This window comes from Brienomyrus brachyistius, chromosome 10, assembly GCF_023856365.1.
Source record: "Brienomyrus brachyistius isolate T26 chromosome 10, BBRACH_0.4, whole genome shotgun sequence".
NCBI classification, from domain to species: Eukaryota; Metazoa; Chordata; class Actinopteri; order Osteoglossiformes; family Mormyridae; genus Brienomyrus; species Brienomyrus brachyistius.
The window spans coordinates 12,533,491-12,604,714 of NC_064542.1; the positions used below are offsets into that span (position 1 = coordinate 12,533,491).

General features: G+C 45.9%; 3 protein-coding genes and 1 long non-coding RNA gene across 6 annotated transcripts; 1 reads left to right on the top strand and 3 right to left on the bottom strand.

The window, feature by feature from the left end:
• Positions 1 to 843: 843 nt before the first annotated feature.
• trappc1 (trafficking protein particle complex subunit 1) lies at positions 844 to 3,298 on the bottom strand. Its single transcript, XM_049029190.1, has 5 exons — positions 3,167 to 3,298; positions 2,615 to 2,728; positions 2,074 to 2,144; positions 1,792 to 1,930; positions 844 to 1,708 (listed from the first exon to the last, which is right to left on the bottom strand). Exons 2-5 carry the CDS (start codon positions 2,711 to 2,713, stop codon positions 1,580 to 1,582), a joined length of 438 nt encoding a protein of 145 aa, XP_048885147.1. The 5' UTR covers positions 2,714 to 2,728; positions 3,167 to 3,298; the 3' UTR covers positions 844 to 1,579.
• Positions 3,299 to 3,865: 567 nt separating this feature from the next.
• Positions 3,866 to 6,967, bottom strand: LOC125750865 (uncharacterized). The gene is made up of 2 exons (XM_049029189.1): positions 6,814 to 6,967; positions 3,866 to 6,368 (listed from the first exon to the last, which is right to left on the bottom strand). Exon 2 carries the CDS (start codon positions 6,341 to 6,343, stop codon positions 4,310 to 4,312), a length of 2,034 nt encoding a protein of 677 aa, XP_048885146.1. The 5' UTR covers positions 6,344 to 6,368; positions 6,814 to 6,967; the 3' UTR covers positions 3,866 to 4,309.
• Positions 6,968 to 9,516: 2,549 nt separating this feature from the next.
• Positions 9,517 to 43,066, top strand: camta2 (calmodulin binding transcription activator 2). 3 transcript variants are annotated; one of them, XM_049027313.1, is made up of 23 exons: positions 9,517 to 9,807; positions 16,392 to 16,525; positions 17,066 to 17,169; positions 17,690 to 17,757; positions 18,012 to 18,147; positions 18,779 to 18,850; positions 19,208 to 19,349; positions 19,480 to 19,620; positions 19,993 to 21,971; positions 23,482 to 23,608; positions 24,538 to 24,672; positions 31,177 to 31,370; positions 34,856 to 35,034; positions 35,635 to 35,713; positions 36,058 to 36,343; positions 36,656 to 37,020; positions 37,112 to 37,296; positions 38,302 to 38,536; positions 38,651 to 38,722; positions 39,334 to 39,354; positions 40,042 to 40,235; positions 40,813 to 40,887; positions 41,031 to 43,066. In XM_049027313.1, the coding sequence occupies exons 2-23, from the start codon at positions 16,471 to 16,473 to the stop codon at positions 41,092 to 41,094; spliced, it is 4,908 nt and encodes a 1,635-aa protein (XP_048883270.1). In that variant the 5' UTR covers positions 9,517 to 9,807; positions 16,392 to 16,470; the 3' UTR covers positions 41,095 to 43,066. The 3 variants fall into 3 exon arrangements, with proteins under 3 accessions (XP_048883270.1, XP_048883269.1, XP_048883271.1); XM_049027312.1 differs by lacking the exon at positions 9,517 to 9,807 and adding an exon at positions 11,668 to 11,811; XM_049027314.1 differs by lacking the exons at positions 9,517 to 9,807; positions 39,334 to 39,354 and adding an exon at positions 11,668 to 11,811.
• Positions 27,086 to 29,240, bottom strand: LOC125750052 (uncharacterized). The gene is made up of 2 exons (XR_007400280.1): positions 28,961 to 29,240; positions 27,086 to 27,477 (listed from the first exon to the last, which is right to left on the bottom strand). It is a non-coding gene; the product is annotated as an uncharacterized LOC125750052 (long non-coding RNA).
• Positions 43,067 to 71,224: the final 28,158 nt, after the last annotated feature.

Consider the following 71,224-nt stretch of genomic DNA (forward strand, 5'->3'; position numbering starts at 1 on the left):
ATATTTTTATATGTCCACACACACACACACATAAAGAGCTGTACTGCATACTAATGAACCCCAGTCCAATTCATCACTTAACATAATCTGACAGGCCTGAGCTAAGATCGGGTTTAACGAATGGGTGTCACAGTGATAAGTCGCCCGTTTATTTATCGAAGTGCGGCGCTGCGGTGTTATCACCAGCAGTGCAGGGGGAAGCAAAGGAGGAAGGGGAGGCTGCGCTGTGAATCCTTTTTGTACAATAAACCAACAATCGCTGCAGCCCACCATGAGAAAAACAGCCAACCATTTGGAATTTTTTCACATAGGTATCTAAAAAAAAAAATGCAAGAATCAGCATGAGGTGTTGAGTGTTAAACAGCACAATGCCAAAGGCGAGTGCGGCTTCTCTTACTCACCGTGTGCGTTAAACGGCAAAATAAAATGCGTGAAATTTCAGTGAACACAGTTTGCGGCGCCAAATGGTAATGACAAGATTGTTAGCCATTTTCCTGTTTTCATTTAATGTATTACATTGCATTTAATTTTAATTTTCAGCAGTATGAATCATCATACCCCCAAAATTCAGGGACGCAGAACTTGATTGGCTAGTGAGCAATAGGCGATTTCCTGCAGATCTAAGTATGGCCAATTTTATGAGCCAATCAAGTAGTTTGCCAACTAACATTACTTTTTGTCCCTACTCAGATTGCAGCCACAATCATGTCCCCCGCCCTTCAACTTTTCTCCCCCAGCTAACGTTGCGTGATGTGAAGCAATACGCTTACGGAAAACATGGCAGTACAAAGAATACCCCAAAAGCCACAAAACCGGATTTTAAGAAACGACAGGTGACTTAAGTAAATTAGGACATGCAGAGTTTATTGAAAGCCGGTCATTCCACACAAGCTCCCTCAGCTAATCGACTGACAAGCAATCAAATGTAAGAAGAAAACGGCATTGAATTAACAACACACATAAATGGTAACGGGAAAGCCAGGTATGAAATGTCTCCTATGCAAGATGGCTTATGAAGAAAAGAAATCACAGACAGAAAGACTCCATGTTTATTGTCACTTCGGGGGCAGGACACAGAGACAGCCGTTTCGGAAGTACACAGCGGACATCTACTTCTGTACAGCCTCCGCCCTCCCCCGGGGACCTTGTCCTGGTGAACATACAGTGCATCTCGGTGCATTTTCACATCGTCTTAATGTCCACATGTTCTACCACCACAATACCCACATCTTCACGTCCCCAAAATCCTACTGGACACCAGTCAGCTCTGTCTTCTGGTCCCACGTCAGATGTGTGTCTTGAGTATGTGGTTGATATAGGCTGTACAGTTGTTTCTCTATGAGTTGTTGGAGGTAATGTGTTTGCTTTCGTTTGCCTTGAGTGTGTGGTTGATCTAGGCTGTATGGTTGTTTTTGTAGCAGTTGTTGAAGGAAATGTGTTTGCTTTCGTTTGTCTTGAGTGTGTGGTTGATATAGGCTCTCTCTCTCTCTCTCTCTCTCTCTCTCTCTCTCTCACACACACATCTCTTATTTTAACCCTTTCCCTCCCCCAGTAGTACCCTGATCCAAGCCGCTTCCCCTCAGCCCGCCCTCGCACTGAAGAATGGCAGTGCCTTGATGAAGGAATCCAGCCTGCTGTTGAAGAGCTCACTCCGCAGGCTCTCACCCAGGGGACAGAGGGGGTTCTTCACTATGTACTCCACATACAGCTGCAGACAGATATTACCCAGCATCAGCACAGTCGTACATGGCACACCCCCATACAGTAATACAGTGTTAACCTTCTCCTCACCGTACTGTAGATCTGGTGCAGGACGTCCCTACAGTTGGGAACACCAAGGTCAGTGTTCATCACTACCTTCACCCCCGTGGGCGTCTCATAATAGTGAAGCTTGTAGCGACTGGTCTGGAAGGACAAGAAGCCATCCTTCCTGGGAGGCACGCAGGAGTTAAGGAGTGACACACAGCAAGAGGCACCCCTCCTCCAGGATGCGATCGCTACCCAGGTTAACGTCACAACTCTTCCTACAGCCATTTTACTCACACTTAAAAGTGTGCACTTTCAGCAGGATACATATCTAAAGGGGACATTTTGCTGACAAAGGACCGGATGGAGAACAGCATCCCATACATAAGCTTAAATTCCTAAAAACACAGAAAAGAGATTAATAATTGCCGAAATCACTGAGTTAATCACATGACAGGTAGTCGTGTGGAGATTTTAAATGCACGCACTGCGTGTGATGTTCACGGTACAGGTCTTGCACGGTTAACGACAAAAAAAAGTAGTTCAAGACAGGGTTGCCAACTTTGGTCAGCTGGCTGGAGTGAGATTCAATTGAAGGCAAGTCTACACATACACGCATCCGTATTTACATGTATATTACAGTTTTATTATTTTGTTAATAGTCTGTAGGGTTTGCAAACTGACCCAGCGCTTTTGATGTAGCTAATTATAGGTTTATAATGGAATAATATAGATTTGCCGTAAGATTTCTTGTGTGAGAGTCTGAGCCTGAACGTATGAGTGTTAGGCCAGATGCGTGAGAGTTGGCAACCCTGTAAAGATTAGTTTTGCTAAGTGTTAAAATGTGGAGAAACGGCCAGCTGCTCGCCTCCTCCTTGGAGATGCCGGCCTGCTTCTTTCGGTTCCACTCGCTGTAGTGCAGGCACGCGCCATTGCGGTCGAAAATGTACAGGTTGTGGACCGTCATTTGCTCGGCTGGGAGCTGTAAGGTAAAGCACACCGGCTACCAGCTGTGTTGCAGAGAGTTTACCTTTGCCGGGAACAGGACGCCATGCAACAGCGGGTACATATGGAAGCCGGTCTCAGCACCACAAGACAGCTAATTATCGGCTTGACATTATTCAGTCGAAGTTTTACGTTGACGCAGGTGCACGAATAAGTTTTCTTTTGTAAATTCGCAATACGGCCAAACTAAGCACTCTACAAAAGTAGTAAAGAAATAATAAAACGCTCCGCGTCAGCTACATGTAGCCCGTGAGTGCAATTTCGGCATTTAAAGGAACTAGCTGCTAGGAGCTGGATAAAATGTACAAAATGTAGCATAATTCAAAAAGTAAACCGTTTCTAAATGTGATATTGGGAGATTAAAATTCAACTTTACACGTAATAAACATACTACTACCAGTTTTATTTAGCCTACCTCAAACAAACAACCGAAACATCAGCCACCAACAAAGCTTCCGGTTTAGCCGATGAGTCACATTTCAAAATAAAAGGCCTAGTTCATATTTTTAAAGTGGTAGGTGTCATTGCGAGCCAATAGCCAAATAAACTATAAATCATTTTAATCGTCGTCAAATGTCAGCATTTATTCCACACAGTTATGTTTTTCCCATTGTATGTCGTAAAATACCAGAATAGAATGTTTTAATAAAATGGTTTGGTTAAAGTTAAATTTATCTGTATATTCAAGTATTTGTTCATTTGCAGTAATAATTTAACCCGTGAGTTCCGTGGTGATATTTCAGAAGGCATTAGGTAGCCAGAATGGACATATGGCGGCGAGTCCAGTCGATCACAATAAGTCAAACAACCATTATTATAAGAAAGTTAAAATAAAACTTACCATAACTAATCGAAGGACATGTTTTAAACATGTTTAAGTCACTCAGAGTTTGGGCAGGTACAAAAGCTACGTTTAATTAATTACTAGTTAACTAGTTTAACTAGTTAATATGACGAGTTATTATGTTCTCCACTTAGCCAGAGTTGTCCGGATTTGTTAGTGTCTTGAGCAGTTTCTCCCAAAAAAATAATAGATCTTGAAGCGCAGTCTTATATATTCTTAAATTCAGCTCCAGTTAACCTCAAGAATTTTTGGAGGAACTCGAATTTCCAGTTAAGTTTTTAATAATATTTTATTGAATGATTGCATGATAAAACAGTTAGTCATAATATATTAATGAAGTCTTAAGCATAATATGTATTAGAGAGCAATATTTATATGGAAAGACTGACAATTATTGCAAATTTGCATTTTTAATAGACTTAATGAAATAGATCAGAGAAATAGCAAATAACAATTAGTCATGTTTATGTACTGTATGTAGAATGCTGTTACCTAAAAGAAACAGAATGATATTTGATTGTTTAATTAATAATCTGGTTGATGTATATAATGCAAAGAGCAGTCAAATAAACAAGTAGTAAAATATAAAATACTTCATGGTCGGCAGTTATCAAAACGAAAGAAAATTATTAGCTAATAATCCAATGATAGAGCAAGAGCTCCTTTTATAGGCCTTTCTTGGAAGTGGATGAGCAGGGAGCAGCCAGTCTTTCTTTAGACAGATGTTTCTGATGTATTGTGGCTGTCGACAGCAGATGTGTCCATGTTTCCTGGTAAAAAGTCCACTCCTGTACCCATCAGTGGCATCAGTGCCATTGGATCCCCTACATTCATGGACTGTCCCACTGGTCCCCTTTCTCCTGGCTTCCATTCCCACTCCCCCACCACCCACTCATTTCCCGCTGTCACTCCACTCCTTGAGCTCCTCTCCTTGCTACGCACTTCGCCCTCGTCCTCCTTCCCATCCACTTGCTCTTCTCTCAGGATCAAGCTGTACCGTGTCATCTGCTCTCTGGACCCTCGCTTCACCTCGGGGTCTCTGTCGCTAAGCTCGTAGCTTTGCGTGTGCCTCCATACTGATGGTTCCCCGTCGCGATTCACCACCCTGTACAATGACTTCCTGATAACGTCCTCATTCTCCCGCCTTTTAATAAACACGGGTCCTGTTTCTCCCTCTCGTCCAGCTGTCGCGTCCTCCTGGCCCATCTCCACAGATGTCAGCGCTGCATTTTCTCCCTCACATTCACCCTCATCACTAACAGAAACGAATAGCATTGAGCGGAAAACAGCCTGCACTCCTCCTGCCCCTTCCAATGGCAGCGAGATGTCCCCTGCTCTGTCGGCCGTCTTAATCTTTCTGTACTTTCCAGACCCTTCTGCGCTCTTTAGCTCGTGCCTTAGATGCTCTGTTTTTGCCCTCTTCCAACGGGAAAGCGGCAGGTAAACTCGAATGTAAATTCGGAGGATCCAGAAGCAACCAGCACAGAGCCACAGGCCGAGCAGGATACAGAGGCACAAGTATCCCACAAACAGCCACCAGCAGTACACCACCACTGGTCCTTTCTGCTTGCTCCTCTGCTCCTGTTCCCCAAACATCCTGACTGAAGGACTGAACCCAGCTGGAAACATGGCAGTGGTCAAAAATGTAGGATCTACTGTTATTTCTGTACTAGTTGTTTCTGTTGGAAATGTGTTTGTTTTCGTTTGTCTTGAGTATGTGGTTGATATAGTCTGTACAGTTGTTTCTCTATGAGTTGTTGGAGGTAATGTGTTTGCTTTCGTTTGCCTTGAGTGTGTGGTTGATCTAGGCTGCATGGTTGTTTTTGTAGCAGTTGTTGGAGGAAATCTGTTTGCTTTCGTTTGGGCTAGTGTATGTTCTTCTGAGACTTCCGTTTCTATTTCATATATTGCAGTAACTGAAATATTAGCTTGAATTTCAGGTTCAGAACAATATCCGCTTTCCAAATTAATTATAGATCTATTTTTCAGATGGCTTGGGCTGTCACACACTACACTTTCTGCATCATTCAAAACGGAATTTGGACCTGTGTGGATGTATACATTGAAGCTTTCATCATCCAGCCAACTTTGCAGATATTCCAATTCACAGTTACATACCCACGGGTTCTGGGATAGGTAGACATAAGGAATATTAGGCTTTGAACTGAAGAACATGTTCGGCAAGCTAGTAAGAGAATTGTTCTCTATGTCAAAGGTCTTGAGGACAGTGGATGGGATTACGTATAGCAGGTCCTTAGGCACAGCCCTGATTCGGTTTTGGGAGAGATCCAAAATCTCCAGATGTGTCAATCCCCTGAAGGCAGCAGTGCTCAGGTTTTGGAGCTGGTTCCCATTCAGGTAGATCTCAGCAAGTTTGGCTGCGGCAGCGAAGGCATCTGCTGGTAGCTCCTGGAGCCTGTTGCTGGAGAGTCGTAAGATCTTCAGTGTAGGGAGGACCAACTCAGATGTCTTTAGTAATGCGGGCACTTTGTTCTGGGAGAGGTCCAGTTCATAGAGCTTCGAGAAGTTTGTGTAGGCCGTCCAGGACAAGGACGCAAAACTGTTCGTTTTGAAGATTAATACTTCTGTGGTCCATTCTACTGTAGAAGGTATGTCGCTCAGACCCATATTTATGCAGCTCACCAATGGCTTGTGGTCCTTGTTTGTTCCACTTACACAACTGCTGAAGGCCTGCTGGCTGCACTGGTGTAGGAAGAGGAGGAGGAACTGCAGGAAGAAGAGGCTCATTCTGCCCCACGCGACAACCACAGCCCTTCCAAGAAAAATGAAGCCAATTTAAATACTTGATTAAAAACCTTTTGCTTTAGTAACAGGGAGGCTGGTACTTTACCAGTACTGACTTTAACAGCATTCACCAGGCTGTACTACAAACTCCTTTAACCTAAGTACATCATCAGATTATAGTGTAGTGTTCAGTAAACATTTTCCAATACTTAACACAACTGAGCATGTCTAGGTTTTGTTCAGGTTTATGTTTTATTTTAAAAATCAAGTTATTAATTAAAAACAGACAAATTATGAATATGAGCAAAATGTAATATCTCAAGAAATTAATACCAAAACACTTCTACATTTTACACAATTTAAATTTGGGTAGTGCTACCATGATTGTAATATCAATGATTTACAATAGGAAATAAAAAAAAATAAACATTTTTAAGTACATTGAGTGGAAATAAAGATAAAGAAGAATTTACCTTATTTCTCTTCGGTTTTACTGTTTTTAGTAGTGAAGCACATTAAATCTTGAGTCATTTAGCCTGTATTGACTTTAACTGAGCCCTTGTGCATCCTGTACTGCCACATAACATGAGTGTTGGTGTAGATATGCCCGTGGATGTCAAGCACATTATGGACGACAGATCATCCCACAAACATGCTGCCACGCCTCATTTGGAGCTTGACCTTCACATCCTGATAAACCCTATCTCGGTTCCTTCTGTCAGTTCACACCACTCACCCCAAACCTCAAAACCCAGGCATCACTTGCAGAAAGCTGACCCTGTGTTTCTGCTTTGTACCAAATCCTATTGTTTGACCATTCGTTTGCTCCACAGCCTCTCTATCAGCGTTGACCACGTTGGCTGGGCCTGAAAACAGGAACCGGCTGTTGTACTCTGTGGTCAGGACAACCATATCACTGGTCACAAGCATTAGAACTGGAGGAAGGATGAATATAAAGGCATAGATTAGTTAAGCATCCATAATTTTATTCTGGACTAAGAATAGTATCTGTTACGCTACCTACAACCTGCAATAAAGTTCTGACAGTGGCATAAATATTAGCTCCATCCGTTTTCTATACTTGCTTGTCCTATGGAATGTCATGGGGTTTTGGAGCCTATCCTGGAAACTACGGGCACAAGGCAGGGAATAACCCAGGATGGGGTGCCAACCCAATGCAGGGCACATACACCATTCACAGTTTGGGAAACCAGGGAATCTGGAACCTGTGCAAAACCCACACATGGAGCCATGGCGGAGATGTGAGGCAACAGCGCTAACCACTGTGCCACCATGCCAACTCAACAACTTTTAATTTGAAAGTCTATTTATGTCTAAGTTCCTTGTGGTTTTTCAGTACAAATAATTAAATACATTGTACAAACTGCCCTTTCAACACAAAATGCAGAAGTGTACCTTCTTTGTTTTGAAATGCTAGTTTGTACCACACCATTATAAGGACTCATACTCACATGTTTAACCTAATATGGTTGATTATTTATGTTTGGATTTTGTTTCAGAGTTTGTCTTTGCTCTCCTTTTGGTCCAACAATTAGAAGATTATATTGGTGAAAAAACAGAAATGTGCCTGTGAGATGGAGTGGAGGGTGTGGATGTTCCAGGAAAGGGACAAGGTCATGGGATGAGATACTTCTCACGCCTCCAAGCTGGCCTTCGCTTTGTGGAGCAGGGTGACAGGGACAGGAAGTGACATGCCAGCTCGGGTGGTCTTCCTGTTAGTTGTTCTCCGCGGAATGGCTGAGTTGGGTGTTCGCTCTGCTTACCCAGCTTCTCGTATCCTGAGGATGCCAATGCTAATGATAGCTCTCCTGCTTCCATGGGGATCTGCTTGTCATCCCAACAGGCACACATACCATAATAACATCCTTATTGGATACCTTTTCACTTTACTTTTGTACTTACATTTATTTCCTGTTCAGCCGTCTGTTTATTTATTTATTGGCACCCGACAAATACATCCATGTCAACCCAGAGAATTTCTTTTACAGTAACCATGTGACTCTAGGCTTTTCTCCTCCTGGGGTTGTCATTCAGTCAGATCGATGCTGTGCAGATCCTTTTTCGTACAGCAGGTGCTCAACTGGCGGGGAAGCATCTCTTCAGTAAATTTTGCAGGGGTGGTATTCGGCACCTCTAATGGCACCCTCAATATTTTGGCAAAAGGGGCCGGTGCTCAGTTCCCCTCACCTCTCATTCTAAAGCCACAGACTCTGCTTGTTCTGGTGGCTCTCCAGATGTTCTCAAGGCAGCTGGGAGATGACATCACAGTGTGTCCTGGTCCTGCCCTGGGGCCTCCACCCACTGACATGTGCCAAGAGAGAACATCCATCCATCCATCCATTTTCCAAACCGCTTATCCTACTGGGTCACGGGGCGTCCGGAGCCTATCCCGGAAGCAATGGGCACGAGGCAGGGAACAACCCAGGATGGGGGGCCAGCCCATCGCAGGGCACACTCACACAACATTCACTCACACATGCACACCTAGGGGCAATTTAGCAACTCCAATTAGCCTCAGCATGTTTTTGGACTGTGGGGGGAAACCGGAGTACCTGGAGGAAATCCCATGACGACATGGGGAGAACATGCAAACTCCACACACATGTGACCCAGGCGGAGACTTGAACCCAGGTCCCAGAGGTGTGAGGCAACAGCCGCCCCCAAGAGAGAACATATCAATTTATATGTGGCACTGAGGAGAAGGGGCAATTGGGATTAAGGAGATTAATCCCAATGAAACTGTTCATGTCCCTCATCATGTCTCACATGTAAGCAGGTGTTCACCCAACCATGGCTTTCAGCCTGCACACCTTCTCCCGCTCTTCTGCCTGATGAACCTCTACCTCCCCTACCCTGTTCATCTGCTACTCTCTTTGTTCAGCCTTACAACCGGGACTGCGTTACAAATGCAGAAGTAGCCTTCAGTTGCAATGTTAAACTAAGGCCTTTCAAAAAATGCATTTATCTTTCAGCAGGAACGTGTCAAGTCACTGGGCTGCAATTACAAATGAGCATCACTAGGGGGTGTGAAAGCACTAACTGCCAGATAGACCTCAGAACTCCCAAAACCAAAATAAAATGAAATCATAAATGAGGGTTATGAGGTGTATTGTACGATGATGATTCTGTAGGATTCACAAGTTGTGCAGTTGACATCCAAGTATCCTTAGGGTCATGCTGTGCAGATATAGCTGAGTGACTTTGACTTTCTCAGTGACTGCGTAAAAAATTGTGATTGTTTCGGCGAGAATTCCATCGGCTGATGTGGAACAATGACCGAGGTGATGCTGGCAGGGATATTCTGAAGGAAAGGCAGGCAGCTGTAGAGGGATGCGCACACGCCTTGATTGCGATGTGTGTGCATTGGTTCGAGATACAAGGATGCAAGAAGAGCGACTGCATCCACTGACTGCGAACGCGACCTCAGGCATCAGCGAGCAGTTCCAGTAAGTACCATCTGCTGAGAATTTTGCGGGGGAGTCGCAGTGGTCAGGTTGCAGTGGGTAAAGCCTTTTATTACTAGTAAGAATGCACTATTGTGCATAAAGTGGTGAAAAGGTCAAAGACAGAGGTCAACGGAGAAATGGAAAAACACCCAGTCACTTACAACACACAGATGAGGACATGCTTGCTTCAGGCCAGGAAACCCTCCGGATTCAAACCCTTGTTTCTGACTGTGAATGAGGTCTGGCAGCTTGGTTATGCTCTGGGGTATATTTTCCTGGCTTGGTTCAGCTCTATTCAAACCATTAGAAGAAAAAAATGCATGTAAACAAGCACAAAGTCATTCTACTGTAAGTTCATGTTTATCATATGGTCAATGGGATCCTCCACACTCAAAATGCCCCATACACTGGGCACGTGGGGTAAATGAATAGCTATGGATGGAAGCCTGTTCTGCGTGACTGTGATATCCACAGCCCGTACACGGCCACTACACTGTCTGATGAGCATGTAAACGTTGTAAACAATATGCCCTTACCTCCCCACTCACCAGATCCCCACCCAACCGAAAACAAAAGGAAAACTCTCAACAAAACACAAACAATGTTCCAGGCACTCCGCCATGGTGTACTGAAGCTGCTTTGGAGTCCTCTAGTAGTTCACTGACTTATTTCTACAAAAACACTTCTAGAGATGTAACGTTAATCTTGTATCTTTGTGCCTTTTTCTCCTTGTTACTTTGTGCCAGTTCGCTTTGCAGTGAACAGCTGCTAGACTCCAGTGTTATAAGAAAGCGGGGTAGCGCAAGTCTCAGAGTAGAATAATCCATTACAGCTGGAATGGGGACAACTTTGTCTGCCTTGAAAACTGTCACCATAAATGCAAACAACATACATTCTGCTATCATTTAAATGATTAAATTATGTTATATACCTAAATATAACTTCTGGAAGTTCTTCTTTCATGGGGCCCCTAGTTTCCGAGGGGTCCAGGAGGCTGCCTTCCATTGCCTTTTGGTTATTCCGCCCCTGTTTCTTAGTCAAGCACCATAGGACCACCCTTGGCTCTGGAGACCCCTTAATTGCATGTTCCACGACTTCTAAATATGACTGGTGTGCGTCCGCATGAGTGTGGGTTCGTACTGATGCATGTTCATGCATCTTGACACACGTGCTTGTGTCCTATTGATGAATACACAGGATGCCGAGTATTCAATGACATTCATCTGATATTCTCCACTCCTTTATGGGACCCACGGATATACAGGATCAATTTCACATTTACGTTTTTTTCACCATTTAATGACTAAAGATATATGATGAAGTGCATAAAACGTGATTTTTTTTTGTCGTAACAGCTGGACAGTACTGAAAAAGGAGAGGGTTTCATCGCAAAGGACACATTTGTCCGACTGCCAATCTTTGGAGCTGATGTCATGAGGTAGCTGATCCTAGTTGATCCTTAAAATCCTCGTGGATGTTTATGTGATAAAGAGGCTCTCAAAAATATAATGCCGTAAACGGGTGAAACATTCTTTGTATGACTATCATCTTGGTTGTCAGTGGAGCTGTTATTCGAAGTAAAACGTAAAACAGTATGAACGGAAATTTCTTTCTAAACTCGCTTACATTGTTCCGGTATTTCTTACTGCTGAAGTTGGAGGTCAAAATTAAAAGTATCATGTCGACACTTAAATAATTAAAGAAAACAAGATTAATTAAGAAAATACAAGTTACACTTTGGATTAAATTAAAAACTCCTTTTTCAGTTGTATTTTCCCTATCCTCTGTGTTTTAAAGCTTGGTGATTTCTCGTCCCATCTCTAAATTCTCATTTCATTCACTGTCATTTAGTTTATATATTGTCATTTTGTGGCATTAAACTGACAGCCCGCAAAGCTCTGGGGTGTCAGTCTCGCTTTCCAGCGGCCGCTTTCCTCCTCCCCCCACCACAGTCCGATGACGCCGGGTCAGGGAAGAAGATGGCGGCGTGCGAGCAGGCGGAAGGTGAGGGAGGGTTCCGGGCTGCACCGCCTTGCGGGCTTGCTTGGCTTTCCTTTCGCTGTCAGACCCTTTAAAAGCGAGGGTCCGTTGATTTTGCCTTTGCGCTACCGGCTATGCAATTTCACCGTCGATTCGCGACACTTTGCCAGAGAATCGCTGCCTGTGCACTGTGGTCATATAGCCGGTTTAATACTGAAATATGATCGATATAATTCGGGTGCAATATCGATCCTTTTACGCAGCGCTGACAGCCGGCCTGCAGAGTCCGGTGCCGTATGCTTTGGTGCCTTACCCGATCGCTCAGGTTTTGCTGGATAGTCAGTTAATATAGTCTCTGGTTTGTGTCATTGCGTCCCCGGACGGGGTTGGTAGGTTGATCAAGTAACCAGCGGCGGCGGGGCCCTGGCTGAGGGCATGTGGTACGGAACCCGGAGCCCGGTGCACGGAGCCCGGAACCCGGAGCCGGCGAACCGCCGCGCTGCATCCTGTTAACAATCAGCAGCTTGACAGTGTCCCAGCGAATAAATACCAACTACCACTAGCCCGCTGACATATTTAACAAGTTGTTTTAATAGATAAGTCCTTTCTGCTGTGTAACCCTGTTTTTCACATAATATCAAACTTAGTTCTGTTATTCCCCCTGACCAGCACAGTCTTACAGCTGCGTTTCTACTTTTAAATTGGAGTAAATGAGACACTTACTAGATAAATTAAATTTAATATATATTTTAAATGTTTCTAAGTTTATTTCTTTTTTACTGTTTGTTTTCGACAAATATTAAAGCAGTCCCTGCCGACTTCTATAAACAATCGCGTCCTACTTAATAATAGTGAATAATAAATTGATGATGTAAAACGTTTGCTCGGGGTCTGTCTTGATTAATTAATGTATTGTTTGCGCTAATCTGTAAGGTGCTTTGGAGAAAGTTGGTTTTCGGTTTCATAAATGTAAACATCTTTAATAACCCATAAAACATTATTGATATGCATATACATATATTATATGTATATTAACTGTTTGTCTTTTTGCAGGATTTCAGATATTGTCGCGGCAGAATGTCAGCAGATGGTTATCTGAAAGTACATTTATTATACTGGCCAAGAAACTAGAAATGTACAAATTTAAAAGCCGTGATCTTTTAGTGTCCATGACTAAACAGCTTTCTTTATAGCTGTATGCCCACACCACTTTTTGGTCCAGGTTTTATTACCATGCTTGTTTGGTTGCGTTTTGAAATTTTACAGTAGCATGTTTATTTGCGTTTTATGAAAGCCGCCTCCCAGAGCTGGTTCACCAATGGTGCTAATGCGTATCATGTACGTGTCGCTTGTGATTAGGACTGTTGGATTTCCTTGTGTTTTTCCTACAGCGGGAGTATAGATTAAGCGGTAGTATCGATTGGGGAGTCTGTGTCTTGCTTTATCAGGTTCTGTCCAGAGAATTGGCTTCCTAGGAAGGATAATCTAATTGATTGTCTGTCTGTACCATGTCGCGATGGCAGATAACAGACAGCCGGGCACAGACGGGACTGTCACCGTGCTGTAAGACGAACCAGGCTGTGCGGCAGTAGGAGTCTGGGTCCGCTTTGGTTCTTTATTGACATCACCGCTGAGACTCTCCCAGCCTGTCCATGTGTTCATTATCGTTCATTTCCAGCACACCTGATGTAACTAATTATGAACCTGGAGATTACTTCATTAGTTTAATTACCTGGTGGTGGAACGGAGCAAATATATGGAACAACTGCGGGTTCTGAGAGGGGATAGGGGGGCACTGGTGAATATGTTTGACAGTTATGTTGTAATAGTCAAGTGTGAAATTTCCCCTTTGACATCTTTCTTTTGATTGGCCGTTTTTTCATGCACAGGGACTTGCATGATGAGCCACCTGACTTTTGAGACATGGTGTGGCTGTGGTTTAGCTGTATTTCACAACCTAGTTCATATAGCTACCTGTCAATACACTGTCCTGGTTCTCCACTTGAGATCTGAGAGCAGTTCGGATCAGCCTGAAAAACATACATTGCAATACCATACTTCTCCAATGAGGTGCCCTCGGAGCTGTGTGCTTCCCGCTGCACAAATGCATGTCCTGTGCACAGAACAGCTCTGAATGATTTGGGAGGTGAATGTTGTCTCTAGACAATTTGGGACTTGAAGTGATTGTTTTGGCTGCATTTTGAATGGCTTTTACGAAAACAAGACTTGTCATATGAGGTGGGGGATCGATCCGTGCATAAATGCCAGCAGATGTTATTAAATTCGTTCTGCTGAAATATACTACAACAATGACAAGAAAATGCCACATGTAAGATATGCCTGACTGGGATTTCATGTTGTGTTGTTTGGTCTGTCTCTTCAGATGTGTTTTTGCAGACACAGAACCATTTCCAAAGGCTGAACTGCTAATCCCAAACAGGCGCAGCACTAATGAACGAGCCTCCAAATGACTGTCATCGTTGACGCAATCTGTCCTTCATGAAGTGATCTGTCCCACTTCTTTCATACTCTAAATGCGAAGAAGTTAACAAAGCATTTTTGGCATCATTGTTATTTTAATAGTGGATAAGCTATAGTAGATGATGCTTACATCCTTAGTTAATCTTGGACACCTTTAAACTTGACCCTCCAGGACCAGGGTCTACAGGTCTGCTGTCACCCCTGTATTCCACCAAAACCCTAGCCAACTATTTATTTATTCCAGGCATGACCCAAACCCTGACAGGTCCTAAATATTACAGGATGCCTAGAGGATAGTAGGAGACAAAACTCTTTCATTCATAAGCAGTGGGCATGTCAGACCAAATGCAAGAAGGGTTTTTTGCATATGGGGTTAGCATTTATTAGTTCTTACAGCGCCCCCTTCAGGCTATGTCTAGAACAGCGACATAAGCCAGTTCCCAAATCCCAGGTACTAGTCCTCCCAATCTAAACTGGAAGGATTCTAAAAGTTGATTGAAAGTTCTTCACGTCTCTGAAAAATACCATGCATGATGAATTTTCCATGCATTCTTGGACTGAAGACCACAGTCTCATTAGGATTTTCGCTTCCCACAAAGGAACAATGTGTTGGATGTCATCAGACGACCGATACATTGTAACACGCCAGAACCTCCTTGGAGACAGAGCTGGTCTGGGGTAGATCCAGCTCTTAAAAAAATGATGTGGTTGTGTATCCACATAAAGGACACACTGTTCCAAAGCAGTTTATTAATTAAAGCCCAGGGAGAAACAAAAACAGATTAGGCTCTGTTATGGCAAACATCATCGTTTGCATGTGGTTTGGCTTAAAGCCTTTATTACCGACCTCCTGGGCACTTTATGGATTTCTCAATATGAGCAATAAAATGTACTTTTAATATGTGACTTGACTCAATTCCTTAGCCATGATATCATTTTTAAGACGGCTTTTATGTGCAGTTTTGCGTCTGTGGTGTTCCTTATTGAAATCCACTGGGGACTGTTTGAAGATGGGCTTTTGTCAAGATCGTTTAGCGCGTGGTTTGAAAATGCAAGCAGCTAATCGGCTTGAGAAGGTGAATTGTTTGCACAGTGGAATGTATCTTTGGGGTCCAGTCCTGATCTTTAACGAAAGAACGTGGGATATCGTGGTCGCCGTGTGCATGTACGTGTCTGCCCACTCACGTAAAGGGTATTTCTTGCCATACCTGTTTTACCTGTAGGTGTGCTGCTAGAGATTTTGGGCCCCATGAACGAATATCTTATTGGCTCCCTGACCCAGACTAATCCAGTTATGTTCTAAATTTGCAAGGTCCCTGTCGCTCAGAGGCCCTTATAATCATCCTAACTTCATGGCAGCTCTGCTAACAGGTTTATCTTGTGTAGCTTTCAGGTGTAGATACTTGACCATGTCTGTATAGATGGTGGACTATGGTTCACCTAGGCTCCCTTCCCCTTTCCCATCTCCTGCTCCTCCCAGTGCGAGTCATCTTTCCTCCTTTGCTGCTTTTTCAAGTGCATTTACTTTCCAAATGTGTGTGTGTGTGTTTTTTTCCTTCATTCTGGCAGCATAACCCCAGGGCCTTTGATAGCTGTTAATGTCTTTTAGGGACAGTGAAAGCATCACCCGGTGTTGGTTTGCTCGCATGAAACCAGCTGTAGTTCTGCTCTGTCTCACATGAGTGGGAGATCTCCTTCTACTGGGGATTGACTGTGCTCTTGTTCACAGTTTGACTTGCAAATGGACTTTGCATGAGAATGCATGCGCACGAGTTTAGTTCACATATGGGTTTACATGTGTATACTAGTGTGGAATTCAGATGATATCAGAATAGATTTATTTAAATATTCTAATACAAGCATGCATGCATATGTGTGTGTGTTTGTGTTTAGGGCCCCCGTCATTGAATTGCTCTGGGTTTGAGTGACCAATATCATGTTTTCATGGGGCCCGAAACAGCACACCTGTTTTATATGTGAAGACTGTCAGATAATTCAGATCTGAATAAGTAGTTGAGTTTTTTTTTTTTCTGGGATGTTCCATGCGGTTATTGAGTCTGGCATGTCTCAGGGGTATTAGATTGTGAATCCTGATGGTATTTGTCACCTTCTGTGTCATTCAGTGTCAGCCTGTGGTCTGTTCTGGAGTGTGTGACTGCCCCCTGCTGACCGGAGGAGCTGTGTCCTGCTGGAAGCTCCACTATGAACAATAAGGAGAGTCCGACGGAGCGTGATGAGAGAGCCAGTCGCCGTCCTGGTGAGAGAGCAGCTGTTGGTGGAGCTCAGTTTACAGAATATGACTGTGTGTAACAGCGTGAGCAATGTAACAATGCCTGGCGCTTTGTAATATTTTGCAACAGTGTGAACAACGTAACAATACCCAACACATTGTAATAATTTGTAACAGTATATAACAGCATGAACAATGTTATAGTGCCCCTGTCTTTCCTATAAATTGCAACAAAGTCAACAAAGCAATATTGCCCCGCCCTTTGTGATAAATTGTAACAGTGTGTTACAGCCTACGCAATGTAACAATGCCCAATACTTTGTAATAATTTCTAACAGTTTGTAACTGTATGAACAATGTAACAATGTCCAGAATGTTTAAATAAATTCCAACAATTTGTAACATGGCAATTTGCAGTATGTAACCTTTTTATTAGCATGTCAGAGTCTAGTATGTAACAGTGCAAAACAAGTTTTTGATAATGTGTAACAATTCTTAATGCTGTGTGACAGAGAGCAGCACCCTTTCAGACAGCCCTCCCGACTCGCTGTCTCCTGCTTTGTGCAGATAGTAAGAGCCAGATGAAGGTTTTTCTGCCCAAGAAGCTTCTGGAATGCCTTCCCTGCAGCTCTGTGCTGCCCAAAGAGAGACTGCAATGGAACACGAATGAGGTGGGGGGGGGGAAGGGTGATGGAGGGAGGAGGATGAGGGAGATGAAGTTCACACAAATGAGCAGGAAGTGTGGAGAGAGGAGGCACACTGGGATGGAGGGAGAATGCAGGGGGCGGATCATAAGAGCCTCTTTGAGTGATGACATGAATCCAGAATGACTCTGGTCAGTTTTTAGTTGTGATTATTAGGCATTTTCCTTTAATAAGAGGTTTATCCAGAGATGCACCAGTAATGATGACAGAATGATGGAGGACATGAATCCTGGTCTCTCTGGGTTTCATTTTTTCTCTCTTATTAGAAGCTAATTTAAAACCTGGAATCCCAGGGTGTCCAGCTATTTGTCAGCAGAGACCAACATTCTCCCGTTGGAGAAATAATCCCTATAGTGCCGTCAGAGAGAGGCAGCATTAGGGTAAAGAGTGGGAGGCCGGCAGAGCAGAGGTGGGAGGTGGGATGGCCGCAGAGCCCCGGGTGGACTGAAGGACGTCCTCAACTCTGAACAGAACTGCTTGCTTGCAGGAAATCGCGTCCTACCTGATCTCCTTCGACAGGCATGAGGAATGGCTCTCCTGCACGCTCAAGGCCAGGTGAATTCCTCATATTCCCAGAATCCATAACATGTCAGTAGGTGTCTTGGAACCGACCTCTCGTGTCGCACATTATTTGCACGTATGGTCATCATCATCTGGTTGCACGTGACTGTATAGGATGCTTGCGGAATAACACGTAGTCCTGGTTACAGATGGCCCACCAATGCAGCGATAGAATCTGATGCATTATGCGATTCATGTTTGTGTTATGTAAACCCCTACCATTATCCCACCCCCACCATCTTTGCCAGGCCCATCAATGGATCCATGATACTTTACAACAGGAAGAAAGTGAAGTACCGGAAGGACGGGTATTGCTGGAAGAAGAGGAAAGACGGGAAGACGACAAGAGAAGATCATATGAAACTGAAGGTGCATGGCATTGAGGTGAGTGCCCCCTGCTGGACAATTAGTTATATTTTCAAGACCAGTCTCATTTGGATATATTTATTGAAATACTTTGGATTTGTAACAGTTCAGCTGTGCATTAGCAGTACTACAGATCCCCGGAACATTGTTTGCATATTAATCGCTGTGTTTCCATTAAAGGTTTACTCAAATTGTAAATGAATTTTCAGTAAGTTGTCAAAGTGAAATTGCAAATTACTAGATGCTGTGTGAATGATACTTGCCGTTTGTCATCCCGTGAGGCCTCGTGCTTCGCCATGGAACAGGCTTTTCCACAAGCTTGGTAGCTCCAGAAGAATTAATTGTAATGCCCTACATATCCACTCATTTGCAAATTCTGTTTCCATTGCGGTTTTGCAAAATGCTTTCTTCCTTGACTTGCCAAAAACAGCGGCTCACGCAAAAGCACAAATTTTTTTTTGTGATTATTTGAGGGTTTTTTCCACACTTGAATGTTTACATTAGCAGAGCTTCGGTTTAAATCTTCAAAATGTGTGAAAAGTAGATAAACAGAAGTTCCACTAATGACTGTGGGGAAATATCAGCTGCTTATGCCGTGGATCCGACTGGACGTTCCAGCCCCAACTGTCTGTCTTGTCTCTCCCTGCAGTGTCTGTACGGTTGCTACGTCCATTCCTCCGTAGTCCCCACATTCCACAGGAGGTGCTACTGGCTGCTTCAGGTGGGGACTGGAGTCTTGTTTTCCCTGGCAGGTCTGAGTCCTTCCTAGGGGCCCTTCCTCTCTCCGTAGCCTCTGTGGGCCCCTGAGCGAGGGCCTTAGCCCCCAGCTCCAGGGCTGCTGCATGCTGGCTGACCTGCACTGTGACTCCAAGATGCTCTCACCTGTCTGTGAGTCTCATAGAGTGCAAGATGGGGGAAGTGAAAAGACAATCTCCCCACAGGGATCAATAAAGTATGAGTAGGTTGTGCTGTTTTATGTCTCGAGCAAATGCTGTCGATATCACGGTCATGTGACTTTGCGTACATGCATCTGAGTCTGTGTGTGTTCACACATCCCTCCCTCACCGCTGCCCCCCAGAACCCGGACATCGTGCTGGTGCACTACCTGAATGTGCTCTCACTGGAGGATTGTGGGACAACTTTGCCCTGCTCGCCTGCGGACTGGCGGGACAGTCCGCGCTGGACCCAGCAAGAGCTGCTTTCTCAGCTCAAACCCATGTGTGAGATTTATTCTTATTATTTATTTTATCATTCTGCCCCCCCCCCCCCCCCGCATACACACACACACTTCCTCACCTATACCACCCTCCGGCGCTGCTCATTGCCCCCCTCCCTGTTTCTCCGCTTCAGTCCACAGTGTCAGGTGGCCCTGCAGTGACAGAAGTAGGCCTAGCGAGGTCTCCGTCGAGCGGCTGGCACAGAGCATCCTGAACAGTCAGCAGACCAAACCCAAACCCCGCACTCATGCCTGCCTCTGCAGCCCCGCGACGGGTGAGGGGTCCTGGGCTTCGGGGTCCTGGGTTTTGGGGTGGAGCCAACACACAGGGTGCACAGTGGGGAGGGAGGAAGAGAAGCCAAAAACCTTTGCCCCACCATGTAATAATCATACACCCGCTGTGAGATGCGCAGAATCATGTGACTTAGGATCTAGGGGGTTCAAAGGGAATCAAAACCATACAAATGTAACAAATATTTAAGGACCCATCTTGGTGGGTGGAAAAAATTGGCGTGACACAAATGAGACACATCTGTGAGCTCTTGGGTCTGGCAAGTAGATTCAGGGTGGAAACAAACGGATCGCAGCAGCTGTCATTCACGCCTGTTACAGTCATTCTACAGTCTTTCCCTCCCTTTTCCCCTCAGCGGGGGCTAACATTCCTCACTGCTGCAACGGCACCAAGCACCGCATCATCTCCCCAAAGCTTCCAGCCCGACCCGCCACCCACCCAGGCCCGACAGACGTCCAGAACCTGGGTTCAGGGGGAAGCCCAGAGAGCGGAGGCAAGAGGGGGGCAAGTCGTGGCATAGAGGAAGGTATAAAGCGCTCCACGCCTGCTCCCCAGGTGGGGGGTGTCCGGAGTCTGCCGGCGAAGGTGGGGCTTACCGCTAGCCCCCCCATGCCCCGGACTGCTGCCTCCCTAAACCTCGGTAGGAACCATGGCAGTGGTGTTTCTAGTAACCATGGCGATTTAGCCGCCGTGGGCGTGCCTCAGAGTGCGGTGATCGTCATGACAACTATCAGAAGCAGGGACGACCCCAAGGGCGAGCCCGCCTTCCGTGGTCCTGGTGGTGTCCCTTCCAAACTGCCACTCACCTCCTCTGCTCACCTGCTGCTCCCCTCTAACTCCCCTCCCCGGGAAGTCGCCTCCCCATCTCTCACCTCCTCCAAATCCTCTGCATCATCCCCTGTAAATCGCCTCCCCGTCCCAGTGGGAGGCGCTGGTGCGCCTGGATGGCCCCCTCCCTCGCAGTCCATTTCCCCCACCCCAGGGGTGGCCACACTCAGCCTGACGCTGCTGCCCAGCCCCGTGATCAGGGGCCTCGTCTTGAGTAACAGGCTGATATCAGGGTCTGACTCCCCTGGCTCCGCCCTGCCTCCTCCAACCTCCTCACCATCCCACTCATGTCCTCCCCAGAAGTTCCCTCCTCCACCTGCAGCTCCTCCTCTTCCACCTCCCACACCTCTGCTTTTTGATCCCGACTCCTTTCTCAACAGCCCCCAGCGAGGGCAGACATACGGGGGCCCCTCCCAGGCTGTTGGCCTTTCCCTTCCTCTTTCTCAGCCTATGAATACCTCCTGCTCCTCCGACTCCCTCTCCCCCTCCTCCTCTGTGTCCTCCCTGTCCCCCTCTTCTGCCCTGTCCTCCCTCTCATCGGAAACAGAAAGCAGGAGAAACTCGCCGCCTGGGCCTTGTTCCCGGGCCACCCCCTCCGGTTCCTCTCCTCTCTCCGCTTCCCTGGCTCTCCCTCTGTCCCCTTCCACACCCTCTCTCCTGCCACTATGCCTGGACTCTGCCCTGGGACTGGACACCTTGGATGTGCTGGCATCCAGTGATATAGAGGGAGACGACCACCAGCAGGGGACCCTGCCGGCCATACGGCCCCCTCTCTCCCTGAAGAGCATGGGTCTACCATGCCTCCGCCCTCCTTCTGGACTCATCCCAAGCCCTGTGATTGGCCAGCTGCCGTCACTTGATCCGGACTCCGCCTTTCTGCGGCCGGCATTGACCTGGCATGCAGAGGGAACCCCGCAGCACCTCTGGCTGCGCCGCATCTTGTCTGGAAACTCGGTACAAGACCGTCAACACTCACCATGGCAACCGCAGCTGAGTCGTGCCCCGGAGCCGAGCCTCGCACACTCTTCTCCGTCTCCAGCATCACTCCAGTCCGAGTGCCATGTGCTAGAGGAGAGCCGCAAGGGTAGGGCGTCCCCAAGCCCTTGTGCGCCAGTGAAAGGGAAGCACTCTTCCTCCTCCTCCTCCTCCCCCAGCCTTGATCGCCACAAGGCAGAGGAGACCCTGATGGATACCACCAGCTGTGTGGAGAGTAGCGACACCCATGCATTAGAGGGCCAGGATGTTTTGGCCGCACTCACCGTTCTGGAAGGTTGCAACACTGAGCTTCCCTTCAACAGCCACTTCCCAGACCTGATTTCTCCACTGGTGGGTGCGGACAGATTGCATGATGGGGAGCCAGACAGGGCCGGCCCCGTGTACTCGTGCCCCCCACCTCCCCGCCCGGCTGTCTCCCTTTTGCCCTTGCATTCCCGGGTGTCCCCAGGGGCGGAAGCAAGATGCCTCAGCACCATTACAGACTTCTCTCCTGAGTGGTCCTACCCGGAGGTGAGCACGGCCGCCCCAGGGCTGTTTGCATGGAGTGTCGCTCATCTGTTCCACTTTGTCTTTTTCAAGCCTTGCTTGTATTCTCTCCTTTGTAACACGGCGATTTTATACCCTCCGTCCAAGCAACCCCAGTAACTGAAGAGCGAACTTCCAAAACTCACCCAGTCCGCAGGAAACGTTTTCGAGAAAATTTCTGTGGACTGATAACTAAATGTAACGAAAATTCTTCATTGGATTACATGAGGACTGAACGACGGTTGGTTCCGGTTCCGTAACCTGTGATGGGCAAGCCTGACTTTAGGTCAGAAATGGACTGAGTGAGTTTTGAATATGAAAGACCGATTTCTGATCTTCACTTGTTTTGCGTTAAGTGTCCTACGCATGTTGTTTTATTCCAGACCCTGGACTCGCTGGGTGGAAATGAGTCTCTTCAATCTGAATTTTGTATGTGCAATAGTATAAAGAATACACTTATAGAATTCTTCAGTGGTCGAGGTCGCACCTTATGAACAAAGTCAAAATCACCATGAACTTCTTTAACCGCCTAATCATACTTCCCATTTACTAGGTCATCCATTTGGTCATGGGCTATTTATTGCAAAACCATTACTGATCCTTTCAAACTCACAAATTTAATACGACACAGTTTTTATTAGTTTTATTCAATTACAATTTTATTCATACAGCCGCCGTCGTGAGAAGAATCAGTCCTGCCTTTAAAAAAAGTGTTTCGTTGTAATATGTATGTAATTTTATAATTGATGTAATATTTCTGTTGCGCAGTTTGCACACGTTTTAAACACTTTTATATATTTTATAATTGACTTTTATGCTGCTGCTTCTGAGTACTGATCTACTCTTAACCCCTGCTGGGCCCCCGGTAGACAGACGGTCATCCATACCCCTCACAGCTCTAAGTAAAACATTTCCTCTGCTGGCTTCCTAGTAAAATTGCCTGCAAGTGTAGCGATTTACCTTTAAATTTAACGTACCTGTGGAGTCTATGGTCTCAGAAGGAGATTTTATAACACTGCAAGTCATACTGTATATGCTCATGTCTGTTTTAGTTGTAGTAACTGGAGAATATGAAATGCATTCATGCATGAAAGGTTGCCTGTCACCCCCCCCCCCCCAAAACTTGTATTAGATATGTAAGTGCATGTAAATAATATCACTAGATCACAGTCCTTTGATTGGTGCGCATTTCATTTTCATATTCCCCTGTGTACATGTGTACACTAAATTTATAAGGTCACTGAGTGCAAATAAATATGTAATGTCAAGATTTAATTACACCATATTGTTTGTAAGAGTGTACATATGTTTTTGTGATGTCATAAACATGGGCCTTTAATGTATGCAGCCATCTTTGTGTGATGTCATTAACATTTGTTTGGGAGTTAGTGTGTGCAGCTGTGTGTGATGTCCTACAGGCTTGGTTGGGGTATAATCCATTCTGCAGTGATGTCATGCAGGTTTGGCTAAGTATGTCTGACCATATGTTTTTCAGGGTGGAGTCAAGGTGTTGATAACGGGGCCGTGGACGGAAACGACAGGACGGTATTCCTGCGTGTTTGACCAGAGTGCCGTGCCCGCATCTCTCATCCAGCCAGGAGTGCTGCGCTGCTACTGTCCAAGTGCGAGCACGTACACATGAGTGTGCACACATGCAGCACGCAAGCACACAGAGGGTTGATTTCTTCACAATCTACTAAGGATGAAAACAGCAAGTCTATGTATTTGATAATAGCCTGAATTATAATTTTGCGCCCAAAGTTTTTTTTTCCCAGGCAATATCATTTGCAGCCATGGAAAATTGCACACAAATTTTTCATCTTTCGGTGTCTTTAAGAGACATTTCTGTCATTATTGCTGAAAATGTTGCAGAGGAATATGTTTGTAAGCTTAAAATCGATCCTGAGTAAATCAGTGTTCCTGCTTTTGTTCCCTCCCAGAGGGAGCAGAAATGTACACTGGATGGCAGAAAGCTGGGTGGGAATAAAATCATGAAACATCTGGGGGTTGTCAAGGACTGGGATGGGAAGCACTGATTCAAATGACAGTGAAACTCGCAGTGCCAGCCAGCTAGAAAACAAGCATGAAAACACTCATTCTGTCACAGAAATACCATGCGAGTGCTGTTTGGTGTGAGTTACTGCAACATCAACCATGAGGTCTCAATATACTTTTTTATGAAAACGGCAGCTTAGATGATTCAGTATTTAAAGAATTACATTTTAATATCTCGTACATGGTTATTATTGGAAAATATAACCCAGAATCTATTCAGAGAACCGTAAAACCAGCAATGAAAACTACGAGTCCCGCTTTTAAAGAAAAACAGTTGGGTATGTCGCATTTTGTCCACAAGGGGTGCTGTTGCATAGTTTTGAAATACACCCCTACAGAGATAAGCTATTACAAAAAAAAACAAAACATGGGGCATCATGATCTAATGGATTTCACGGTTTACGATATATGTATTCTTCTGGCACATCACGGGGTGAATGCTAACACTCATAGTCAGCGATGGGGACTTTAATTCATCTCTATCCTCCAATCCCAGCTCACGAGGCCGGGCTGGTCACACTGCACGTCCTGCAGGACAGGGACATGCTCTCATCCTCTGTGCTGTTTGAATATCGCGCCCGCAGCGTCTCCTCTCAGCCCAGCTCGCAGCCGGACTGGCTTTCCCTGGATGGTGAGTGACCACGCCCACTTCCCCACGTCACACCCCTCAGTGTTTTTCATTTTTGTTTTCATGCTGAGGACAGAAAACATTTGACTTCAGGGTAAAACTGAGTTTACAGAAATTTATCATGACATAATATGACCTTGCAATGGTTTTTTGGTGCTTTGAAGTGATACTTTTATACTTTTACGAACATAATTATTCCTTTTATACAAAAATGTCATGATGTGGGTAGTTATTAGAGGAGTCAGACTGTGGGTTTGGACCACACTGAGCAGAGAGCTTTTACCTCTCATAACAGATATCAGTTTTGAGATGTTCCAGTCCTGTTTCCTGTAAGCTACAGCATCAGTTACCGTATCTAGCAAACAGATATTCCAGACTGTTCTTCTGTTTGATCTTTGCAGTAGAACAATAGGTGTATTCAGTGCCTTTCTTTGTTTTACTTTTAATGTAAATGATAAATAATCATCCATTGTCTGTTGCTTATGAGATTTTTCCATACGCAAAAGTGTTTTGAGAGCAGAACGAGAAATGATTGGTTCAGAGAGATAACCAATCAGACTGAAGAGGAGGTGGGACCAATTAGATGTTTTGGTCCCGCCCCCTCTAGTTGCAGAACATTTCTGCCTCAATTTAAACACTCACAAGCTTGTCTGATTTCTTTCTGAACTGGCTCACCATAACTACCATACCTGTTATGCATTTCCATAGAATCTAGACTTTCCAAGTAATACAAATGGTTCACTTTTCATTTTGAAATTTCTATATTGACCCAGTATTCATGTCATTTGTATTGAAGACACTAGGGTTATTGCTAAAGAATCCCATTAGCTTCAGTGCCTGCTTGAATAATATGAAGATCTGTTTCTCCAATGGAGATTGTGTATTTGCAATGGCTGAATGCAGAGTGCTGATTGGTCTGTCGGGTCAGGGGGGTGGGCGGTGGGCTGATGGGCAGGCCAGGGAGGTATGAACCTGCCTGCGTCAAATTCTTCAGCACTGCGGGTGCAGTTTGGTCCGGAAAGGGCAGTAGAGTGTGTGTGTGGGGGTGTGTGTGTGTGGGTTTGCATAGATCAAATTTGGGGACCAAAATGTCCCCAAGGTGCAGTAAAACCTGAAACTTCTTACTTTTGGGGACACTTCTTCAGGTCCCCATTTGGATAACCTCAGTTTTATAAAAATCTGTGAATGCTATCAAAAACGTATAAGTGCCAAAAGTCTTGTATTTTAGTTGGTTACTTATGGTTAAGGTTAGGGATGGGTAGGGGTTAAGGTGTCGTGATTGGGATTAGGGTTTTTCCCATAGAAATGAAGGGACGATCCCCATTTAGATAGGAAGACCCATCTGCATATGTGTGTGTGTGTGTGTGTGTAATGTAACCCTTTGCATGTCTCTAGTTTTCATTACACTTTTCAGCATGTGTCCTTGTCCAGTGAGATAGTGTTGGTATGTGTGTGTATCTGCTTCAGTTTAATAAAGCTTACTTTGCTTATGAAGTGCAGTGTGTGAATGCTAGGTGGTCTGACTATGCCAGTGCCCACATTAGAAGGACTGACTGGGCCAGTATTAAGTTCACTCCTTGCCCTTATTAACGAGGCAGAATCAGTGCACATTATCGCACAGCTGCAGTTTATCTGACTCCTGTGGCCTGCTCAGGAAGGATTATATACTCATACGGGGGGGTTTGGAACGTGGTGAAAGTGGATAAAAGGAATTCCCAAGGGCAACTAAGGTCAGTGGTGTCTTCCTGCGCTGCGACTCCCAGCTTGATAAGACAGCAGCATGCATTAGGGGTGAGACTCATGCCCTGTAATGGAAAAGACGCACGTAGTAGTGTGACTTCTGTATGCACACTAATAGTGAAACTCATGGCTGTTTATGGAAATGACATATATTAGCATTGAGACTCATGATCGCTTATTGAAACGATGTACGTTAGCATTTAGATTCATGGCCGCTTATTGAAACGATGCGGGTTAGCATTGAGACTCATGGCCGCTTATTGAAACGATGTACGTTAGCATTTAGATTCATGGCCGCTTATTGAAACGATGCGCGTTAGCATTGAGACTCATGATTGCTTATTGAAACGATGCGCGTTAGCAATGAGACATATGCAAATGGAAACGACGCATGTCAGCTATGAGATTTATGAGTGCTAACGGAAATGACACGTATTAGTGGCGTGACTTGTGTCTGCTAATGTAAATTATGCACGCTAAAGGTGCAACTCATAGCCACCTATTGAAATGATTCATATTAGCAGTGAGACTCATGGCCGGCTATCAAAATGATTCATATTAGCAGTGAGACTCATGGACAGGTAAGGGCCGTGGTATGTGTTAGCGGTGAGCCTTGCGGCTGCACACGGTCGTCCTTTAGAAAGTAAAACAAACATAAACAAAGTCGTTTTCCTCATTATTATTCATGCTTTAGACGACTTTAATTAAGAATTAGCTCTGTGTGTGAGAGATACTAATTCTAATGTTGCAAAGAAAATATTTAAAACAGAACTTTGAACACAAGGTGGCGGTAGCGATGCTTGTCCCAGAGACACCCAGATGGATGGGCCGGGCCGTGCTGGTAGGTGGCTGACCCCCCAGGACGCTGGTTTGATTAAGCTGCCCTGGCCCCCGTCCTCATGGCCACACGCCCCGTCCTGTCCAGCATTTGGCAGCTGTGGTGACACGTCCATGATGCATCTGGCCACCTTTGAGCGAGCGCCTCCGTTCAGGTGCCCCAAGCCCCTTGCCAAGTAGAGGGTCCGACTCGGTCCACAACCGGAGACGGAGGGAGCAGATTCACAGGCCCTGGGAATGTCGATGAGGTAGGGAGGGGATTATATTTTCCGAAGGACGGGACTCTCCTGCTGCTGCTTAGTGATTGATGGGATGGAGATGTTTTCCGCTGTCAACACTTACCTCCCCCCCCCTCCCCCTTAGCCCGAAGACACGCAAACATAGACCCACCGCCCCATACACTTTCTGCTCACGTTGTTCTAGCTGAATCACACACACACATACCAGGCCAACCCTCTGCCGCTTTGCTGAAATTTTACCATTGCAGAATATTTAAGGTGTCTGAACCGTCTTCTTTCATTTAGACTTAGCTTCCATTTCATCATATTTAAATAGATGGATGTTATGAGTGCATTTTTATGTGTTAATTATCATTGTGAGGAACTGTTTACTGACTGTGCCCTGTCTGATACTGTGTGTGTGAGTGTGTGTGTGTGTATGTGTGTGTGTGTGAGTATGTGAGTGATGTTGAAGTGTACAGCTCAGCCTGTTGCTATTTCTGACCCCCCAGCTAGACCTATTTAAACCCCTGAATGGGGGGGCTGTGTGTGTCCATGTGTGTGTGTTGGGGGGGGGGGATCAGTACCGCTCCCTTTGAACTCCGCCCCCAGGCCCCGCACCTCTGGCTTGGACACCTGTCCCTCCACCATTCCTCCATCTTTATCATTGTCAGCCCCCACAGCCACGCCCCTGTACGGCACTCACCCTCCATGACCCCCTGCCCCTTTCTCCACTTACCCCCCCATGCCCGACCCCGTCTGTCATCCCATTCTGCCTGTTACCCATGCCGTTCCTTGGCTGCAGGGAGGGGCGGGGCCAGCGCGTGCCAGGGGGCCGTAATGTGAGTTACATTCAAACGCCCGCCCCAGTGCCGGTCTGGGACTTTCCCCCTGGGGCCTTGGCAACTCTCTCCCCGAATGTCGCCGGTCTTCTCCGCTCCTGCAGACAGCCTGTCGTCTAGCCCTGGACTCCTTTTGTGTTTTTTTTTTTCCTTCTTTTTGAACCACTCCCCCTCCCCGTCTGCCGTCCTGACCTCCTCTCTCCTCTCCTGTCCCACTCGTTGGCTTTCTTTCCGGAACTTTCTCCGCATCGCTGCAATGGTTCCTGTCAGCCCTCCTGCGTTCAGTTAAGCTGTTTGCTGCATGCTGTGAGTTGGTGCGTGTGCGTGTGCATGTGCGTGTGGGTCTGCACATGTGTGCTAGGGGTCCTGCTCCGGAGCGCATGCATTAGCACTGTGCTTCCCTCCCCGCTTCTACATGTGTCCGTTAACACCTGCCTGCACGATCTGGGACCCTGAGCTCTTAAAACTGTTTTTTTCTCCTGCTCACCTCTGGGCCTTTACATCCTCTCATAAGTGTTTCTTTTATTGCACTTTCTGCTTCCATGCTTTCCTCTCGCTGCCTCTCCACCCGCTCCTCTGTCATTAATTTAATCCTCATTTCATCCCCCGTCCATGCCATCCTCCCCCAATCCCTCCATCTTCAGTCCCACTAACCTCCACTTATGTGAACATCGTCCCACCACGGCCTCTGACCGATGAAGGACCTTCATTATTCTCTCTCAGTCGGCCGTCAGACTGTCCTTCCGCTGTAACGCGGCTCCCTTCTATAAGAATGCTCCATTTCAAGAAGCCCCAGGACCCCTCACATGTTACAGCGCTGTAAAGTCAGACGTGCCGGCCGTAAGGGGAGGGTTCGAGAAGAATCGCGATAGGAGGAAAGAGGCATGAAGGGGTAAAGCACTTTTTTTGGGATCGTCTCGGGCCCCTCGGCACCAACCACCAAAGCCTCACTGGCCCCCGGTGGTCCCGCCCTTGTGCCCCCCTGACACCCCCCCCCTCACCCCCGAGGCGGCTGAGCACGCGGCCCAGAGCAGCGGTGGGCTGACAGACAGATTGTCTTTCAGTGGAGATGGAGAAGTCAAAGGACAAAGATGACATAGGTAGGACCTGGCGATGGAACGGAGGGCGTTAGTATGGAGATGGAACACAGGTGTGTGTGTGTGTGTGTGTGTGTGTGTGTGTGTGTGTGTGTGTGTGTGTGTGTGTGTGTATGTGTTTTGTTCGCATGTTCCTGGCGCCATGTAGAACTACACAAAGTTCAGCATGTAGGAAAGGAAGCAGACTGACCTCATAGCTGTGTGTGTGTGTGTGTGTGTCTGTGTGTCTGTGTGTGTGTCTGTGTGTCTGTGTGTGTGCGGTCGTGCTGACGGTCAAAGGCACACCTCCTGACATGGTCTGCGCTCTATATCACACAAGCCTTACGCATTATTACCTGTCTAATGTACAAACTGTTATATCCTGGGTTTACGTCTGAGAGCGACGCCACATGTCTGTGTATTTATGGGAGGAAAAAGTGTTAATTTATATGAGAAATAAACTAGAAACTATTTCGGTCAGTTTTATATCTAACCAACCACGGTTTTAGTTTATATCTGAGAGACAAATCACTGTGTAAATTTATAACAGAAAGAAACTGGTTTATATACAACTTTTATATCTGAGAGACAAATCACTGTTTAAATTTATATTAGAGAGAAACTGGTTTATATACAAGTTTATACCAGCGGGACAAATCACTGTTTAAAATTATAACAGAGAGAACCTGGTATATATATATATAAGTTTATGTCTTAGAGACAAATTACTGTTTAAATTTATAACAGAGAAACTGGTGTACATACAAGTTTATTTCTGAGAAAGAAAGTGCTCTGCTTAAGTTCATATCTGTGCTCACTGTAAACACAGATTGGGCACATTAACACCCCGCATGTGCACTGGGGAGGTTCACACACACACACAGGTTTGTATCTTTGTGGGGACTCTCCATTCACTTCTATGGGGAAAACTCTAATCCCAACAGCCCTAACCTTAACCATTTTTACTTTTTTGATTGCATTCACAAATCTTTGTGGGGACCTGAAAAATGGTCCCCACAACATCAGAATAACACGTTTTTATTACACTGGAACATTTGGTCCAGGACAATTAAAGCCTTGATGGAGAGTATAGCCCTAAATAACTGGGAAGAAGAAGAGGAGTGAAAAACCAAGTGAAAGTTATGGTTGTCCAGTTAAGTGTATGTTATTCAGTGCCATTCCATTTGTAATTTATGTAGAGCTTCTGACAAGAAGCATTGTCACCGAGCACCAGACCCAGAGTCCCCAGAGAGCCACCCTAGGAGGCAGTAGCTGGGAAAACTTCCCTCAGAGAGAGGAGGACCTAGACTCATCTTCCTCTTACTACGTTTCATGGATCTTAATGCAGAGCAGTGTGTGGCTCAGTGGATTAGGATGCTGTGGTTGTGATTGGAAGGTCGCTGGTTCAAATCCTAGGGGCGGCAGAGTGATTTCGCTGTTGAGTTCTTAAGTAAGACCTGCTGCACCAGGGACTGTTTGATCACTCTTTTTTGGGAAAAAAAGATTCAGCTAAATAAATGAAATGCAAAGTTTATCAGTTCAGACTATATTTTTGGGATTAATAAAGCATCTATCTAATCCTGAGTTTAATTTCCAAATAAGATGATCTGATGGGTTTTCTCGGACCTTCCCCGTATCGTGGGTTATATGCTCGCATTTCCCATCCCGTGGCTCGTCGCCCTGCCAGGCCAGCTCGGTGGCGGTGTGGCGGGGGAGGGGGAAGGTGAGGGCATACATGCTCAGTGCTTCCAGGCTGACGCTGGTCTCACCAGTCTGCGCTCCGCCCGTCCGCAGATAACCAGTTCCGCATGTCCATCCTGGAGCGCCTGGAGCAGATGGAGAAGAGGATGGCGGAGATGACGACCGCTGGCTGCCGGCAACAGACCCAAGGGGGCCCCCAGGGGGGCTCCCAAAGGAACCCAATGCCCCCAGACCCCGGGGAGAGGACTGGGGCAGCCACTGGGGTAGGGGAGCAGACCCGGGCACAGGTAGGCACTTGTGGGAATGTGTGTCTCTACACTGAGACACACACACACACACACACACACACATACACACACACTGTGGCCTCCTTTTCTTCCCCCAAATCTGTGTGTGGGGTAAGGCGCTGTAAGAGCGTATGGGGGAGGGGAATCGGGGGCAAGCTTTAACCTGTATCCGAGCATCATACACTCAGTGCACAGCTAATTTAAACTCCCAAATCCCTTATAACCCTATAACCCCCCCCGCCAGCCCCCGCCTTCCCCATCCCCGTTAATGTTCCGTTCCTTCCATCGCCGGCACTTGACCCCCACCCCCCCCTCAGCTGTTCCTTCACCCTCTTTCTCGGTAATACCGCCTTGCTCCCCGTCACACATTCTTAGTGGCCCCCGTCTTGCGTCAAGGATAAGGTGGGCGGGAGGGGTGGGGGGGGGCGTTTTACGGAATAAGAACACGGAAGAGGTTTCTATTCTAGAGGGGGGAAAAAAGAGAGGGAGGGGGGAGAGAGCGACAGGCACGGATTTAATGTTTCCTATCAGGTGGCCCTCAATGGAAAAGCGAGCGGGACTCTGAGAGCAGGAGTGAAAGTGGAGAACGACAGGAGGGCGGAAAAAGGGAGGATAGAGATAAGGGGTCTGGAGAAAGTGCCGCGCGGACAGAGATCGGCCTTAAAATAGCACTTAATTGTCCCGTCATGAGCTTACAGGCAGACACTGGCAGCGACTGCAGTTAAAGACCGTCACAGCGTCTGCATGAACTTTAACGTTAATGCCGTTTCATATTGTCAGATCTGTGAATGACATTATGATGTGATTTATTCCGGTGCCCTTCAGTGAAATCGTTTAGCCTGGTTTATAAGAGCGGGGAACAGGTCTAGGGTGATGTCATGGATATTCACAGCCCTGAACAGCTGTTGAGAGAGACTTAGGGGTGGTTTACACTTTTGTTTTTTGGTTTTATTCCTTTGTGCCGCTTTCTGCGTGTGATAGATGAACGCCCGTTACGTAGTGAGCAGACAGGCCTCTCTTATGCATTATGCCAGGTTCAGAATAGAGTCGTCTGGCTCAGCAGGTGCGAAACTCCGTTGCGTCCGTGAAATCTGACATTACGGACAAGCCAGAAAAACGCAGTACAAAAATACACATGTGAGATAACCACATAAGCTAGATAAGAATATTTGCATCCATCAATCATCTATAACCGCTTGCCCGGTGCAGGGTCATGGTGAGCTTGGAGCCTGTCCCAGGAAGCAAAGGGGCCAGGGGCCGGGGGCCAGGGGACACCCTGGACAGGATGCCAGCACATCACAGGGGACACACTCATAAACGAGGGGCAATTTACAGACACCAGGCCTTGTTTTTGGAGTGCAAATGTAAAACAGTACAGCTGCTTTTCAACTGAGACGTAACACAATAAACAACCAGAACATAATAACCATTGTATAATAACATCGTTTCATGTCACGTGGACTTAATTATTTGATGGCTGCATGATATGTTTGGGAAGTATCCACCACTCACTGGCCACTTTGTTAGGTACACTTGTTAACGTCTTCTTGAAGCAATTATTTAATCATATTTAAGCAGCATTGTGTATAAAATGCAGATACAGGTCAGGGGTTTCAGTTAATGTTCACATCAAGCACCAGAATGGGGATGAGAAGTGATTTAAGGGACTTTGAACGTGGCTGTTGGTGCCAGACGGGCTGGTATTTCAAAAAGTGCTGAACTGCGATTTTCACATACAATGATCTGTAGGGTTTACAGGAAATGGGTAGAAAAGAGAAAACATCCAGTGAGCCGTAGTTCATGCCTTATTGATGGCAGAGATCAGAGAACGGACAGATTGGTTCAAGCTGATAGAAAAGCAACAGTAACTCAAATAAGCTCTCGTTACAACCAAGCTGTGCGGAAGAGCATCTCTGAACGCACAACATGTTAAATCTTGAAGCAGATGGGCTACAGCAGCAGAAGATCTCACCGGGTGCCACAGCTGTCAGCTAGGAACAGGAGACTGAGGCTACAGTGGGCACAGAGTCACCAAAATCGGACAATGGAGGAATGGAAAAATGTCGCCTGGTCAGAAGAGTCTCGCATTCTGCTGCGACATTCAGATGTTGGGTCAGAATTTGGCATAAACAACCTGGACGCCTGGATCCATGAACAATGCAGGCTGGTGGTGGGGGTGTAATGGTGTGGGGGATATTTTCTTGGCACACTTTGGACCCCTTAGTTCCAAATGAGCATCGTTTAAATGCCACAGCCTACCTGAGTACTGCAGCTGACCATGTCCATCCCCTTATAACCACAGCTTCTAATGACACCTCATGTCACAAAGCTCATATCATCTCAGACTGGTTTCTCGAACATGACAATGTTCTCACTGTCCTCAAATGGCCTCCACAGTCACCAGATCTCAACCCAAGAGCACCTATGGGATGTGGTGTTACAGGAGACTTGCACCATGGAGGTGCAGCCAACAATTCGGCAGCAACTGTGTGATGCTGTCGTGTCAACATGGTCTGAGGAATGTTTCAAGCACCTTGTTGAATCTATGCCATGAAGAATTAAGGCAGTTCTGAGGGCAAAAGGGGTTCCAACCTGGTACTAGCAAGTTGTACCTAATAAAGCGGCCAATGAGTTTTTGTGGATTTGCCTGATGACGGATTTTTTCTTCTTCAATTCTTCCATAAGGAAAAGCTCAGACTGTTCCAGCATAGATGGAGACTGTCGGTAGATCGGCCGATTTAATAGCCTTTTCCAGAATAGCAGCCTCCTCTTTTTTAAGCTTTCTTTCATAGTGTTTCAGGTCATCATCCTTATAGTCGGGCCTTTTCCACATTGGCTACTTTCCCAAAGAGGCCAGATCTGTGAGGCTCTGAAGCAACTGAGGTTCTGCTTCTCCATCAGTTTGGTAGCTGGGCTCTCTCTCTCTCTCTCGTCATGGTCGCCTTTCTCGTCCGCTTTGGTAGGACGGCCCCATCCTAGTTTTTTTCTTATAATCTTCTCCAGCTTTTCTCCCTTCCTAACTTTGTTCCAAAGTTCCTTGGGCAGTTCTGTGATCCTCATGACAGCATGAAGGATGTTTTAGCTGTGAGACCTAACAAAGTCAGGCTGGCCGAACAAAGAGAATTCCAAATAAAGTCCAAACAGTGTGCGCTAATGAAAATGAAAAACACCTGGAAAAATTTAGATTGTTAATACAAAAGAGGTGATTACTTATTACATGTGATTTTCTGGTTTTTATTTTACATAAAACCACTTCCATTTAAAACTTTTCAGGTTGCTTTAAATAAAAAGAAAATTCCACATATATATTTTTAAATTCAGGTTGCAACACAGCAAAAGGAGGCATGATCAATGGAGGTGGATACTTTCTGAGGGCAATGAAGGCCTGCTTCTCTTCTCAGACCTTTTTTGTAGTAGATGCATAATTTTATTGTATTTAGATCTGTCTGCTTTAATTATTAAACATCCTGAATTCCCCCTATCAGTCAGGGTCCTGTTTTGAGCAGAGGATTGTGGGAGTATGTGAGAGGATGATGGCAGGGGGCCGCAGGGGTGGGGGCAGCGAGAAGCTGCTTCATTCAGTGCGACACCGTGGGATGACCCTGCTTCACCTCGCTGCTGCCCAAGGATATACCCAGCTCATTCACACCCTCATACACTGGAGGTAAAAAAAAATCACTCATCTCATTCACATGTTCATACACTGGAGGTATATAAACACCCAGCTCATTCACACCCTCATACACTGGAGGTAAAAAAAATCACTCATCTCATTCACATGTTCATACACTGGAGGTATATAAACACCCAGCTCATTCACACACTCATACACTGGAGGTAAACAGACACCCAGCTCATTCACACCTTCATACACTGGAGGTATATAAACACCCAGCTCATTCACACCCTCATATACTGTACGTAAAAAAAATCACTCATCTCATTCACATGATCATACACTGGCGATATATAAATACGCAGCTCATTCATACCCTCATATACTGGAGGTAAATAAACACCCAGCTTATTCCCACCCTCAAACATTGGAGGTATACAGATATCTAGCTCATTCCCATCCTTGTACACTGGAGTTAAACAAACACTCAGCTCATTCACACCCTAATACACTGGAGGTGAACACATCTGACATATGGTCATGTACATATGGTTATATTCAGACACAGAATCCTGTGGCTGAGACGCTCGTGCTTAAACAAAACACACTGTATGGCATGGTGCTTACGTTTGTCTCCTCTTCCTTCAGGAGTGTGAACTCAGACAGTCTGCACCTGGAGCAGGAGGTGGATCCCCTTAATGTAGACCACTTCTCCTGCACACCCCTGGTGAGGCTGCTGCCTTTGCGTATTTGCTAATGCTTAGTATCTGTATGGCATGACATCTGTTTTATAGCATAACTGTATTTAAGGCTATACTCTGCTTTCATTATAATACTGGCAAGTTTATCGCAATACATGTTATGTGTTGTGAAATAATTTCCTCATTTTTTTAAAAAAGGATGTCAAACTGCAATGACATGTTGTTGCTTTAGATAATAAGATTTCTCTGCAACTTAGTGGTTTACATACTTGTTCCCCCCATGACCCTGACTAGGATGCATGGATGGACATACGTCTCTCCTTTTCTGGTTGTTTATCTGTATATAATCAATATTCCTTTCGTACCTCAGATGTGGGCTTGCGCTCTTGGCCACCAGGGGGCAGCAGTCCTCCTGTATCGCTGGAACAGTCTGGCGCTGGGCATCGCGGACTCCTTGGGGAGGCTGCCCCTGGCTGTGGCGCGCTCTCGGGGCCACACCCGCCTTGCCAGCTGCCTGGAGGAGCTTCACTCGCAGGTCAGGGAGACCGCAGACCCTGCCCAGGAACCCGGGCCCAACTGGAACCACACCAACACGCAGGCCCAGCTGCCCCTGCCAGCGCTTCCCCCCTCCCCCCTGTCAACCAGCCCTGACACCGGTGAGTAATCAGCATGGGCCCATAACCCACATGTATCATATGTATTACACTGTTTTTGTTATTTCCAATACTAACTTTATGTGAAATTACAAGAATTTGATATATGTGGTATATTAAAACCATAGCAGATGTTTATGGCAGTTTTATGGCGGGACTCATTAATGCATATATTTAGCATTCTGGTGATTTTTAGTTATCTTACTTTTCACAAGTTTATCCTTTGGGAATTGACAGCACCACAGGCTGTCCTCTGGTTCTTGTTCTCCTCGGTTCTCTGGGTCTCACCGGTTCTTGTTTTTCTCTATCATTCAGGTCTCAGTTCCTCCAGCAGCCTTGCATCCCCCAGCGACCCCCCCTCACTGTCCCCAAGCTCCGCCTACTCCAGCGGCTCCGTGCCCCAGAGCTCTCCCCTCCACAACTCACCTGACCCCATGGATACCTTGGACGCCTCTCAGCCCACCCCCTCGTCCCCTGCCACACCCCTCGCCCCGCCCATGTGGGGGGACGCCTACGAAGCCAGTCGGGCTAGAGAGAGTGCCCCCCCAATGGAGTACGAACTGGCCCGCACCCCGTCCCCACCGGCAAACCCCCAGAACAGCCGACACTCTCGCTTTGAGGCGGAGCTGCTCAGCTACAGCGAGAACGCAGAGAACGAGGACTATGTGGAGAACCTGCAGGTGATGCACGCACTGGCCGTCGCAGTGGCCTCATAAACACCCACCTGGTAAATGCAGTGAGACGTCAGTGAGTTACCGCCCCCACCCACAGGTTGACATGGCGATGCTGGCGGAGCAGATAATCGAGGCCACGCCTGAGCGAATCAAACAGGAAGAGGCTCCTCGGGGGGCGGAGTCTCCACTGAGGGAAAGGAGGGACAACCCCGCCATCCATGACACCCTGCCCTGGCTGGCCACCTACCTGGACACAGTGGACAACATGCCAGTCCCTCCCCGGTATGCAAGGAAGGAGCCTCAGTACCCCCCTCCCTTGGGTTCCATGACGGTGTTTCTCTGGTGGTCCTGATTTTCCTGCTGAGGGGGGTGTCTTTGCAGTGCTGTTAGTGTCTAGTATTATGAGAAGTTCAGTGCCCATGTCATAAACTGCTCCAGTGGCTGCACTCGGGCAGGCGCCCCCAAGACCCAGAGGCTGAGGAGAAGCGTCTGCCCCCTACATATTTTTTATATTTCTATCTTTTTAGTACTTATTTTGTTAACTTACGTTATTTCATTTGGAGTAACGCTTTACTTGACAGGGCACAAATATTATAGCATTATGCTATTGCTTATATATTAATTAACCACAATCTAAGTCTTGGTTACATAATGATCTGAGAATGTAGATTCATCATTAATGAATTGTGACTCAAGGTTTATCTCAAGCAGTTACTTTATATGTTACTATATCTGTTAATGCTGTAAACTTTTGTGAACTACTGAAGGAACAAGTAATGAACAACACAAGTGAAATACTGATCTCATATTTCTTCATCTTTAATAAATCATTTTGCATCTTTCATCACCAGCAGTTGCTATATTTGCTACTATATCTGTTGTAAACCATTGAGAACTACTAAGGAATCTACTGAAGGAACAAGTAATGAACAACACAAGTGAAATACTGATCTCATGTTTGTTCATCATTGATGAATCATGAGGCATCTTTTGTCTCAAGTAGACTATATTTGTTCATGATTTGTACTTCAGTAGTAACTGATTTATTATCAAGTATCTGTGCCCTGTCAAGTAAAGTGTTACCTAATTTGTTTATGTTATACCTTGTACCTTGTTTACAGTCTGGTGTAGCGGCGATTTCCTTTCACTAATGCTGTACCACTACATTCATGCACGTGACAAATACAAATCTTGACTCTTGATCTTTTGGGATTTCCTTGATGTATGGAGACTGATTGGTTGTAGCTCCCACTGCCGTAACCAGGGTAACACTCTCCCCCCACCTAGGTGTGTGTGCTGCAAGGCCCCTGTCTCGCGGCCCCCACAGCCCCCGTCGCCCCTGGGCTCCCTGGCCCTCCAGCACCTGCGCCCCCTCAGCAGTGCCACCTGGGCGGAGTTCCTGAACGCCTCGAGCAGCGGGCGCATGGAGCACGAGTTCGCACTGCTGACGCTGAGCGACGGCGAACAGAGGGAGCTGTACGAGGCGGCGCGCGTCATCCAGACCGCCTTCCACAGATACAAGGTGCCCACGACGCTTCGCTTACCCAGCCACGCTGATGGCCGATCACAGAGATGCATCCAACAAAGATTAATGCGCTAATAAGCTTCCTGTCTATCCTCTTCCTCCTCCCCTCAGGGCCGCCGTTTGAAGGAGCAGCAGGATAGGGCTGCAGCCGTCATCCAGAGATGTTACCGGAAGTATAAGCAGGTACGCAGCCTGAATGATCCTGTGTTTGCATGAGCCCTGTCACGTAACACTGCCAGGTCACGAGACCCGGCTATATGACACTGCCTGGTATCATGATCCAGTCATGTGACACTGGCAAATCACATGACCCAGTCAAATGACACTGCCTGATCAGCCGACCCATTCATATGATACTGCCAGGTCACGTGACCTGTGACAAAATTTCACCTTGGATCCCTTCCACTTGGCTTGGCACTTTCAGTCTGATGAAATACAAGTCCCATGTATGTAAAATTTGTCAAGTGTGGTACATTTTGTCAAATGGGCCCTCCACGGTAGGTTTTGGGGCCCCTATAAAGTGGCAGGCCCCCTGAATCTGCCGGGGTTTCCATGCCGTCTGACAGCCGTGACAGTGAGGACACATTGCATTTTCATATATTGCTGACCAGCACTTTGGTCCTGTTACACTTTGTTATATATTTCCTGTGTTGCACGGTCAATGGCGAGCATCTGTGTGCCTGGTATGTGGTTTTAATTTTTCCTTTTCTTCCCCATGACTCTCTGCAGTTAACCCACGCTAATTATCCTTGTATGTGTCTCTCCCTCCCTCCCTGCCTCCCTGCTCCGGCTAGCTAACATGGATAGCGCTGAAGGTAATGTCTAACCTCGTAATACCCCCCTCCCAGCTGTCTGTCACATTGGGGGTGGGAGGCTTATGGGACACCTGGCATGAAAAAAGCCTCACAATACTGACCTACGCATTTATGCACGCAGGACACACACATGCACACACACACCGGCAAATTCACAACCGCCCAAAGGAAACACGATCATTACAGTTATAAGATGAGCCATGTTGCTACAGTCCCATAGAAGCAGGACATCTTACAGTGATGTAAACAGCACTCGCAGTCATCGTTTCTGAAAGGATTTTACCCATAATTGCTACGTCTGAAGACTTTCATGCAGCGCTATGACCATACAGTAACTACATTCTCCGTAAATCCCCAAGATCTATTAGTTAAGTTCTCCCCAAGCGAGCTTGATGGGCTGAATGGCCTCCTCTCGTTTGTATAGTTCTTATTATGTTCTAAGATGCACACACATATACACTAATGACACCAGCCGGATTTTCCAGCACCATCACGCAGCACTTCCAGTTTGCCCTTTGCCAAACCTTCCAAGTGCCACTTCCTGTCTTTCTGGATGCATGGCGGGAAGTACTATTCCGCAGCTACTAACACCGGTACTGATTACTGCGAGTGATGCCATGTCGTCTGGGACTGTGCTGCGCTTTAGCAACTCGGTAATCGGTTTCCCTCCTGCCCGATCGGACCCAGTACGCCCTGTACAAGAAGATGACGCAGGCGGCCATCTTGATCCAGAGCAAGTTCCGCAGCTACTACGAGCAGAAGAAGTTCCAGCAGTCCCGGCGGGCGGCCGTGCTCATCCAGCAGTACTACCGCAGCTACAAGGGGTACGAGCAGCTCAAGCAGGGATCCCGAGGACCGGGCGCCCTCAACCCCAAGATCAAGTGAGGGTCTGGGAGAGGGGGGGCAACTTCTACTCCCAGGTTGTCCATCAACTGAACGACGTCTCCAGTACTAACACGCCGCTTCACGTACTGTATACCATTACACATTCATTGTACATTTACTTACTCTTACCCTTTTATTTTTAATATTTTGTCTTACCTCACAGTTATTTTTATTATTGTCTTATTTATTCTTATCATTTTATATTAATGTTGTGTTACACATTGCAGGAAGCAGGGGGAAAGGCATTTCACTGCACAGCTGTACAGTGTATGCACTGTTGGGAAGGTTACTTCATCACAGTAATAACTTACTACATTTGATTATTTTTTGCTTGCTTTTCTAATAAATGTTTTAAAGTGGGTGATAAAACTGAAAAGTCCCTGCAGCCCTGCTGAGCTGCGCCGTCTGGAAAAATGGCAAAAGCAGGCATTTCTGCGAAAAAATGCAGAGTAACAAAACGAATGTGCTAGAGCACAAATCCAAAACATACTTTGAGTACGGAGAGGACCTGGTCCCAGTGCTGCTTCAGCCTCTGATCCTGCCTTCTCTCTGCCCACCCCCCGCCCTTCCCAGGGGATCGTTCCTGACCAAGAAGCAGGATCAGGCAGCTCGCAAGATCATGAGATTCCTCCGACGTTGTCGGCACCGGTAACGTCTCTCCCGGTTCCTGAAAATTTCGCTCCCACATATTCCGACCCGCCGCTCTTGGCGCATTCGCGTATCGCCCTCCTCCTCTACCTAGCCGTCCGCAGTCACGTTCGCTAAAGATTTTTGTCTGTGTGTGTGTCTAGGATCAAGGAGCTGAAGCAGAGCAAGGAGTTGGAGAGAATGCAGAAGAGAGGCCTTACCACTTAGTAACACCCACACACACGCATCCACATGTGCAGAGGCCTTAATATTTCATCACACACATTTATAGAGGCCTTACTACTTAGGATAGCGTACAACTATACACGAGGCCTTAGCAATTACGGATCTGACATACGTACGCATTCACTCACACACACATACACACAGTCTACATCCGGGGGCTCAAAGTACTGGCCCACAGAGCGGAACCGAGCCCCAAGATGGTATTTTATGGTCCGAGACATGTGATTCATTCTTTATTAAATCTGGCCAGCAGATCAATCGATCATTTTCCACAGAGTATATAAAATGATATAGCGACACTCTGCAAATCAACACTGCTGTCACCGACCCCCCCCCCCCCCCCCCCCCCCCCACCGGTCAGGACAGGTTTCACTGCCCACACCGACTCTTCACCAGGGCTTTGCTGGGTCTGTTCCAGTTTCTGATTACCATCTGTAATGGTGACTACAAACACTCCACAGCTGGAGTAAAACAACTCGTTCAATTTGTATCATTAGTTCTCAGTAATGCTAATTAGCATTCAGGAATGTTGTGCAAAATGTTACAACAATAATTGTATTCTTTAATTTCTAAATCTAATCTAATGACTTAAAATATTTTTAATGTTTTACCAAAAATGGAACAAATTGCAAGATGTGTGCATCCCAAAGATAATTTCCATTGTTCCTTACTTTGCCTTTCTGTTTTTAACGGTTCTTCTGTACAGTCTAGTGCATTTTAATTGCGCACCAGCTAAATTTTAAGGGTGGTCTACAGTCCCCGAATGACCCCGAGCTAAGAGCCAAATCACAATCACTGCCGCGCCGTAAGGACCCGGAATGCGTGTAATCGAGGCTGATGAAACTCCAGCGGAATTATTATTCGGAGCTCCGGCGCTCAAGATCCAGCAGGATTTATGGACCAAGCGGAGCCAAACTTATTTCGAGACCCATTTTTCATCCGTTTTATCAGCCGATAAGCGTGTGAGATGCCGGTTCTTGAGGTGAACTGGAGACACCTAGCGACTCACGTCCGCTTAACGCGGAGAGATAACGCCCTTTTGGGGGACTTGCGAAAATACGTCAACGGTGTTGCTGCCGTCAAACACTCGCATGGAAAATTTTATCACATTTTCACTATAACAGTGCCGTAGGGAAGAATTGTTTTTAGAGAATCGGCTTTTAATGGATTAGAAGCTCCTTCCATTTTAATACTTTCGCCAGCTTACATTTAATACCTACAGAGTTTAAAATGGAGTTTTCATTTCAGTTTGTTTTTATGATGTGTGTGAATATAACTACTTAAAAATAACCAGAAAATTATGTTATTTCAGAGGTTAGATGCTAAATCTCGAGGGTCATTTTTTTGTTTGTTTAATTGTACTGAAAATTACAGAAATTTGATCTAAAATGACAAATTCAGTTGTTTAATTACCATTTAATTTTTTTTATCATGACAGAGTTGTAATGTTAAAAACATATAAACTGGAATGGTAATTTTAAAAACCAATTTAGAATTTCCCCGCGTTGTGAATTCAGGTTAGTTTTACAATCAACCAATGTATTAATATGGTTTACAATCCGCGCATATGAGAATCTTGGAGCTATTCGGCCAAAAATGAGAAATAGTGTTGTATAGTAGATAGTAGTTGGACTTAATGATTGTATCAGGACTGAAATATAACCAATATGCATTAAATGTAAATAGGCCTACTGTTTTAAAAACCGATCGTATATTTAATGCACTAAACGTGGTCGCACGGCTTGGTTTCATACTACTGATTATACCGATGATTCGTGGTTTTTCCGAACGAGTTTGGTTTGTACAGCCGGCAAATACTTTACTACTACTCTGAATATTTATGACGCATTTTTTTTGTTTAGTTATTTTCCCCAATACTACCGATTTGTTTATTGACTTTTTCGTAGACGTCTAAGTTGTTTGAAAATTATAATAAATACGTACTGAATATTAACTTCCTTTTTGTCATGCGTCAGCAGTGTTGAAAGTGAATGGCATGCTGCCTATTCTTGGTTCTGTTACCTAATACCATTACGGTGCTTAATTTATTTGGTTTCCTGTGAAACCACAGATCCTGTGTGGATCTGTGAAACTTTTTTTTTTCATTCTTAAACAGGAGAGGGTCGACAGTGACGGTGATATATGAAAAACTCAATAAACATGCCGTGATTTCTGGGGTGCAGTGAGTGAATTGAATAAGCTACGGCCAGGACGCGTTATCCCACCGCCTGGGGTCGCCCCCACAGTCACGCTCCAATATCTAACCGACAATCGAGAAGCAGACCCTTCCAACAGTATGTGCAGTCACTCTCACGTTTTTCCCCAAAGAATGCTGCTTGTAAATGAAGTATTGCCATGCCGCGATTTCCCCTTTTGTAATGTCTGTCTGTGAGGCGTAATCTCACAGACTGCTATGCAATTCATTTAAATTACTCTACATGCTGCCACACATATGCGTACACATAAGGAGGTTTTCACGAAGTCCTGCTCACCAAGTTACTCACATATGCACACTAACACAAATGCGTTGCAATCACTTAAGGCGCTTTACTCTATAGCGAAGTCACGCAATATCATCGCGCAACGTCTGTTCTTAGTAAAGGCTTGGTTTGCCTTTGCCAGAAGTTACATGTGCTTCGCCCCAGGACATCCAAGCAAGTTATTATTCAACTTTTATAAAGGAAAGTCTTCCTATCGTCTCCACTTAACATTTTTGTTATTAACTGCGGTTTCCAAGTCCGCCTGCAAATGCATCTTCGTTTTCACCAGGCAATTCGCAGCACTTTCCAGTCAGATCATGCACGCAATAATTAGTTATAATGAGTATTCAGCTTTACAAATTCAAACCACTACGATACAGCTACTATTATGCATACGAGATATACTCAGAGAATGCGTTTTTGTATCGATATTGTCTCCGATGTGTGAAAATAATGATAAAATAAAAAAGTCCGTTATGTATTATTTGTTTTCCTGCCTATTCATTTTTCTTCGAAGTTTTTCATGGCCGCAGACTTTTACTTGATTCGCACTTCTAAGCGTGATTTTCCCCAATTCACGCGTGTCATTTCCTTCGTAGTGATGGAAGCCCCGCGGCTTCAAAGGCATCAATGGGCGTGATTATCCTTATGTCCCATCACTGAGTTGTTTTTAATGATTTTTTTGCCGATTCTTTATTCCATGCCGCATCATCCGAACGCCTCATTTACGCGGGCCGATATTCCCGATGTGGCGCGGATCTTACTTGCGCAGCCTGGCGACCTTTAGGTTTATCCGTGACCTAAGCGCGGTATGATTTGCTGGTTGAAAGTTTTGTTTCGGATAGACTGTTATTTCATCGCCCCCCCTTCCCTTGGCTCCATTCCTATTTTAATATTAAATGACAAACTCTCTCTTAAATATGCTTTTTTTTCTATGTGCAATTCAAGTCTAGTTCTTATAAAAACACAAAAAGGACCCATTAGGGTGCAGCGATATCCTTTTACCTTTAATGTATTTGACCCCGTTTATGACCTCAGAGATTTTTTTTTCGCTCAGAAGAACCACCTGGTTCTCCACGCTGAGCCTTCCACCTCCTGCCTTCCAAAATCTCAAGTTATCAAAAGAATCACTATTTAAACAAGTCCCGTCAGGGGCTCGGAGCTGGATTTTGGGATTTACAGGAGTGGTGTTTCAGGCAGTGGCACCCCAGCAGGAGGGAGGTATAGGTACGACTGCGGAGTGGCAGACGGTGGGGGTCGCGTTTGGCCCCCTGGTTGCTGTGTGTTCCTTCAATTATTGTTTTTATTGCAGAGGTCAGGCCCAAGTGCCGCGTGTGATGTAACAACGCAGGAAATTGGCAGCAGGGATTGAAAGTGGCCTCTTCCCCAGGTTCACGGCCCATCGCTCGGAATCAGCTGACCCCTATTGTTTGGCGGGTCGCGGCGGTAATCAGGGCAGCGCCTGCAGGGAGAGGGGTTTCTTGGCCTTGAGTGCAGGGGGTTTCCATGAGCTCTGCTCTATGCAACATTTGCTTTGTTTCCCTCCAGATTTTTTTTTGCCCCTTTGTTTATGCACAAGAACAGGTCCAGCTGGGTCATCCTGTCTCACCTCTGTGTGTGTGTGTGTGTGTGTGTGTGTGTGTGTGTGTGGTCCAGGTAACATTGCATTGTGGGGACTGAATGTTCTCACAATGTGATAAAAGCCAGTTACTTTAATGGTCCCTACAAGGGGAAATTTTATAAAAATGTGTGATTGGAAAAAAAACTAAAAATGCCAAAAGACTTGTTCTTGTTTGGTTTCTTCTGTTTAAGCTTAGGGTTGGGTGGGTTTAAGGTCATCATTGTTGGAATTAGGATTTTGCCCAAAGAAATGAATGGGTGGTCCCCACAAAGATACGAGTACAGGTCTCTGTGTGTATGTGTGTGTGCGCACAAGCGTGCCTGCATGTGTCTGCTGATATGCAACAGAGGACATGGAAAAACCCAGAGCAAGGGGATAAATGGATCATGGGAAGAGGAGACGAAGTGCAGGAGAGAGGCAGAGGGTAACAGGAGGGAAGGGTGGGACGGATGTCGGAGCACCAGGAGGTGATAGGGACAAGCCACGAGATAGGAGAGTGCCTGAGGCGCAGTAACAGGACTCCCAGACACCGAAGAGGGATCCCGGTGATCTACTGTAGCAGGACGACTGGCATGAACTCTCCATGCCTTTGAATCCAGGAGAAGGTAACCATGGAAACCAGAAGAACGCGCCCAAACAATTGGACCCACACCCGTCCGCCAGTCGCAGTGTCGGGATGGTTCACAGCGACTCAGCAGAACTGGACACAATAGGCCAAGGGCAGGAGGTCAAAACACACACACACACACACAGAGCTTCTCTTTTAAGTCCTAAGGAACAGGAAGGTACTGAGAAGGACAGAGTTCACCAGACGGCCGCAGTCCACACACTCTGCCCAAAATGCACCTGGGACGTTCTGCTCGAACGCAGCAGGGAGAGTTTCTTTACTGCCTGGGGGGTTATGTGGAGAGGAAGGGAATGCAGCCCCCTGCCTCCGGTCCAGCAGTGTCCAGCCTGACCACCCTGTACCTAATGCCTGTCCACAGACACGGGCTCTCCTGGAAGCAGAAGTTGTCACCCATAAGCAGTAGTAATATAATACTAAAACCACAAGTAGCAGTTCAGGAATACTAAGGCAGAAAAAAGACCAAATGTTAGGAACCCATGGAGAAATCTGGAAATCATTTTAAAAATCCGGAGGTGTGAAATTTCTACAGTTTGTGTGACTGTAGTTTATTTATGCTGATCGTTTTACTCCTCGTTACTTATATGGCAAAAATACAATACTGCTGCAGAAGGAAATGGAAAGTCCACTTGCACGGGAAATCAAATACCGCTCATTAAAATACGCGTCCAGAAAGTGCTGCAATTCACATATCAAACAGCAGAGGGAGCGCTATATCCAGTCCTGAAGGTCTCCCGCCCTCTCGTCGTCACTCCTGTCTGTCCGTTTTTACTTTTCGCTCCTGCCTGGTTCATAATTTCGAAGTTTTAGAAAAACTTCTACTACCTCTGTAGTTAGACAGTAGCACACTCTTCTTGCCCTGAAGTTCTTCAGTGTGAAGTGCAGCTAATTGGGAGGCCCTATAAGTGAACACTTAACTTACTCAGGGAACAAGGGATTAAGAGAAGTTCAGGCGAGTGTAGCAGCACGGGGCCGTCTGCGTATCCCCATTGTGTCACACGGCAGGGTGGGGGAGCAGGTGGCGCGACGCTCCATGTGTGTGAGTGTCTGTTTGTGCCTGACCGCACCAGTGTGGGACAAATGAGTCTGTAATTGATCCTAATTCCAAGCCATCTTAGAAGCGACAGGAGGACAAAGAGGCTCACAAAGAGAGAGAGAATGAACAAGGGAACAAAGGCTTGGTGACAGAGGAAGAGGTGGAGGCGGGGGTCAATGCGCTGGGGTCTTTGGGTAGGCTCCTAATCAACAGCAGCCCAACAGGACAGTAGACTAAATATTTCGCAATGAAACCAAGGTAGTTAAATAGAAAAAAAAGTTTTCAAGGCAGAAGTTTATTTTTCAAGTTCTTACAGTGAGCAGACTATTCTAGCTGCACTCTTCCCATTTCACTTTTAACTCTGAAAAATGTACCACAAATGCCCTCCAACAAGTTTATTAGGAAGAAGTACTATATTAGATCACAGCTGACTGATTGATTGATATGGCCCATCAAAGTGACAGAAGGCAGCCAGAGAATTGTGAGGTTGAGTACAATGAGCTGTCATGTTGAAGTAGTGCTCTGGGAGTGCATACCAAGGGTGCTAATTGGGCACAACTATAGCCGTCGCCTAGGTTACACCGTGGCTATACCATCAATCAATCTCTGGAGTTGCTTTGCAAGTGAAAAATTTGAAATTCAAAGAGTTAATAATTAACAGACTAAGAAAATAACTATGAAGTAGATGTCTTATTGTAATAATTCCCATTTCTTAAATGTTAACTCATGTCGTTGCACGGAAGTTAACGTTTGATATATTCTTCAAGTATATTATGAACTATGGCTATAACAAATCACCTACGTATTTTTAATATAATAAGAATACTTGTGTTTTGTAACAAATTCAGTCAGTTCTTTACAAACATTGAGCAGACATTGACTGTGTCATTTCATTTCATTGAGAATGTTGTCATGGTCAGCAAGGGAGCCTGTGACATACAGCTTCGTACTTCCACAAAGCAAGTTACAGCAAGAGGTCGCAGGTTCAAGTCTGAGGTGGGGCCCTGATTCAAGACCTCCATGGTAGAGGATCTGGCCATAAAGTTCTACGTTAGAAGGGATGAACCCAGTTTAATGTTGTGTGTGTGTCGCTTAGTGATGCCACGTTATGGTACGAAAAGTCTACAGGGTTGAGCTGGGCTTTGAACCCAATCCACCCCCTGCACTGCACACCTTTCCAAAGTAAAAGCCTTCTGGAGAAGGTCGTCTGTTTTCTGAACAATCCATGATCTCAAGCAGAGCTTTTCACTCTCGCTTAAATCCAGGACCCCCAAATATAGACAGGCCTTAGCTGGAGACCCCTGCTGCTAAGGTGCTATCATATTAAGAAGGGAGGGGGGGTATTGAATAATTTTACTTGGTCTGGGTGGGAGGCTGCTCCCGTTGATTTTTTTGCAGATATCTACATTTCATCAATTTACAAATGTGTTTCTCTGATTGCATTTGCGTTACAGACCCCAGGTAGAAAATCCCTTTTCTAAAGTACAAATAAAATAGTCTGGTACGACTCCAGCACCATCTGAAAAGGCGTGAAAAAGTGCAAAACAAAGGCAGCAATTTGCTGAAAAGCTTGCAGCCATGTGACAAATTGTGTGCAAATCCGGAGCTTCATGCATGATCCTTTGCAAATGTGCACAACTCCCAGAACGTCAACATCTCCACGCCGGTCCCCAGGGCCCAGGGGGACCCTGGGTGGCTCCTCACGGAATCTCCCATGCCGCTCAGGGACAATGTGGCTGTTTAGTGTGAGCGTTTGTCACCCGCAGCCGCTCTTGGCCACCGAGGAGAAAACAAGGGACGGCCTCAGAGTCACTCTCTCTCCCCCTCCTGGCTGACGGAAACAATTAATCCGTCCGAGGAGGTGGGAAAACAAACTTCTCTCTGTGTGAGTCAACAGAAAGAGAGAGAGCAGCTGAGAAAACAGAGGTGGGGGGGAAAGGGGGGGGGGGCTTTGGGAGTATATGCAAAACGTAATGTATGCCAAAAGGCAAGGGTACAGTCTAAGGCACCATTCAACGTGACACACAGGGGCCACACAATGCAATGAGGTACTCTCTGGCTGAGCTGACAGTTCCTTTCTGACCTCTGTGGCTAGGGAGCCCCCGCGTGGCCCGATGTGTGCCGAACTGCATCATCACACCGCGGACCCCGTGGGGGGGGCGGGGTCTCCCTCATTACCGAGCCCCTGTTCCATGATGCAGCAATAACACAGTCGACCAGCTCTAATCATGACTACTAGCTACACACCTCAGGATCCTGCATAAATACAGAATTCCCCAACTGCTCTTATTTCCCAGCTTATTTGTTTAAATTACAACAATGTAATTCAGAAGAGAAGATGTAATAATTTTTATTTATTTATTTTTATTTTCACAGGGCAAAGAAATGGGATCAATATGAAAAGCTGTGTGTGTGTGTGTGTGTGTGTGTGTGTGTGTGAGCATGCAGAATCCAGCAGGGTAAATATCCCAATTAGGGTCCAATCTATCCGACAAATGCACTCTCATTTCCTGCAGTTTTGCGACTCATACCTTGCACACTGAAAACACACTTTGCCTAAATTATTGCCACCAAACAGTTAAACTAATGGCTGACATCTGTGAGATGCTCCTTAAGCACATGGCAGTGACTTTGTGGGTAGCACTGTGTTTGGGCACCTCCGGGGTTGGGAGTTCCCACCTTCTCTGCAGGGAATTGGTGCTCTCCCCAGGAGTGGGTCCCAAAATAAGGCAGGTAGGCTAACTGTGTATGTGCCCTGCGAAGGACTGGCTTCCTGTCCAGGGTGTAAACCAACCCCTGTGCTGCATGCATGGACTCCAGGTGACCCTGACTGGCACGGGTGGTTAGAAAATGGATAGATCCGAGCAAGATGCATGCCTGCTGCCCAGATTTACTCTCATTTCCCACTTATAATGACTACAATTCACCAGAGTGAAGCACTTTACTCACAGGTGTCATGGTCCCAGGTGTTACAGTGTGCTTTATTTGACTGTAGCACCCCCTACCTGCCACTCAGAGGTAGTGCTCAGCTGACATTGCAGCAGACTCATCCCTTCCCCAGTGGTGATTAAAGAGTCAGGTTTCCGCAGGTCCAGGCAATGAGCGCCTCTCCACCTGGGAGTATCAGTATGCTTGTTGAAGGGGGGATTTTTGGTGTGTGTGTGCGTGAGGAGGGAGAGAGGTAGGGATTAGGAGCAGGATGGGGCCTACAAGCTTGAAGTGAGGAAGTGTTTAAAAATGACGGCAGTGAGGGAATAATCACCTGTCTGGAAAAGTGGCGTGTTGGGGGTAGATGTGGCAGTGGCTGGGGCTGGGTGGGGGTGGAGGATTGTGGTATTAGGAAGCCCACTTTGTGGTGAGAACCCACTCCGTCTGCCGGACATCTAAAACTTGTTAAGACAAATCGGGGCATTCTTCAGCCAGCTGTGTGCTGCACCTACTTCCGTCTGGCTGCCTGTCGCCTTTTTGTCGCCCTGCCGCCACGCGCCGCGCTGTTTTCCCTTCAAACAGGCCCTCGGGGTCACCGCCTCACACATTCTCTTCTCCCTACTGCTCTGTGCGCCTCCCTCCATCTGTGTGATTTGGGTGTCTGACAGCCAGTGAGCTGGACGTCCCCCAGACAGAGCCGACACTCAATGGACGCGAGTCTGGAGACCAGCGGTGAGCTTCTGGGTTGGATGAAGGAACTTTGGAAGCTTCCAGAGACAATGGCATTTTTCTTATTAGCACAGCAAGGCCTGGGTTTGCTCTTTGACCATCTAAGAGTCCGAGCACGCCCAATGAACAGCCAAAATCTCCATACACGTCTAGTGAGGCCACAGCAAATTCGAGCATCAAACCGGACAGTAGCCCAAACCCATCTCGTGTCTGCCCTGCGGACATGGCGAGGTTCCCCTTACGTGTCATCTGTTCACGATTAATCACAACGTGTCCTGCCTCTGTCTTTCGGTCTCGCTCTCGGCCTAGATTACTCTGCAATCAAAGACCTTAAAAACAATCCCCAAATTTTAATTTAAAACATATTTTAAGGCTTATCGCCGGCTGATGTTTTCTGCTTCCTGAATGCTGTTTTTTATTTTTATTTTCCAAAGCTGCCTGCTTCGGAAAATTCTAATATATCACTTCTGCCTCGTCCCTCCTTTTTTCTCGTTGCTCAGCTGTTATTTTCTCCTGCAAGTAAAAACCAATTATAATTTTCGGTGTACTGATTACAGTTATTACACCCTTTCAGGTCAGATGGAGCACATCTGACAAGATTCCCATCTGGAAAATCTGAAGGGGTTTCTCCAAGTTGTTAAAAAGCAATGGAAACCAGGTGGGATGGTCGGGGAATCTGGGAAACCAGGAATGTTCAGTAAACAAAGACCGACTTTGCAGGTATACATCGTCTGCTTTTAATCTATTTGTTTGTGTTGTGGTTCTGCAGTAATTAGAGACCTACCTCTCATTTCTTTTAATCTTTCTCTGGGGTCTCTCTCTTCCTGGATTTGTCCAGTCACCTTTCCTCGTATTTAAAATTTTTCACCACTTGTGTTAATTATGTTCTTTATCCCTTTATTGTTAAAATTGCTGAATTCTCTTTAAAATCACTTCAATGCTTTAAAACAAAAGGGCAAAGTTACTAAAAAGTTTGTTCATTTGCACTTATAATGATGTGATTTCTCGATTCATTATCTATAGCTTATTTAATGTGCTGTATGACCCAAGCGGCTGTCAGTTACCCTGCTTGAGCAAAATAATTCGTATTAAGGAAATATAAATGTATGCTGTACATACTGCCAGCCAGTTCTCAGTGCTGGATATTTAACGGAATCTGCTGGATACATTACCAATAGTCTGATTGAAAATTAAAGGCTAGAATTTTTTAGGAGTCTTTCACTGACAGTCTTGTTCGTCGGCTATACCTTTCAAATTATTTTTTGGCAGGAATTACATTTCTGTTTATTTGGCCAAAGATTTCTCTCTGTCTCGTTTTCCCTCTCTCCCCTCGGTCTCCCTCGCGCATTCTCCTGGGAAATTTTCAGGGTCAGGTACAACCAACCGCAGATAATAACACCCCAATTACTGTCAATTAAGCCACATCCGCCGTGGGAGCTCCGGGGAGAGCGAGTGAGACAGAGAGAGGGGAGAAGGCAGTGAAGTATGGAAAAAGGAGGGAAAACGGCAGACAGGCACGAAATAAATGAAAGGAGGTATAATGGGGAAATATGTATCATGGAGATAAAAGGACAAGAGAATCAAGGACTGGCAAACGAAGACTAGAAAAAGTACTTTAAAAATTGTTTCAGGAGTATATACTCTACAGGAGGAGAAAGTAGGACTACAACGTTAGAAATAGAGAGTTAATACTTGGCACAGGAAACGAGATACAAAAACCTCGACAAAGACAAAGGAAGAAGAGGAGTGTAATTAACGACGGAAAGAAACGGGCCAGGCGGTCAAAGGACAAGGTGTGAAACACGGCCCCCGTCTTTGAACGCACTTCCACCCGATAATCAAACAGCGCAAACCCGCGCTGATTACGCCGACGTCCCTAATTGCTAATTGGTCCGGTTAAAATCACTAACATGTGGCCGGGAGACGGAAAGTATTGGTAAAGCTCGGTGTGCGTAACCCAGAAATAATGACTTAATCGCAGCGGAGCTGGCATGGCGTGAGCTCCTGTTTAATAAAAGCGCACATTGTTGAATTACGCCGTAGTGCGTGTTAATACGGTACGGAGGCTGGAGGTTGACGGACCTGGGAAGCCAAGTGATCGGCGGGCGTTTTAGCGCTGATCTGGGGTCAGAGTACGAGGCGCTTTCGCAATGTCAATTCAGTTCGAGCAACTTACGGTTTTTTTGTTTAGTCCAATCAGGTACATAAACACAAATCAGGGGATCCTTCCTGGGGTAATCTTCGGCTTACTTACTAAGCGTAAACAGGAAATAATTATGACCCGCAAGTTTAAAAAATTTTTTAAATCTTATTTTTAAAATGTAAGTCTTTATTATGCCAGTGTGGCCAAAAACAGCAGGCGTATCGGGGAGGGGTATCGACCTCAACATGCCTGAACGCCTGCGGACAGCTACGATCGCTCACAGTCACGGCATTCATATCGAAGTTAAGCATTTTTGTACTATTACTCCGCAGATGTTTTTTTTCTTAAATCATTATTTTCACTACGTTCCCAGAACATGCATATTTCCCCCAATATCCCAAAGGAAGCATACTGTCACTGGTTCATTGAGAGCAAAGTATGAAATATTGTACGAAACTATGTATCTCGTTGCAATCCAAAACATATTCGACGTTTTTAAAGTGTATTTATTGTCTGTAAAATGTTTTGCCAGTCTCAATCCTATGGCACTCCTCGTTCGGAATTTGATATATACTTTTTAAAATTCTGCACGTGCGACCGTTTCTGTCTCAAAAAAATAAATCATCGGTTTTAACTGTGATTATTTTATAATGACGTACAGTAAATCGTAAATAATTGAGTGTGCTTCATCTGAATTATCCAGCCCACGCATATTATACATTTAAAACATAACATGATCTGTATATAAAAACATAACATTATATACAGATGTTATATACAATGTAATGTATATACAGTAATGTAATAATGTAATACACGTAAAATATATATAATATTTATTTTCCTCTTCAGACTTTTTGGCGAATGAATAGGCAACTGCTTTCTTTCGTTTAAGAAAGGCTGAGTGCCCAGTGCTCCCCGTACCCCGTACCCCGTACCCCGTACCCCTCCCCCAATTCCGAGTAGCAGAAATGAAGTCGTTCAAGATTAGTTCCAGCGGGTGTGTGTGTGTGTGTCTGGGGAGGGGGGGTTATGAGATTTTGCACCTACCCTAACGACTGTGCCTTTTTGTTTGCTTTTAAAACTTTAATTTTTCCATTCATCTGTTTATTTTTTTTAATGGATTTTTGTAGCATCAAAAAGGTGTCTAAAGGACGTCCCAGGCAGCTCTGTGAGGAAAAGAGGAGCTTCTATCTACTTCTGATATTTTGCCAGTGAAATTAAGACCTTAACCGAAGACACATGACATTTTCCCAAGTACAATTCTGAAAGAAGCATGACATATGATAATTGTTATCTTTCTTTATATTCCTGGCAAAAATACCAAAACGTTCCCTTAGAGACCTCATCGCTTCGAGAGCTGCACAGGTGATAAGAAGAGAGTTATGGAAAACGTATGACTACTCACAAGAGAATATTTCACTGTTTTTCTTTTTAAAAAACAAAATCATGTGACTCCTGCCAATCAGCACTAATTGCCTAACATTTCCCAGACAGACTATCTGGGCCAGAAAACACAGAAAGCCACCTGACACGGAGGAGTTGGGGCCTACGTTGGACGCCCAGCAGCATAGCATAGAGGCCATCGTCATTTTGGGCCGAGACTGTCTGCTCGTGGTGAGCAACTAGCGCTCGCTAGGATAGCCCTCGACAAACACACAGCCGCCGTTTGGATAAGCACGGCTCCGAGTCCTGCCATGTATCGAATAATATTGTTTTAATTTGCAGACAGGGTGATGGAGCCTGTCCCTCTGAGAGGAGGTTTGTGCTGGACAGGCTTCTCTACCACGCGTGGATCCTGCCGTGTCTCAAATCTGGTTTCCATCAAAATCCCCATCTCTCTTCTCCTAAATCCTTCTGTTCAGACTTTATTCGATCCTTACTCTCCCCGGAGACCAAATGTGAACTGTTACAATCTCTCTTTTCGGGTAAACTATCACCTTCTCCACCCTCTCTCTTCTTGCTCTCTCCATTCCAGGACAAATATCTCCCAGATGTGTCCAACAGAAGATCAGAGGAGAGAGAGAGAGAAAGAGAAATAAGAGAGCATTCAGACTGACATATTACTAAGAGAAACAATCCTGAATGTGCACACACACAGCCACCCTCTGCCTGTCCCCCCTTTTTGCGCCTTTTCAAATGTTTACAAAAAAAAAAGAAAACAGTAAAAATCCTCTGCTTGCTTTCCTGGTTTCTGTGTCCTTGGGACACCCAGGGACATACCTTCATGGCTGGGGGTCCCGCTGGGACGGCACGGTCACACGGCACTGTTAGATTTTGGGAAGGGCCAGTTGTCACAAAGGTGTGAATGCCACTGCGCTGATCAGTTTTTCTCATTCATGTGACAAGGACATTAACAGAAACTCCAAGAGGAGGAGCTACGTTTGACACCGAGAAAGGGGGGGGGGGGGGGGGGAGTGTTAGTCTCCCCAAGGTAAAAATAACCCGAATTGACAAGAAACACAGTGCAATTTTTGACAAGTGTTTATAGCGCAACATCACTAAGCAGCATGTAGGCATCGTAGCGGCCCTGAGAGACCAAATGCGATGCTACCCTTTCGCATTTGCTTACTTAGAAACACAGTTTAAGTTCTTGAAGTTGTAAATCACAAACAAAAGCTGGTAATTGTTGCTAATTGTGTTTTGGAAAAATAAAAGTTTTTTCGGGGTTCTGGATGTTAGAGGCTAGCAACACTGGGAAAGATAATTTGTTACGAATTTTATGACTATTAGCTTTGTGCCAAAGTGTCTTTAAAGACGTCACTGGCCAAACGGCAGTGTGTCTGGGACCTACTGGGCGTAGTCTAGAAAAGTATCTGGCAAAAAACGACATTAATCAGGACGGTAAATCTCATCCAAATACCAGGGAGGACAATGGCAGTGATTCATTGGGGCTTCTGCACAATGGCAGGGTCCTTCTCAAATATTGGGGAAGACAAGTCTGTCTCCTCCAGCTTCTTCATTTCAGTCTTGGCAAAAACTCCCCCTTTTCGTTTATTGCTGCCATTTTTCGTTTTTCTGTCTTTCTCATTTCTTCTTTCATTATCCTGGTAGAGTGAGTTCAAGGCTCCAGTGAATATATGAGTAGAGGAAAGCAGAAACCATATTGCTATTCCTGCATAACTGTATGGAAAGTAAAGCCAGTGCTGTGACGGCTAACTGCGTTGTAGCTAATGACAGTGCTGTGAAGGCTAACTGCATTGTAACTCATCACAGTGCTGTGAGGGCTAGCTGCATTGAAGCTAATCACAGTGCTGTGAAGGCTAACTGCATTGTAGCTAATCACAGTGCTGTGAGGGGTAACTGCATTGTAGCTAATCACAGTGCTGTGAGGGCTAGCTGCATTGAAGCTAATCACAGTGCTGTGAAGGCTAACTGCATTGTAGCTAATCACAGTGCTGTGAGGGGTAACTGCATTGTAGCTAATCATAATGCTGTGAGGGGTAACTGCATTGAAGCTAATCACAGTGCTGTGAAGGCTAACTGCATTGTAGCTAATCACAATGCTGTGAGGGGTACCTGCATTGTAGCTAATCATAGTGCTGTGAGGGCTAACTGCATTGAAGCTAATCACAGTGCTGTGAGGTGTAACTGCATTGTAGCTAATCATAGTGCTGTGAGGGCTAACTGCATTAGATCTAATCCCTGGGCTGTAAGGGCTAACTACATTGGAGTTAATCACAGTGCTGTGAGGGCTAACTGCATTGGAGCTAATCCCAGTGCTGTGAGGACTAACTGTATTGGAGCTAATCCAAGCACTGTGAGGGCTAACTGCATAGGCGCTAATCACAGTGCTGTGAGGGCTGACTGCACTGGAGCTAATCCAAGCACTGTGAGAGCTAAGTGCATTGGAACTAATCCCAGTCGTGCAAGAATTAACTATGTGGATGTGAAAGATAATAAGATAATTCCATGGTGACTGCCACCACAGCAGCACTGCCCTGGGTAAAGACAAGGAGGGTGATTTACACCTCGACCACCCAAACAAGACCATGGAAGGAACTAAGGTTAAGAGAAAGTCAGTAAGAGATTAATAGGTAACGGTATTCGGCTGAGGGAGCACTAGGGAGGAGCACCTCCTTCTGACTCCTTCCAAAGGCGACCTCTGATCTTTGACCCCAGGACATGCAACACAAGCATAACACAGGGAGAGGCTGAGTGTAATTAATCTTGCTTGACCCAAAGCAGGCCACCTCTGCTGTAAGTTAAGCCGGATAAGCGCTGCTTGAGCCTGTGCTGGCAGGGGTACGGTAAGGTAATACGTCAGGGGAGTGAGGAGCGCACTCCAAAAATGCACCGTGTCGGGTGCAGCCCAGCTAAGCCTCCAGATAAATCACACTGACGTCGCACTTTGTGCCGCTCACTAATTTTATGTCCATTATCGCCGCTGTGCCATTAACTTATCACCTTCGCAAAATGTAAATTTAACGGGGTGCCTTGATGTTGAGCAGGCAAAGATATGAACTTGACCCCGTGAGAGGAACTCCCATGGAAAGGCGAAAGGATAAGTGGAGGAGTTCAAGGCTTCAACATCCCACGTGCATGGGGGTCGGAGTGCAGGAGAAGTGTGTGCCTCTGCTGCGTGCGTGTGTGTGTGTGTGTGTGTGTGTGTCCAAGCCAATGTCGGCGTCCAAATGGCACACCAAGTGATAGAGGGAGAGACGTAGAGGAAAACCACACAAAGGGAGGGGATGGTGAGCACGCGAGAGATGGCAGACCTCACAACTGCAGGAAGATGGAAACAGGAAGCGAAGCGCTGCGTGTTCAATAGCCCACGGAACCATGAAAAGGTGGGTGCTCCCAGATCGGGTCAGAGGTCAGCATATGGAGTGGAAACATGCCTTATTGTCCTTGTTTTTTTCCAGCCAATCCTGCTGCAGGTTGCATAGGAGTACAAAGCACATGACAGAGTGCCACATCTGAATCAGATATCACGTTATTGAGCTGTCTTTGGCGATAGAAATGTATGCCAATCATAAAGCAGCTCTAGTGAAAGAATTTTCTGTATAACAAAAAAGTTATACAAAAGGAACATGACTATATGTACTAAATAATAAATATATAATAAAATGACATGCTAAAATAAAGGGAAGCGATTATTGTCAAACAGTAAACTGGATATGAATGCGAATATACTGTTTGTCAGTAGTAATCACTTTTGTGGCTTTTCAGGAAGCAGCGTGACATTTTATTCGTACAACAGGATATTTGTTGTAGGAATTCGGAGGTATTACCTTGCTGTAGCCCCTCCTTGGATCTGTGCCGTAACCTGGACACCCCCAGCTCACCAGTTTCATAGAATTTTATACCTGCTTTACAAAAAAAAAGAAAGAAATCTGGCAAAACACAGAAATATGAGATTTCATCAAAATCTTAACACGGCCCGTCAGCAGCTGGAAGGGGAACACGGAGACATTGTTTGGTGGTAATGTAAGTCTATATAGACGTCTTGGGGCACAGGTACGCGCTCTCGCCTCGGTCCCGGGCCCTGGCGTACTTGGCAGAGACCCTGTTCTCTGTCGTGGGTGCGTTTCCTAGTCTGGCAGCACCTGATCCCACTGAAAGCCAGCTCTCACGCGGGGTGGCCCCTGTTTCCCCCGGGCCACTTCCTGCCCGTGACTGTGCCTACGGACGATTCTCCTGAGTGTACTGCCTTCTTCTCCTCCTCCACTCTTCTTTTTGTTACATCTAAAAGAGGACGAGAAACACTAAAGTTTTATAAATAAGGGAAAAAGTCTATGAGCCGTATTTTGTTTAGTGGTCATGCGACTCAGTAGCTTGGTGGACCTAAATGTGGCCTCATACTTCTGGTGGTTGTGGGTTCGATCTGTGCGTGTTCAGTTAACAATTTTTTTTCAGGCTTGTAGCACAATGACCCTGTGAATGAGTGTTTATAAATCGTCTGTTGCATGTAAGATGCACCCTGCGATGGACTGGAACCCAGTCTTCAGCGTCCTCCGTCTCTTGCCCTCTTTGATGGGCTTCAGGTTCACTGGGAACCTGCGCTGGGAAGGTCCGGCTGCCTTTTGTTTAAAGTATGGATACCTAACCCCAGTCCTCCAGGGCCCTCACCCCGAATACCTCGGAGGGGTGAATTAGTAGCTCTCAGCCCAAAAGTTCAATAAAACAATTAGGAGCAGAACTAGGAGCGGAAAAAGCAGCATGTCGTGGAGTGTTCCAGAACCGGAGCTGGCCCCCCAAGGTAAGCCCTTCTAATCTCTGCCTGTCACCACAATTGGCTTATGTTCTTGCTTCTGTTTGCAAGTCGAAACATTAAAGTCCTCTGCCTTGACGTTTTGTACAATCGTTAGGAATTTCCACACTTAGTGACCCTCCCCCATCCTTCACCATCTTTTAGTTTTATTGTCTCTTGGTCTCTTTCTAGTTATAACTGAATAATAAACTGGGCGAAATGAGAACAGCTGGTCACTGGTCAGACAGAGTAACCAGTAACTGGCTCCCAAAATATAAATATTCCTTGTTCCAGAACAGAAATGTTCCTTGTACCAAAATATGAAATATGTGGGCACCCCTATTAATTAGAGGAACAGCATAATTAACTCATACCCATTGCTGACACGGGTGTATAATTAAGCACACAGCCATAGAATCTCCTGCAACAAACATTAGCACCAGAGTGGCTGGTTGTGCAGGAGAGACTGTGACTCTCCACCTGCACCATCGTAAGATGCCATCTTTCCAACAAGTCAGTTGCCACATTTCCGCCCTGCCAGAGTTTCCCTGTTAGCTGCCAGTGAAGTGACTGTATCTGACTGCAAGGTCAGTTACGAGGTGGTCAGACACACGAGGTCACAGGAAGGGACCAGATCGCCCAGCATCAAAGCCCAACTGGAATGGCAGTAGGTCTCATCAACAGTGTTCCAGCATCTAACGGAAAGCCAATCCAGAAGAGGAGGGGCCACAATGGACTGGCCAACATCATAGCAATACCCTCGGTTTCAGAATGAGATGTTAGACAAACTGGTGCCCACATACATTTGGCTATATAGCGTATGTGGCGTTGAACTGTATTTGTGGCTTATTCATATTTTATATCTGATCTGTGCGGTTTAGTAAATTCAGCCTCAGAAGCACTACTGTGTACCAGGGGTGGAGAATTCGGGTCCAGAGAGTACAAATCCAGACCAGGATTTTGTTTCAACCAACCAGCTGAGTACTCTGTCACTGCGACTCTTTATACTCAACTGGTTGGTTGAAACAAAATCCTTGTCTGGATTTGTACTCTCTGGACCTGAAATCTCCACCTCTGCTGTGTACATGTCACAGCCATGTGAGTATGCCGGACCCATGTTGCTGAAAGGTCACATGTTCATTTGGAACGCAGGCACCGAGTCTCCAAGGAGCCTCCACCCACAGCCCACATCTTCTCCCGACCCCTGTTTGAAGTCCTTCAGTGTTTGGAGACTGAAATAACTGGGGGGGGGGAGAGTTCAGAGGGAATGTTCCCTACATAAACAACACATACTGCCATACTTAACGAAGCGGTTACATTTACAGCGACCGGACTGCCAGCAAAACATTTACAAAAACGGCCGAGATAAATTATGGAGCGGGCAGACACTTGGCAAGTGAAATCCGGCTGAAACAAACACAGCGAATTCACTCAGTAGGGATGCATTTATGTAGATACATCCATGTTTACGCCACGCCACTCCGATGAAGGCCACAAGGAGGAAACAACATGCTTGGGAACACGTGTACATGTGTATGTAAGTGTGTAGGATTTATATCCAAGAAAGTCATAAAAATTCTGGACTGGTTTCATCTGGTTTGCTGAGTACCGTACAACTTTGATCATCCCACTGCTACATTAAAGGAAACCTGGCGATAAGCAACGAAAAAAGTTTCCCAGCCTTAAAATACTGTCACTGAAGAGCAGGTTACAAGCAGTAAATCTCTTTAGTCCCATACAAAGGCAACCAGGTGGGAAGATGATCCCACAACATGCGGCCCTGAAAAGACGGGGGTCAGAGCCGACGACGTTACCGTAAGTGCTGATTCAAAAAGCACAAGGAAACTAGGAGCCAGCTTCAGCTCGAACAAAGGAGGTTCCTTAGACTATGGCGTTTGGGGTAGGTTTGCTAGCAGAGTAATCGAGGCAAAGGCCCAAAACTGCTGCATCAGCACTAGATAAAACTCTACTAACATTATATATGCAAACAAACAAGATGAATGGCATCTTGTTTGCAAGATGTCTTAGACACTTAGATGTCAGAAAATCAACTCCCACATGAATCACATTTAAAAGTGAACTGTAATATTTTACTGCATTAAAAAAGATTCAATTTAAGCTTGACTTACTTTGAGTGAATAACAATAAAGTCTTTATATCCTAAACAAACTTGGACCCTGTCTTTAGGGTTTATTTGTTCCTTTTATTCTCCCAACAAATAAACATGCGGTTAAACCATCTGAAATTCCTTGAGTTCCTAATTCACACAAGTCTAGAGCCCGTTTCTGTAATTAGTGTGCTTTCAGAGTTCCATATTTCATGTAAGAGACGGTCTGACATAAGAAAGCCTGCTTTTGTTTACTGCCAGAGATAAAAAGCTTCTGCAGATGGAGAAAAAGCAGGGGATGATTTATCTGTTTTTGTTTGTGTAGTAAACGGCTGAAAAGACAACCGTGGCCGTGACCTTTCCGCACAAGGTAGTTTCTCCCCTCCTCCCCTGTGGAGTTTACACGGCCTTTTGCGGGGACGGGCGAGTCTAAGAATAAGCCAATGAGGGACTGGAGATGATATCGCGGCCGTGAGAAGAATCTGACAGGGAAAGTAGGCTGGGCTGGACAGGGCCGATTAAAGATGGCCGCCACTGGTGACCGCAGCTCTGCCTGCCCTGCCTTGTTTTCTCTTTCACTCTTTTGCATTCCCACCCTTGGTTTCTCCTCGGCCTGTGGCTTTGGGGGAGGAAGAGGGCCGTGTTCATCACCCACAAACCAGCTTAACCCACAACTGTGACGGACTGACACACAGACTAAGAATACCATTTATTCTTTCCTCAGTCTCCCCCTCCAAAGCTTCCCCTCACCCCATTTCTTTACCCCACAGACTCTACACTTTAAAACCCTTTAAAACAAAACCTCATGCCTCGCCTTCCTTCTTTAATCAAAACATTTTTTGTTTCCTTCCAAAATGAGTTCCACATTCCCCCATTTACCCCTCTTTGGTCTGCATCCAACAACCCCCCCCCCTCCTTCCCAGCCCGCCCCCTGAGCCTGAACCCTGCTCACCATCCCGTTACTGGATTTCTGAACCACTTCAAAAAGCAAAAAAAATAATCCGGCAAGGGCGGCCCTTTCCAGACAGCCGTAAAACACAAACACAAACATCTGTACGTACAGCCCCACAGAGCCGAGGTGGAACAATGACAAGCTCACATATGCTTCATTTGACGCCGTGTCCCGCCCCTCAACTGCTTATTCCACTGGACCCCCAGAATTCAAGCTCTTTCTGACCCACCTGCATGGATTCTACAAACAGAGAAAAGTACCACATGAGACATTGTCGTCAGTTCAGCCTCTGAATTCCGCGCACGGTCGCCGGCTAGCGCCGGGTTCCATCTGCAGGCTTCCTCATTCATAATTAATCAGCACAGATTACAAGGCCGGCACTCAATTATCAGGCTCCAAACGAGTTTCCCAACTAATGATTACCTGGGGGAGTGCAGGAGAGAGAGGGTGCCTCAGGCACCATATCCGTACATCTGCGGACCTGGTTCCGGCCGAAGATATTTACCGGAACAATAATAGAAATAAACACCCAGTTAAGCCGTAAACTTTTTCTCTAATTTTATGGCAAGTTACGGTGGTGAGCAGTTTTGTTCTCGTACCAAAATCAATCCACTGTGTGCCTTTTCTGAACCCAAGAACTGAGAAGTGCAACTGGAGACGGATGGGAAGTATATAGTGGATCTTAATATTTACTTAAAAAGTAAATATACCAGGGAAATACAAAAAAAAAGCACCATCCAGAACTTAGCGTGTTATTAAATAGCAGGAATTTTTGCCTTTCTTCAGCACCCCCAGAGTCTGTTATTAACACCACCCCCCATTGTGGCATCACCCCCTTCAAATCCAGAATCGGAGCTCCTCTCTCTCCAGAGGTGATAAGTGAGTGCAGATCTGTGACCAACAGGTTCCCCCTCCATCTCCCTTGACCATCCCCATGGCTTCCTCGTCCCCATCATCACCACCGCTGCTCTCCCACCCCCCCTGTCTCCCACCCAAAATTCCTCACTGTCCCACATCTGCAGTCGGACCCACGCAGCTTGGCGGCAGATGTTCCGCCGCGTCGCGGTAATGAAACACGTCTCGTCGCGTTTGCCTTCCTCTTTAAGCCGCTGGATCGTCGCATAGACGACAAAAATAACGCGAAGGGAGAGCAGAACGAGTCCCCACGCCCTGCCCCCCTCCTTCCCCCATCCTTACGTCTTTAATACAGTATTATACGGTAAAGCTCAGTCCCTACAACCCCCAAAAAAGTGGACCAGGGAGGATCAGAACCGGCCGTCGGCACCGGACCTTCCCTGGGGGCGCCGATAGGTTACCTAAATCCTACATAAAATATAGGCCTGGCCTTTCTCTCCTCTGCTTTCCCCAAATCGAAATTGGAATTTCCCTGCTGTAAATTAACCCTGATAGCAATGCCAAAACCAGTTCTGAAGGCTTCGGCCTGAACGTATTTCGCATCAAAGTACCCCTTTATTCAGTCCACGGGAGAATGAAGCATGGCTCCAGCGTAGTGTGGCGCGAGAAGAGGCATGGAAGCGTTTAGGAGCGTGTGATGCAGGAGCGTGATAAGAAAGCCGGTTACTCTTACTGACAGCACAGGGCTTGAGCTTTTGCAGATTCAGACCTTTTCTTTAGAGACCTGAGCATCTTGATCTCTGTTCTGCTTTTTCTTCCAAAGCTACCATCAGCTGAAGGCCCCAGACATATAGTATCTTAACACCAATGGTGCTTTTCTACTGGCATACAGGAACTGGGCTGTATCGTGAAGAGAGACTGGTTTAAAGCGGTTCCAGCTCACTTCGGCTTTCCGCTGCAGAAGGGTCGGCTCGGTAAAGGCGTCGCTGGGTTTTGAGAGCGACGGTGACGCAAACCCAAAGAAACGCTTATTTAATGTTCGCTTATTGACTGTACATCATGATTTACTGTGCGCTAATTTTGCTAATTTTTTAGCACATCTGTGAGAATTGCCGCATTGATATCAAACGCTAGTGGAATTACTATTCGCTTGAGTAAATTTGCATTACAAATCCAACTCCTTTCAACTCAGTTATTTTCAACTTCTGAGTTATTGTTAATGCATCAATACATCGCAATGTGTGATACTAATAATAATGAATATATAGAATATACCCCTTTTCTTTCAGGTAATCCATGCACAGAACACCATTATCTCCATGCATTTTCACCAATTAGATGCTAGTAAACAGGGTCATGACAGCGCAGTTATGACTCGGATGCGGGTCGCATTCTTTACAATGAAAAACCGCCAGTTCGTTAGACCATGAACAGGCGTGGTATAGACCTCCTCATGATATATTATGGTCTCTTTAGACGTCATATAGACCTCTTCATTAGACCCTGAACAGGCCATGTGCTAACCTCCTCATTATATAGCATGAACTCTGTATAGACCTCATACAGACCTCTTCATTAGATCCTGAACAGGCCCTGTACAGACCTCGTTATTACTCTGCTCTGTATAGACCTCATAGAGATCTCCTCATTATTGCTCTGTTTTGGGATCGGTATAGACCTCATACAGATCTCCTCATTATTGCTCTGTTTTGGACTCTGTATAGACCTCATACAGATCTCCTCATCATTGCTCTGTTTTGGGATCGGTATAGACCTCATACAGATCTCCTCATCATTGCTCTGTTTTGGGATCGGTATAGACCTCATACAGATCTCCTCATCATTGCTCTGTTTTGGGATCGGTATAGACCTCATACAGATCTCCTCATCATTGCTCTGTTTTGGGATCGGTATAGACCTCATACAGATCTCCTCATTCTTGCTCTGTTTTGGGATCTGTATAGACCTCATACAGATCTCCCCATTGAACATATTCAGCAGAACCTATACAGGCTCTATCCAGACCCTTTACAAACCTCCTCACTGGACCCAAGTTAGTCCCTATAGAGGCAGTATAGACCCTCTACAGACCATGGTTTCTTTGTCCGGAAATGGCTTCCAACTTTTTCCAGCTCTGGTTACAGCTTTGTTAAAAAAACGTTTTCTATCATAATTACAGTTACACTGAAAAAAAAGTTCTAAAAAAAAAAGAAAACAAATCTGTACCATCTCACAGCATAAAACTTATTTTCATTTTCTCTCCTAAGAGCAAGTTACTCCAAAGCTGAGTGACATCATAAGGCTGGATGGTGAATACCCCTTCACACACACACACACAGACTGTGCACATGTGCTGTATTGTACAGATGGCCAAAACGTGTCCAATATATATGAAGTCAGACATCGCTAACAAAGACAGTATGATTGTCAAGACCCCCTTCCATCACTTCCCAGCAAATTTCAGCTGCTCCATGCAGATCATTCCAGTGCCTGATAAATCCTGCAGAGACCATCACGAGTTTCTCCCTTTTGAGGCACTCAAGCCAATGAGGTGATAAACCACAGGACCTTCAAAGGGCGGTGCAGTCTTGGATAACATTATTTTCATTGTTTTGGGCCTCTCACTATTTTAGGCTTTGCCATCGATTGTAGTTAGTTTATTGTAGTGTTTTCATCAGGTTTGCCGTGGACACATGAAGAGAGGACAGGAACTGGAGCAGCAAGCAGGAGATCGCTGAACAAACAGGAAATGCGTTGTTTGAGAGTCCAAATGAAAAATGAAATATTCATTATTGATAATGTACACGTACTGGCGCCATGCTTATGATAAATGTATTTGGCTCCCGATAAACAAAGTCATTGAGTATGCGTAAATGATTAACACGCATTAATATAAGGCCCTGTATACACAGCATATCGTTTCATCATTTTCACATGCTGCATTTTCCATTCACTTCATTTCCATTGTTGTTTTATTGTCCTTAAACATGCATATCTTTTCATCTGTTATTTTGAGGAAGATTAACTGTTTGAAAACATAAATTTTCTTTGACAGCCAGACACCTCGAGCGTGGACTCGCATTTAGGGTCATATGTAGTGAAGTCCCTGCGATGGGCTGGCCCCCCGTCCTGGGTTGTTCCCTGCCTCGTGCCCATTGCTTCCGGGATAGGCTCCGGACCCCCCGCGACCCAGTGGGATAAGCGGTTTGGAAAATGGATGGATGGATGGATGTAGTGAAGTGGTTGATGCCCAACCGGATGGTTGCTGGTTCAAGTTCCCTTGCAGTGTTGCCATGCCTTTGAGCAATATGATTAATGCCAATTTCTGAGACTAATTTTCCACCTGTACAAATGAATGGAAATTGTCTGCCAGTTGAAAAAAATTGTATCTGCTAAAATACTTCATCAATATTAAGAGCCTGTCTGTATCTAAACCTTTCCATTGCAGGTGCATAACACAGATATCAGATAACACTAAACTGGAAAACTCATTCATTATTTATATTGCTTCCCACCTGGGGGGGGGGGGGTCCAAGATGACAACTAAACTGTGCACTGAATCGTCTGTCTCTACATTTACAGATTTCAGGTCCAAAGTCCATAACTGCTCCATTCCCCCTTATCTCTCTGGACTCAGCTAAGAACATCTATTAATATGTAACGAGTCACTTCATGGTTTTCAAAAACTTTTCCGTTGGTTTGTTTTTTTTTTCAAAACTGAAAGCAAGGCCGGGCCATTCATCCAAGGCCTGAGAATCGGGCTTCATCTTAATTCATAAATATAGTTTCCAGTTTTGAAGTTTTATTGTCACACGTTGTCTTTTGAGAAGAATAACATGTGGGTTTATCGTTGGCTCATGGATTAATTATGTAGCGTTTGTGGGTTTGCACAAAAGAAGCTCATTATCTTAGGCTTCGGTTTCTTGTTTTTCCTTCTAGAAATCCATAAAAGTGAGGAGCTCCACTGGGAAAAAGTCCTGCAGAGATCAAGGGATCTGGAGAAATAAGCGATCAACAGCACTGGCGCTGGAAAAACGGAAAGGTTCTCCTCAAATGGGACGCTGCGGTGAAGCAGACCACCTGGAAGTATCCACCCTCCACCCCCAGGCAAATTCAAAGGGCGTGGTGAGAACTGAATGAGAGAACAAGAGACGGCAAGGCAGCCGTGACCAGTGTTCAGCTTCCGTGAAGCACGATGATGTTTCCACACCAAAGGCTGAACCTGAGCCAAACAAAAATGTCCAAAATTCCACATATGACTGCTGTGGATGCAGCACGTATCAGCGACGCCCTGAGCCTGAGCAAACAGAGACGGTCTGTGTGACGTTACGGTCTGTGTGACGTACGGTCTGTGTGACGTTACGGTCTGTGTGACGGTACGGTCTGTGTGACGTTACGGTCTGCGTGACGTTACGGTCTGTGTGACGTACGGTCTGTGTGACAGTACGGTCTGTGTGACGGTACGGTCTGCGTGACGTTACGGTCTGTGTGACGGTACGGTCTGTGTGATGTATGGTCTGTGTGACGTACGTTCTGTGTGACGTTACGGTCTGTGTGACAATGCGGTCTGCGTGATGGTACGGTCTGCGTGACGTTATGGTCTGTGTGACGGTACGGTCTGTGTGACGTTATGGTCTGTGTGACAGTGCGGTCTGCGTGATGGTACGGTCTGTGTGACGTTATGGTCTGCATGACGTTGCGATCTGTGTGACGGTACGGTCTGTGTGACGGTACGGTCTGTGTGATGTATGGTCTGTGTGACGTACGTTCTGTGTGACGTTACGGTCTGTGTGACGGTACGGTCTGTGTGACGGTACGGTCTGCGTGACGTTATGGTCTGCATGACGTTGCGGTCTGCGTAAGTGCATGTGCACATTTTCACCAGAACAGGAGGGCAAACAGGTCCTTGTGAGTTTGCATCTCTGCCTGTTATCTCCGGTGGATATTAATGTGCTTGCTTCTGAGTCTACCCGATGTTTGTACTTCTCCTCATGGGCTTTGCGTTGGCAAGATGCATATCAGCTCTGAGCAACGAGGAAGGGCTGTATCACCCCCTGGGCAAATTCAGTGGGCTAACTCAGCGCCGGCGAAGGTTATGGGAAAGGACGATTTAGTCGAGACAAAGGCAATAAACAGCTCATTAGTAAATGGTTTCTGGAAACTATGAAATAATCAGATATTACTTGATAAGGCAGTCTCCACAAAGAAAGTATTAGGCCAGATTTCCTATGTCCGTGAAAAAAATGAAGAAAATAGGAATGCACTATTTATGTTTAAAAGTTATTTGTTGAACATATGGGGAATTGAATGGGAATCATATATCAGGAAGAGATCCCGGTTCCCAATTGGGAGCACACAGAGGTCACTGCAGGTTAGCAGATACGGATGAAAGGAGAAGCGGGTCACAGGAGGGCTATGCTCCCCATCGGGGGAGCCCCTTTGGCAGATGTACAGATGTGGTGTATGAGTCCCCAGGAATCAGGAGGCCTTAGGAGTCCACCTCCGGGACGGCTCAGATCCCGTCCGAGATGCTGACAGTGATGATTGCGGCTTATAATTAACGACGTAGTACAAATTGCCCTCAGCTTTGGTTTGAGGCTCGCAGCAGAACGTCAGAAACGCTGGTCTGGAACAAGCACTTTAAACATGCATGTATAGTAGGGGGTTCTGAACATATATAAAGAGAAAGCTACTTATACAAGAAAAATAATCAGGGAAATACAGGGAGGCGTGATCATGGACATGTACACACACACACACACACACACGGACCTGTACTCATCTCTGTGGGGGCCATCCATTCATTTCCATGGGCAAAAAGCTTACAGAGACGTAAGTTTAACCATAAGTAACCAAACAAAACACAAGACTTTTGGCATTTTTAGTTTTTTGACTGCAGTCACAGATTCCTTATAAAATTGAATTTCCCCTTGTGGGGACCAAGAAAATGGTCCCCACAATGTTAAAATTACGGGTTTTTAACACATGGTGGCTCCCCGTAATATAAGGTATACCTGGACCACACACACACACACACACACACACACACAAAACTATCACCTTTGAGAGGGCATCACGGTAACAGCTCTTGTGTCCAGAATTCAAGTAATTGGCAAAATAAAATCTTGTAATAAACATTAAATAAATTAAAATATTATCCCAGAGGAAACTGTTTATTCTATTAAAATGTACACTAAACTAATTAACAATAACTAAAAATAACTAAGGAAAGCATTTCGCAGTATAGAACACTTCCTGTACTTTCTGCCTGTTCCGCCATTGTTTGCCGCATGATCTCTCGTGTTCTATATCCAATTTAAAAAAACAGTACAATAATCATTGGCCTGTGTACATAAATGGATTAAAGTGTAAGAAATGTGTTACGTTGTAGCAGTTGTAACATTCAGCTATTCGTATCCGACAGTGCCTCGATCCCCTCATGGCTGGATGTGAGAACTTCTACTATATTAAGTGCCGTCAAGTTGACGTCAGCTGCTGGAGAGTCACAAAGATGGCCTCCCCTGAGACGTCCGTCTGGTCCTCCATGGGGACATCATGCTGCCTCTCAGAGTCACAAGGTTTCTGACTGTGAGAAAACCCAGAAACAGATGAAAACCGATGACACACACAGAGCTAGATGGAAGCGTGGAGAGAGGCAGCATCGTCTCGTGGGGACACTCATCTCACACACACACACACACGCACACACACACACACACACACTCTGTCTCCAAGTCGCCGCCTGTTTCCAATCTGTTGGCGTGGCTTAGCAGAGGACTGCACCTGTACAGCATTACTGACCTACTCCCTCATTAGGAACCCGACCCTTTACCTGCAGGGGGGGCAGGAGATGGACGTCAGTGCGTCTGACTCGCGCGTCTTCTGGGGGAAGCCCAAGGCCGCAGAAAGGACAGGTAATTAATGGCGGCGTGGCCCCAGTCCACGATTTATAGCCGATAGTGTTACAGCCGGGGGGGGGCAGCTGGAATGGGCCCAGCACTCCCATGTGTGTGCATCCAGCAGGCGGGGGGGGGGGGCGCTGCAACCTGCTATCACACCGTCTTTAAGGGATTTGGGTGAATCACCCTACTTAGCTCTCTCTGGCTCTGCAGGGAGAGGTACTGGTGCATTTCATGTGGGGGAGGTAAGGCAGTATGTTTGCTAAATGGTTGGGGGGGGGTACGGGCTGTCTGTCACAGTTCAGTATTTTAGGTGAGTGGAGGGAGAGGTAAATAGGAGGGGCTTTCTGTGTGACAGGTAGGTCAAGATATTAGGTGAGTGGGGGGAGGGGCAAGGGTGGGGGTGGTTCTGTGTGACAGGTAGTTCAGTATATTAGCTGACTGGGGGGAGGGGTTAATAGTGAGGGCTTTCAGTGTGACAGGTAGGTCAGGATATTTCAGCACATGCCAGCTTCTCCTCTTATTCTGCTCTTAGCGTATCATCTTGAGGGTTGATTGGGTGTCTGTGCATATGTGTGAAATTTCACAATAAAAGCCCTTCAGTGGCTTGCTGTCTAGCAATTTTCAGGCCTGTGAGCTCAGAAATAATCCATTTTCTGTAGAAGGCCCCTCAAATGCTTGGGCTCGGCCGGTAATGGGTGGGGGGGGGGGGGGGGTTTAGTTCCCTGAAAAGCGGGGAATCGCACATAAACGGAATATGAATGACGTGTGAACCGCGCGTGAACTTCCTTCCCTGGCTAGGCTCCCTCAGAAGTCACATGCTCGACATATAAATGAGGGACGCGTCACCTGACAGCATAGCTGAGCTGCTGATGCTGTGTTTTTTATCCCTCTCCCTCCGTCACGGCATTCCAGAGCGAGTCTGTCGTGCTTGCAGCCTCTCCACATCAGCCCAGTCGAGGAGAGATTTGGAAAAGGTCTGACCCCTCGTGCCTCGTCAAGCTGTCTCTGAGTGATGTGGGGACTATCGACGTGTGAGTCATCGCGGTGGGATAGTTTCACTGTCATACTATCATATTTGTATGTCTATATGGGCATGTTTCTATGGCGATGTCACTGTCTCATTTCGGTACAAAATGTCTTTTTGAACTCATTACCGCGGCAACGTCATCGCCACGCTTTGGTATCTAGGCATTGACAGACCCCTGCCAGTGACGTCACCGTCACATTCCAGCATCCGCATGTCTTGGCGACGTTACCGTGGAAACGTCACCGTCGCACTTCAGAGCATCTGTCTTTATAAACTTGTAACTATGGAGTCGTCACTGTCACATGTCAGTAGGTGTCTTTGTGAATGTGTTACCATAGCAACATCACTGCCCCCCCCCCATAGACAGCATTTACATGCCTTTATGACCTTGTTACCACGATAATTTCACTGTTGCACCCAGTGCTTAAGCACCTTTATGAAGACGCTACTGTATCACCGTATCACATTATCACAGCCAAATGTCGCATCTTCTTAAGCACGTTACAGCTGTGAA

Coding starts and splice junctions, on each gene's coding strand:
- trappc1 (XM_049029190.1), bottom strand. CDS start 2,713: ATGACGGTCCACAACCTGTACATTTTCGACCGCAATGGCGCGTGCCTG. Junction 2,145..2,614: donor CCGGCATCTCCAAGGAGGAG/GCGAGCAGCTGG, acceptor CTGTGTTTTTAG/GAATTTAAGCTTATGTATGG. Junction 1,931..2,073: donor AAAATGTCCCCTTTAGATAT/GTATCCTGCTGA, acceptor CGTGCCTCCCAG/GAAGGATGGCTTCTTGTCCT.
- LOC125750865 (XM_049029189.1), bottom strand. CDS start 6,343: ATGAGCCTCTTCTTCCTGCAGTTCCTCCTCCTCTTCCTACACCAGTGC.
- camta2 (XM_049027313.1), top strand. CDS start 16,471: ATGAACAATAAGGAGAGTCCGACGGAGCGTGATGAGAGAGCCAGTCGC. Junction 37,297..38,301: donor AACATGCCAGTCCCTCCCCG/GTATGCAAGGAA, acceptor CCCCCCACCTAG/GTGTGTGTGCTGCAAGGCCC. Junction 40,888..41,030: donor CTCCGACGTTGTCGGCACCG/GTAACGTCTCTC, acceptor GTGTGTGTCTAG/GATCAAGGAGCTGAAGCAGA.